General features: G+C 47.8%; 1 protein-coding gene across 2 annotated transcripts; it reads right to left on the bottom strand.

The window, feature by feature from the left end:
- Nucleotides 1-24469: 24469 nt before the first annotated feature.
- LOC140628631 (matrix-remodeling-associated protein 5-like) lies at nt 24470-51328 on the bottom strand. Of its 2 annotated transcripts, none has more exons than XM_072817997.1 (7): nt 50787-51328; nt 48566-48781; nt 42968-43097; nt 42347-42737; nt 35293-40257; nt 31819-32719; nt 24470-27553 (listed from the first exon to the last, which is right to left on the bottom strand). In XM_072817997.1, the coding sequence occupies exons 2-7, from the start codon at nt 48769-48771 to the stop codon at nt 25645-25647; spliced, it is 8502 nt and encodes a 2833-aa protein (XP_072674098.1). In that variant the 5' UTR covers nt 48772-48781; nt 50787-51328; the 3' UTR covers nt 24470-25644. The 2 variants fall into 2 exon arrangements, with proteins under 2 accessions (XP_072674098.1, XP_072674099.1); XM_072817998.1 differs by lacking the exon at nt 50787-51328 and adding an exon at nt 49943-50088.
- Between the last annotated feature and the right edge of the window lie 20505 nt (nt 51329-71833).

Raw genomic sequence — 71833 nt, 5'->3', positions numbered from 1 at the left:
AAACATTTAATGGGGCACCCAGGTGGCTCAGTCAAGCAGCTGGCTTCCGCTCAGGTCATGATGTCAGGGTCCTGGGATTGAACCCCACAGAGCAGGAAGCCTGCTTCTCCCTCTCTTTCTGCCTCCTGTTCCCCCTGCTTGTGCTCTCATTCTGTCAAATAAATAAATAAAATCTTTAAAAACATCTAAAAAGGGGCAGCCCGAATGGCTCAGAGGTTTAACGCCCAGGGCGTGATCCTGGAGACCCAGGATCAAGTTCCACGTCGGGCTCCCTGCATGGAGCCTGCTTCTCCCTCTCTCTCTCTCTCTCTCTCTCTCTGTCTCTCATGAATAAATAAATAAAAATCTTTAAAAAATAAAAATAAAAACATCTAAAAAGAAAGTCATATGCATAGACAAATATAATGAAACAAATATGTCAATTAATCTCAATTTAGAGAAAAAAGAAGTATCATATGCTACTTTCTGTGGTTCTCTGCATATGGGGTGTAGCGAGCAGGTTAAATGATGGCCCCTTAATGTTATTTTTGTATCCTACTCTCGGCAATTGTAAATGTAACTATCTATGGTCCAACAGTCTCTGTCGATGTGATTAAGGGTCTTGAGATGGAGAGGTCATTCTGGATTATCCATGTGGCTGGAAATCCAAGGATGACTGTCCTTGTATGACTTGGACAGAGGAGGATGATGCAGTGTTGCTGTAAAGTCAGATATTTTGAGGGATGTGTGCACAAGGCAAGGAATGTCTACAGGTACCAGAAGCTGGAACAGGCAGAGATTCAGTGCTCCATCTGTGTCTGCAGAGGGAGTGCAAGAATCCAACACCCTCATTTTGGACGTGTGATCTCCAGAAGCTTGAGAGAATAAATTTCTGCTGCTGTACGCCACCCAGTTTGTGATCATTGGTTAACAACCACCATGTGAAACTCATGCCTCAGGTGTTCACACACTTCAGATTGTGTGCTTGTCATTTCTTCTTCCTGTTTGAAACAGACATTTGGTCAAACTCAACATCAAGGAAACGATTGCTTTCCTCAAGCACCATTCATTAGGATGCCAGGCTCTGAATTACCATTCTTTTCCTGTAATGGTTATTTTACCTTATATTCAGCCATGATTTAGTACAGAAATTTCATGTCTTTTGTTTCTTGGCATCCCACTTCCTTCACAAATGGGATGCCTTTTGCATTGTGACTGGACGATATTCAAGTAATGGAACCAGGGTTCTCCCTGTAACACAGCGTAGATCATATTATTGCCTTGGTGCTAATCAGATGTCTATTAGGAACCCAGCATTAGGCTAGACACCAGTAATGCAGAGATGAGCAAATCCAATGCATTTTGAATCAATGGAGGTTACCACCCAGGAGAAGTGAAAATTAGCATTACAGTTAGTTCTTGTGATTCACAGTGGTGGAGTCCTGCAAAGTCACCACAAACACTGAATTAATCAATACTGAACCAATATTCCACACAATACAGTGTGTTCCTATTTAGAGACACCTTATCAACTAGATATTGTTGATTCATTTGCATTGGACTCACAGCCAAGAACGCTAGAGCTCGTGCCTGAACAGAGCTTAGCTGAGACATGTATTTTTGCAGTAAGGCACACTCCAATCTTCTCGTCCTTGGGAGCACTGGATAACTCTTTAGAAGCACACATGGAGCCATTTTAAACAGAAAATCATAAACAGGAAGCACAAAAACAAGAAAAAAAATGGCACCCAATAGACCACATGAAGGACACTTGATTTGTTGAATGAGAACAGAAATGCAAAAGAAGATTGTCTCCCTGTCCCAACTTGGCTGGGATTGTGGGCAGAAGGAGGCACAGGTTTCACCAGTCTGTGTGTGTCTGAAAGTGATGGCAAAAGTGCCAAGAGTATTGATCAGGCGATTGCCAATCAGCTTTAGTAGTAAGTGTATTGGTGAATATAGAATTTGTGACTAAGGAGGACCAACTGTGCTTGGAAAGAATATCCATGAAGCTCAGGTTTGCAAACTTTTATAATGACACACCACTAACTCTTTGCTTCATTAGTCAATTCTTCTGGCTTTGGTTTCTGTCATTTGGTTATTTTATGAAGAACATATTGTGTGAAAACCACTGTGCACAGGCATTTGCAAGCTTTTATTTTTCTCCTTCTCCATACAAACTAGCCCAAGCTATTGTCACTACTGTTGTTTTTCTGTTTCGCTTTGCTTTGCTTTTTTTTTTTTTTTTTTTTTTAATAAAGATTGCACTCGAAGGAATTTGGAAACATGCCCAAACTTGAAAGTGGTTGCTCTGGGAATCACGGCTGGGTCAGAGGAGCACCAGAAGTTATTATTGTGCATAAAAAGGTGAATGGACTCTGTCTGCATTTCTGGGTTTCTTGACCCCTTTTTCCACACTTCTTCTCAGTCCATGTGTGTTTTCTTTGTGCTCCCCCCTTTATCCTGTGGACCCCGTCACTTCTCTGTCCTCATTGCCCTATGCTAGACTCCTAGCATTGCAAATCTCAGCTCAAAAGTCATTTTGTTCCAGAAACCGACCACGTTCGTCTACCTACAGTGAAATTTCCTCCCCTTCTTCCCTCTATGGCTTTATTCCCACATGATATTTCCACTTGCTGCTCTGCCTTGTCTCTGAGATCTCTCTGCAGATGTCCCCATCTTCCCCAACTGAGTGTCATCTACACAGGCAATGATTCTGTCATCTGCACTGGTAAAGGGGCTCCACATACACCACTTGTGTTTTGAGTCTTTACATGTTCGTCGCATTGGTGGGAACTTATCACCAACACAGAGGTAGGCAAGATGGGCTCAACGCACGTGACACCAAGTTGCACCGGTGTGAAGTGATCTAACACGTGCAGGAGAAGGATATGGTTGTGGATCTGGTGGAAACACCAAGGAAGGGCTGTTTTTCTATCTACGGGTATGAACAGTGGGGTGCTGGCAAGAGTTTCACAGACCCTGGAGACTAGCTACTGGGGTTTCAATTCTGAGTATCAGCAATCCCCACCTCGATGTTGACAGTAAGAATTAGACAAGGACAGGTAGCCACAGCACTCCCACGCTGCCGGTTGTTTCAGGAGCACTCCTTCCATATTGGCCCACGCCACCATTAGTAACAGATTAAAAACAGTTGCTTGCCCGGGGGCATGTATTTTGAAGCCACCTCATTGGAAAGAACATTTCTTTGATTTCGACTGCTAGGCTAAAAGAAATAAATATGGTTTAAAAAAATGGATTTCCATTGGAGCCTCTTAAATACAATATCTAGGTGGACAGGTAAATGAGATCCAGGTGCCCCCTTCTGCTTGGTCTGACCCATGATATGAATCTGCTGTGATTGGCACTTCCTCAGCTCTGATGCATGCACGTGGTTGTTTCTCGGCTTTGCAGTGAACCAGAAAAAGAGGCTTATAGGCATTTGGTGAACTATCTTGCAAGTGATTGTTAAGAGCAGAAAGCATGCAAGGACATACGTGTCTATAATTATCTTCAGGTTGGCTGAAGAGGGAGGGCTTTTTTTTTTTTTAGTGATGTGCATGTTTTTTGGTGCAATATATTTTTAAATTGGGTTAAAACACAAAATAAAATGCATCATCTTAGCCATTTTTAAGTGTATAGTTGAGTACCGCTAAGTATATTCATATCATTGCGCAACTCATCTCTGAAACACATTACATCTTGCAAAACTGAAACTTTATACTCACATAGGCCATTTGTTTTTTAAAAAATCATTTTATTTTACTTATTTTATTTCATTATGATAAGTGCTCTCCTTAATATTCACTGCCTGTTCCCCCATCCACTCACCCACCTCTCCTTGGTAACCATCAGCGCGTTCTCTAGAGTTAAGAGTCAGTTTCTTGATTTGTTGATCTGTTTCTCTCTTTTTTTCCTGCTTTACTCATTTGTTTTGTTTCTAAATTCCATGTATGAGTGAAATCATGTGGTATTTGTCTTTCTCGGACTGACTTATTGTGCTTAGCATGATACCCTCTAGTTCCATCCACGTCATTGCAAATGGCATGATTTCACTCTTATTTATGGCTGAATAATATTCCATTATGTATCTACACCACATCTTCTTTATCAGGCCATTAGCTTTCAAGTCAGTGCTTGATACTCAACAAGTGAAAACTTTTTTTGAAAAATGTGAGTTTACAATGAGATTAGTATATCGAATTGTTTAGTATGATACCAGATATATAATAGGCACTCAATAAAAGGTAGTAGTTGAAAAAATAATATATAATTATATGAACTAAGACTGAAGGAACACATCATATCATTGAAGCCCGTTTCCAGTATTTTGGAGAAATGTTGTCAGATTCCTCCAATATTTGATGATCAGTTCTGAAATATAGAAATATTGCTTAAAAAAACTCTGAGATTGCAGAAATGGTTGAAGTGTTTTAGAGGCACTGAAAACACACAAAGACATACACACACACATACATAATAATCTCTGCCCTTCAGTGGCTTAGGGGGAATAAAAGTAAAATCTTCCCCTATCCTCTTAAGTCCCGGGCACCCTGTAAATTAAACTGACAAAAGACAAATTAATAAGAAAAAAGGGCATGCAGATCTTATCCAATATGACTTTTTTTTAAGTTACTCTGTTTACCAAGACATTAAAACACAATCTCATGAGAGAGAAGCAGTATTACTGAAAAACTCAGTGGCCTGTGTTCAATCCACAAGAGATTTTTGCATATTGACATAGTAACCTGCAACCTTGCTAACGTATTAGTTCCAGTAGCTTTTTTTGTAGTTGTCTTAGGATTTTCTACACAGATGATCATACCATCAGTGAATAGAGACAAACCCACTTCTTCCCTTCTGATAGAGCTGCCTTTTATTTACATTTTTACCAATTTTTAAAACCTTATTTCAATAGTTAGGATCCCTAATATAATGTTAAACGCAAAAGGTAAGGATGTGCTGTAGGTTTTATTTTTATTTTATTTTTTTGTGTTTTGGGGTTTTGTTTTGTGGATGCCTTTTATAAGAAGTTGAGGAAGTTTTTTCTTTTCTTGGTTTACTGAGAATTTTTAGCATGAAGAGATGTTGGATTTTTTTCTTTTCTTTTCTGTTAACATGGTGAATTCCACTGACTGGTTTGAGACTGCTAACTCATCTTGCTCGGCTATTTAGTGTTTTGAGACCCGTGTCAACCACATTAGAACAATCCATGTGATGGAAAATGGAGGCCCAGCTGTATTAGAGTCTTGGGTGGATTCCAAGTCACATCCATCTTGAAGGGTAAAACCAAGGATATTGACTTGTGCATTGCCTGGGGACCAGGAAAGGGACAATGGGGGGTGATAATTCACAGCCATGTCTCTATTGGATGTCATGAAGATCAATAAATAGGCTTCCTTTCTCCGTTTCAGTGCAGTTTAACCTCATGGGTGACCTGGGTAGAATTTTGAATGTCTGTCTTCAATTTTCCAAAGCTGGTATGAAACCCATTGCTTAACGAATGCAAACGTTCTCCATGATAGAAGCTGAGAAATCACTTTGAGGTCTGATTACACATGGAAACCACGGGAAGCTGTAAATTTTGATAGCTTGGAACGGTGTGTCGCTGTATGACATAAAACAACCATAAGTAAGGAATCTGATCTGCCATCAACTACTTAGCTACTTAGTACTGCTTTTGCTAGTTAGCGAAGACATTTTTGGTTATAGTGGCCACCTGCAAAAATCCTGTCTATAAGGTCATTTCGGAGCCTGAAAAATGACAGACCACAAATGTGCCAGTTTTTGCTGCCTTCTTTGCATTTCCAGCAGAAATAAATCCCATGACTGAGCTAGCCACGTATTTGCCAGGCAAGGGATATTCATATCGTGTCTGACCAAAGGCGCACATAAAATAAACTTGATGCGTTCACAGTTCCCTAACATACCGGCTCTCTTAGACTCCAGATGTTACACATTAAATTGATGCAATACATTTTATGATGCAGGACTTTTTCCTGGTTTTACCTTACCCTGCTATAGCATTTTATATTTTTTGCAAAGACCTTGTCTCCTTTCATTTTAGTGAAAAAGGTGATGTGGTCCCATAATAGGATGTATGTATTTCTGCCATACAACAATGTACCATGTTCTGGGTACTGTCCTGGCTCGCAGAGCTTGACAGCAACATCTGTGACATGTCCTTCATACCTGGCCCAGGTATGAAGACAAAAAAATGTGGATAGAGTCGAGGTTGCCATGAAATACACAGAGTGCTGTGCTAAGGAAATCGACTAAGTATCGGAAACATGGAGGTGAATGAAAATGTGAACCCTTTAAGTAGTTCACGTAGATAGGGAAAATCCATAAGGGGATCCCCAGAAAGGGGGTGCTATAGGGTGTTAGTATAAGAGGTCACAGTTGCCCCAGACCTCAGAGAACAAACTAGAACTCACAAGACAAAGAAATTAGGGGAGAAGTTTCCAGGCAGAGAACTATGTGAGCTCCACGGTTGATGAAGATGCATGTGTTGTTGGAACACGGTGACAATGTCAGGATGCATAGGGAAGTGAGGGGGCAGTTAGGCAGCTCAGAGTGAATTTGAAAACATAACCTGGGGGCCAGGACACGGAACAGCCCCCAGCGTCAAGGGCTTCCAAACATATCCTTTGCAAATAGGGAACCAATTAAAGATTTTCATGTCATATTACATGACTGAATCGCAAGATATATATATATATATTTGTTTGTTTGTTTTGTTTTGTTTTGTTTTAATTGGTGTATAGTTGACACACATTGTTACATTAGTATCAGGTGTCGAACATAGTGATTCAACAAGTCTTACTCAATAAGACTACCAGAAGCGTAGCGGCCATCTGTCACCCTACAGCACTGTTGTAATATCATTGACTGTGTTCCCTGTGCTGGGCCTTGCATCCCCGTGACTTATCCATTCCACAATATAATTCAGTCCATGCATCCTGCTCCCCTTCACCATTTCGCCCATCCCCCCATGGCAACCTTCTATTTGTTCCCTGTATTTATCGATCTGTTTGGCAACAGCCATTCAACAAGGTCTTTAGGTAATGCCCATGGCCTTCGCCATCAACCTCACAGTGCACATAGGGCAGAAGGCCAGTGTGATCTCTTTGTAATCAGACTATTTGTGCTGAAAAGGAAACTGCTCCTGTCACTTGGAGCCGCCTTCTGTAACACGGTCAAACGCTGAGATGAATTACAGATCCAATTGCAAGACTACTGTTCATGGCCAAGTCCATTTGGCAAACACGGGAGGTTGACAGCGTCAGTCCTGCCCATAGACATCGCTCCCATGGATAGATTTGTTTCTCCTTGTGGCTCCTTGTGGCAACGTTTTCAGTGTACGGTCCCTCCGGGTTTGCTACAGGAGCGCCGAGTTTTGCCAACCAGCATGATGTTGTGGCCATGCCAAGCGAATGCTTCACTGTTTGTTGGCTCACTCCACGTGCCAACACCCCTTCCCACTGTTTGTCAGCTCTCTAATCCCTGAAGGGACTTTTGTTCCAAGGTGGCCTTCTGCCTTCCAGCTGCATCTGTGCAGCTACCCTGAATCACTGCCGTGCAAAAGCCCTTCTGTAGCATCAGCCTCTGAGCCGGCCTGACGGCACCCTGCGTGTCGAAGCCTGCCATCCCCATGATCTGTCTGAAAGAGCCTGGTGTTTACGCTTTGAGTAGGAAAGTTTCAACTAGATGCAGTGAATAAATACCGTGGAGCAACGGAGCATGCGAGGACTTGCACACTCATGGAGTCACGGGCACTCGTGCTTCTACTTAGAGACAAGGCAACCTGGAGAAAATGAGCTGAAGTTCGAGAGTTTATAAGAAATCTGCGTGGCTCTCTGGGACTGCCAGTAAATATTTCAGTTACAGACACATTTTCCACAATTAATGACTGTATGTGTGGGCAGGAAGTGGGGTCGGTATGAGAAGTTGGAATAACATTCTAAGACTGTAAATCTTTAATGAGTGTGGAGAAAGAGGGAGGGGCAGGGAGGGAGGGAGAGTAGGTGCCACCCTCCCAGAAAAGAGAGTCCTTAATAGTAGAAGAAACCAGAACACAATGATGTGTGCCTTTCCCCATGATCTCCTCTGTCCTAAGCCAATCCTTCCAGGGAGACTCCGTTTCTCCACCAGCTAGTCCTTCCCCATTCATGGCAGATAGACGCTGTTGCATTGTGACCCCACAAGCCACAGCCAACTCAGAGCCCAGCAACAAGGGCCATGTAAGAACGGGGTGAATCCAAGAACTCGCCAAGGATCTGAAATCGCCATTCAAAGAAGGAAGACATTTCTATACCCAATAAAGGCAAGTTTTACCCCAAAACACAGTCCCATTGATAGGATTTTCTTTCCTGGGTATGTGGCCAAATTCTGGCATCCTCATTTCTATGCATTTGAAACATGCAGATGATTTTCACCCCTTTGTGATGCCAGGTGTCACGTGTCTGGGTTTCGGGTAAACTGCTAGTGATCGAGAGTGTTGTACGGTCTGCAGGCCATGTCACTGAGTCCCCTGGACCGCTTGGGTTGCTTCGTTCAAACACATGATGGCTGAAGTCTGTGCCCATCTGGTGTGCAGAAGGCTCCCCTCTTCTCTCTCTAGTTGTTATTAAAGACCCGTCAAGCTTGTGGTGTGCATCAGAGCCAGAGTCAGCAAGGGCCGTCAAGCTATCTCTTCAAGCTTCCCATCTGTGGTTCTGGGGACAATTTGGGGCACATGAAAAATTCACGCCCAGCATGTGGAAATGCCAGCGAGAGAGTCAGTCATCAGAATTTCTCATCCCTCTGAACATCAGATGAGGGGTAACTATTCTTCCGGTCATCACCGTCAAAGAGGGTCTGAATCAGTCAATGGCTTAATCGCCATTTTTAAGTGCACACATGTCGCTCTTGCTTGGCATGGGAACACTTTTTTTTTTTAACCTTACGATCTCAGGAAACAGTCAGGATTTCCATTTCCTGCTGTTTCCAGCCTGATGGTGGACCAATTGAGTTTCTAAGGTGTCAGATTCTACTCTCTACCTTGATGGTCACAAAGTGGGGTGCCTTGGGCCTGCAGAGCCAATGCCATTTGAGCTTCTTCAAGAATGAATCTAGGTGGTCAGTAGCACAAGGCTGTGTGGCGGGTCTGAAAGCCACATGTATGTGAGGTACCGTGGGGGAAGCGACATGTGGGATAAGCGACCTGTTCATGTACTCACAGTCCTTCATTTAGGGACTGACCTTGAGGGCACTGGCCAAACCTTTATGGAAGGGCGGATTGGTATAATTCACAAACTGGAAAGAACCTGAAATTTCAGCTTGCATGGAAAACATACCAGAAAAATGGATTCCAGGGTAGACCTGAGATATATCTAACCACTGGGGAGTGGGTTCCTGACAATAGAACATTAATTAACTAGAAGAAAATCACTATGCTTATGACACTCAAGATGCCAAGTTAAAACAACTGCAAACTGTGTTCAAAATACATAAATCCTAGTGTGAATGTACAAAAATAAGCCAAGTGCTGGAGTATCATCTTTGAGTCATACAGAATAGACCTTCCCCCCAGAGACTCAGAATTAGCCATGAGGAAATGCCCAGAATGGATGGATGCCCCGAGGACCATGCGTTTCAAACCTCGGGCAATCCCTGAAGATCTTGTGGAAATGCTGACTCTGATGGGGCACGTCTGGGTTGGAGCCCGAGGGTCCGCATTTCAGACCAGGTGATGCCGATGCTGCTGGTCCTGGACCACACCTGGAGCATTAGAGCTCATAAGAAGGTCAGAAGAAAGCAAGAGACACAGAAGGAGGAATTCAGTCCAGGGGAAATGACCTGTGTCTTCGAGAGGAACACTTCCATAGATTTCAGGATTGGCTGTAGAAGGAAGAGCACCGGCTCCTCCATGGAAGACTGAATTGGGGTGACAGAGAAGGTGGTGTACTGGAAATATTCAGCGATGCCTCAGCATGCAGGAAGGTCCCTTTCGTTGGTTCCGTGCACCCTCCGTGGTTATACATGTGCCGTGCTTCTCCCACACGAGACCCTCTGCAGAAAGCAGACCTTGGTTTCCTGGAACCACCCTCTCTCCCCACCCTGTCACCTCCAGAGAGGTGGTACAAACTGACCCTGATGCACACTTAGCCTCCGGAGTCCCCTGTAGGTTCAAGTGGAGGTTTCCTTCTGCACAACTTGGCTTGAGATCCCACATGGCTTGCTTTCTTCTGCTCCAAATATCGTTCATACAATAGGCTTGTTGGGAACACTTTTTCTTGTGGTCAGTTAGTCAGAAATCAGACCTAAGGCAGATGAGTAAACCAACACTTAACAATTAAATGAGATGAAACCTGAAGCTGGTTTTTTAAAAAATAATTCAATTTATTTCTTTTTGTAAGTATTGAGGATACCTTGGTTTTGCTTTTGCTTTTAAGATGAATATACTAAATAGCTCAGGTTTTTATTTTTCTCTGTAGTGTCTATCCTCAAGAGGATCAATGCTGGCAATTCATGACCTGAACCTTCTTGTAATATGAGTCTAGAGTCCACAGCAACACAGACTGCTTCCCCAGGACATCTCTGAACAAATAGGATTATCACAGTCGACACGGTGCTCCCTCCCATCATGTTGACAATGAACCTGTCCTAGGTATATGGCTACGTGGCCATGAGATGAGAGAAACCAAGGACCCGAAGCTCGGCCTATTCAGAAGGGCCAGAAAAAATGGGAAAAAAGAAGCGTCAAGGATATGGAAGGAGAGCAGGAGAATCTTATTACTTATACTTTTTGGAAAAAGATCAACCTTCCTCTTTATCTAAAAAAAATCTCCACTTTTTTTTTTCAAGAAAGGGAATTGGGACACCTGGGTGGCTCAGTGGTTGGGCATCTGCATTTGGCCCAGGTTATGATCCCGGGGTCCTGGGATCAAGTCCTGCATCCGGCTCCCTGCATGGAGCCTGTTTCTCCCTCTGCCTATGTCTCTGCCCCTCTCTCTGTGTGTCTCTCATGAATAAATAAATGACATCTTTTTAAAAATAAAAAAATAAGAATAAAAGAAGGGGAATATTTTAAACTTAAGAAAATTTAGTTTTGTCTTATAGTTTAGGTGTTTTGGCAGATAGCTAGACAGATAGATTAGGATGGCTGCATGAATGGATAGATGGATGGATAAGGATGGATGGATGAATGGATGGATGGATAGATGGATGGATGGAGGGATGGATGGATGGATGGATGGATGGATAGATGGATAGATGCATGGATGGATAGATGGATGGATGGATAAGAAAGGATGGATGGATAGAAGGATGGATGGATGGATGGATGGATAAGAAAGGATGGATGGATGAATGGATGGATAGATGGATGGATGGATAAGAAAGGATGGTTGGATAGAAGGATGGATGGATGGATGGATGGATGGATGGATGGATGGAAGAATGGATGGATGGATATATAAGAAAGGATGGATGGATGGATGAGAAAGGATGGATGGATGGATGGATGGATGGATGGATAGGTACATAGACAGGCAGATAGTTGTAAAATCCAGATTTAGAAAGTTTTTCATGACTATCTGTGGTTGACATGCCTCTCAATTATCTCAGTCATGGGTGGCAACGGGTCCCATGTTTAGTAGCCAGGTGAGACTGTGCCTTCAGAGTCCATGGGCTAGACGGCCACCATGTTGTTGCTGCCGTTTGTGTTTTGCCCACATGCTGGGAACCACAGGAGATCTTCAGGCTGATAGTCATCATTCACTAGAACAGACATAGCCCACGGTTGTGTAAAGTGGACTTCTGTGGCCCACACACTGGGGTTTCAAGCCCAGCTCTGTCTCTTCCTCGGGGTTTGACTGAAAACTGGTTCCTTCCTCTCCCTCAACTTGGACTGGCGGCCAAGTGGCTAATGGGAGTCTCCAGGTGATCTGGAGGATTGCAGACTTTAGTGGGAAATGTCTAGAGCCTGGCGCCTGGCTCAAGATCCTCAGTGAAGACTAGTTAATATTGTTAGTAGCGTGTAGGAAACTTCCAGATGTCCCCATTCCATTCAATCTGGCAGATACAGGGCCTGTTCAAAAGCCTGTTCTGGGGATGAACGATGGGGAACCTGGCAGTTCAGTGCTGGATCATGGTGAGATGCTGACGTACAGATCTGCAATCCCCCGCTCCCGTTTCGGACTTGCAGGCACACCCCAGGCAGCGTCTACAGAGGCTGACACCTACAGATTCGATACAGGATGTGCAGCACACGGCTGTGCAAGCTGGACAGGAATGAGCTGACGACACCAGCTTGGGCAGGGGCAGAGCTGGGGTGCAGCGGGTCTGACTCCAGCGGCTCAGAACATCCCCTGGCCTCTGCGAGTCCAAACTCCCACCCGGAAGACTGGAAAGTGATACGCCTTTTACCCACCATTTCTGGCAATCTCGAGAAAGCACTACCTGGCGGTCAGCCGAGCACCGGAGCTACCTTTCCCTTTTAAGTCGATGACCCAGCTCTTGCTGCTGATTCCTCTAGCTGCTCTTTAACGACCTCCGACCAAAAGCAACGCATCTGGTGGCACAACGTTTAATGCGATTCCCAAATGAGCCCACCCCGCTCTGCACTGTGCAAAAACACGTTTATTTTTCGATTTGTAATGAAAAAAAAATTACAGACCTGAGCTAGGCGTCAAATATTTCCTTCGAGTCACCCACGCACACTGCACTCTCAATCTCATGAAGGTGAATACGTGCAAGTGTTTACGTATATTATTTTTTCCATCTTAGTGTTGCTGGTCTCCCCTTCTCATCACAGAGCTCCCTCCTGTCTGTCTGTGTTCCGCATCCTGGGTCCATCTGTGGACGCTCTGCTGCAGGACTTGGGTTGGGATGTTTCCCCAACCCTGATGTGTGTGGCTTCCGCTGTGACACATCCTTTTATCCCCGTCGTAAAATAAGAAAATTATAACGGAGGGTTTTCCGAGACTTATGGCAGTACTCTTTGTTCTTCCTGGCCCTTCCTTCCTTTGGGCTTCCATGGTTACAGTCCCCGAAAAATAAAATACACATCCTGCACACTGTGCAACAGCACGCAGGCGCAATGCACCCCAGCCTTGGCTCTGCGGGCGCGTCTGGCGCGATGCCGGCCCCAGCGTGATTCACGCTACAGGCATGCGAAGAGAGCTTTTGTGAGCTTTTGGTACAAGTGCAAAGCTTCCATGGGCCCCACCCTTAGCACTCAAGCCGCTCCCCAAGCCTGGACGAGCCCAGCTTGCTTTATTTATCCTGGCAAATTGGACGGCAGTCTGCGGTTGGCTCGTTGGTGCCAAGACTGTACAATCAACCCTTGAGACTAATGAAAATTGGGCTCACCCCACTGCCCACCGACCTTTGGTGCCTAGTCAACCTGTACCTGCCGATGCTCCCTCGGGTGCTGGCGACCCAGGTCTGGCAAAGCAGACACGGGATTCCTCCCCTGCCCACTATTCCTCTCTGGTTGGTTTCTGCGGTTTCGAGCAGTAGCAGTGGAGAGTCTGAGTCACCGGGCTGAGAGGCAAGTCTGGATTCCACTGTTGCCTTCGTACCTCTGCGAGGCTTCCTTGCAGACACCTGGGGGACCAGGCTCCGTTTCTGGGTGTCCTTGTGAGGCTCCGAGTCCCTCCAGGTTGCCACATGTGGAACAAATCATCCGGGGTCCTCCGTGTTCCTGCGCGCAGCTTCGCAGGCCAGCTGGGCATTTGCCCCTGGCCCGCGGTCATCTGGGTGGACTTTACGGGGCTTTGTTACAACAGTCAGGTTTTCTTGGTAGGTATTTTATTGCCTCCGCTTGGGCCAACTAACGGGGGTTTTAGAGGAGGACAATAACCGATCGGCGATCCTTAATCAGCACATGCTTGGGGTCACCATGATGAGATCTTGAGACCAAAATCAAACCCGCCCGTTTTCCCCTCCTTGTGTGCCTGGCCCAGAGTCTACACTCCATTTGCACCTGCCACCACAGGACACTTGCCCTATACCTACGCCCGCCTTCTTTGGGTATCTTTGGCTCAGAACACAGTCATGAATATCTAACTACCCCAAAAAGTTAAACTTCAAAATAAAATTGGCAGAAAAAAAAATTCACAGGATTGTTTCTGAATCTGTTGATTTTAAGTGGGCATCTTGTCACTGCTAAATATTTGCTCAATACCTTCAATCCACTGGGTAGAGAAAAGCTTCCCATGGGCGAGTGTCCAAGTGGGGGACTTTCAATTCTCTTATTCTCTTTGAAGGAGATATGTTATCCTCAGTCTTTCAGCTCTAAATGTTTTTTTTAATATTTATATTTCTTCTTTTCCATGCTAACAATCACCGAATCCTAGAGACTCTTCCTCTATCATATCTCTCAATTTTCTTTCCTTCTTTCTATTTTCTCTCAGACCAGTTAAACCAAACCTTCGTTAATCCTCACCTAAATTATGACAATTGCCTCCTAATTAATTAATTTTACCAGGAGCCCAGTTCACTTCTTCCCAGTGGGAATCAATCCAACCCGCCATGCCCCGCAATGAATTTTTTTGTAAATTCTTTATTGGTCAAATAGTCTATGGTAGGGGGCTTGTAACAAGCAGAGCAAAAAACCTTACAACCGTTCCAGGTTGACTATCCAATTCATCCTGATATGGAACAGACTTCACAGCCCAGCACTAGGGGCGTCTCCGGCATTCTCTGGTGCTCACACTCCATGAAATCCAGGTCCAAGCTAAACTGCCTGTTTCCCAAGGCACCAGGGCTCCACATATGTGTGTCTTGCTTAAGCTGATTCTCTGCTGCAGATGCTTCCTTTCCATTTGTGTTTGGGCAAATCTTAATGGCCTGTGAGTCATCCTCTTCGTAAGATCCCTTTTCTCTCCAAATTTATCCCCCACTTACAATTCCCCCACCTTATCATGCTAATGAGCATTTAGTAGGAGGTCTCCTCTGTCATCCGGGTCACTGGGATGTCTGCTTCATTTCCTCCATGAAACAGTGATTGTTATCAATAACAGGTGTTCAGTAAATATGGGGAGATGTGAATGCATGAAGCAGATATATGTAACAATATCAAATTTTCCGGTCTGTCTAGCTTAGGAGCTTCATGCAAGATGGACTAACCTTGGAACTCTGTACTGAGAAGAAAAGTTTGATCTCAAAAGGAAACTCACTTCATAAACATGCCAGGCTGATGTTTCATCAGGTATTATAATAGCAAACAGAATTTTAAAAAGGCACCTTTGTCGCATAAACACTAGATAAAGGAAAACCGGTTGCTACCTTGAGTTGCTTGCAAACACGACACAAAGTCCGGGAAAAGGGGAAAAAAAATGTTTCCAAGAACCTAAACACACACACATGCAGAATTTGAGTGGGAAGTGAAGGAATATGAATTATTCCAAGTTACGCTGTTATTTTGTTCCTTTTTCAAACCATGTGGAACTCATTCATTGTCTTTTCCGTACTCTGGGATGCAGAGAGAACAATTTATCTGGAAACCAAAAGGGCCAGACTGGGTGGGAAGCTGACTTCTGAGAAGGCGAATGTGTGGAGCTTCAATGAGAAGAATCCTTAGGGAGAGACGGTGGGCACCGAGGGTCTCCCGGGAATTCCACTATAAATGTGATACCCCACCCATCCCTTTGATCCCAGATCTCGCTCAGAGTCGTAAACCTTTATTTTTTCAATTCTGTGGCTTGGATGTGCTTACTGAAGCGGGTTCTGTTTATTGTGATAAGCTGTTTAAAAAAAACGGTCGGCCCTCTCTGTATTTCATGTAGACAACTCCAGTTAGGAAACAGTTGTTCTTATATTTGTGGGGTGGATTGAAGGTCCTGGAAAGTGACAAGGTTCAAGCTGATGCACCATTTCCTCAGGGAAATCTGGGAGCTCCTGGTGTGACCGTATATGTGCGTTACAAACGCTGAGAGCATCCTCTTCTTTATATTACTCATCACAACTGTGTACGCCCACTGATTATGTTGAATCTTTGCCCCCATTATTGACAGTTTCATCAGGCTTTTGTGACCTTGTTGGCACATCGTATGTGCTCAAGATATATTTGTTGAATAAATGCATGAATGCGTTATTGTCTATAAGTGGTGGGCTGAGAAAACCAGCTTTCAAACACACGCATTTGGATCTGTAGTGTTTGCCCATTTCTATGGTGTAAATACTCCGCTGTGGTTGACGCCAGCTACCCATGCTTGAACAGATGGCTCGCAGAACTCCTGGATGTTTGATCATTGGCTCCTCAGAGCCAGGATGAGCCTCTCTGGTGCACGGCTCATTCACAGCTATGTGACAAAGGTCTTTGATTCATTCAACATCCCTTCTCAACAAAAGAACACACTTTGTAATTCAGACTCAGAAAAATCATCGTTAGATGTGGTGAACACTTGCTTCAGGCTGACTGGTGCAGATTTTCTTGCATAGAAACGCCTTTGATTATTCTTGGAACAACTAACAGAACTGGAACCAGACTTAGAACCAGCGTCCTGAAGGTTCTCTCTCTCTCAAATAAATAAATAAAATCCTTAAAAATATTTTCTTTTTCTTTTTTATTTATTTTTTATTTATTTAATTTTTTTTCTTAAAAATTTTTTCATTGAAAACTTTCATAACATAAAAATCTCACCTCTGGCATAGTTTTAAAAAAAAAAGAAAACTTTCATAACAAAAAGTCGTAGAAATTTCAACTGGAATGTCTTAGATACATGATTTTTTTTTTAGAAATTTTTACACGTGTTATTATATATGCTGCTCCGTAGACCTTTGCCTTCTGCAAGAATCAGAAATGTTGCCAAGTCTTGCTTTGCAACCTCGAGCCAGTTGATGCAGATTTAAAAAAAGACCTCCATAATAAAATTTAGGAAAAGTGTTGGAGATTTCTATGCAGGAAAGAGCAGACCATTTCTGATACACAAAAATGCTTACAAACTGAGGCAAAACTATAACCTTGGATGGGAAAATGCACATATAAAACATATATTAATATATACTGTATAACATGTAAAAAATTCTAAAAAATCACCAAAAAAAAAATCATGTATCTAAGACATTCCAGTTGAAATCTCTACGACTTTTTGTTATGTAAGTTTTCAATGTAAAAAGTTTTAAGGATTTTATTTATTTTATTTAAGGATTTTATTTATTTCAATGAAAAAAGTTTTAAGGATTTTATTTATTTATTTGAGAGAAAGACAGCGAGAGAGAACAAAAGGAACAGAGACAGAGGGAGAAGCTGACTCTCCACTGAGCAGAGAGCATGATGTGGAGCTTGATTCCAGAACTCTGGGGTCCAAACTTGAGCTGAAGGCAAACGGTTAACCCACTGAGCCCCCGAGATGTCCCCAGTGAAATTTATCCCAAGGCAAAAATGGGTAAGAATACACATGGTTGTAAGAAGAAAATTAGGAAACTTGCACTGTTGTATTAAAACATGTTATAAAACACTCAATAGGCCAGAGGGAAAAATGTAAGTGGAACTTCAGGCCCCAGGGAAATGCTGAATTAATCTGTGGCATTAGAATAATTGGTTTAGCACTCAGGCCAAAGAAAGTGAGATTTCCACCTCATACCACAGAGTCAGGGAGGTTCCAAATGTTTAACGGTTTAATATTTAAAAGTGAAAAATATTATAAAAGCAGGTAGGGAAATATATAATCTCAGAATGAAGAAAGGCTTTCCAAACACAAGGGGGAAACTGGGAAAACCTGAAAGATGCAGCTACCAACCGTTTAAAAACTTATTTTTTAAAAGATTTTATTTATTTATTCATGAGAGACACAGAGAGAGAGGCAGAGACCCAGGCAGAGGGAGAAGCAGGCTCCATGCAGGGAGCCCGATGCGGGACTCGATCCCGGGACCCCAGGATCACACCCCGAGCCAAAGGCAGACGCTCAACCACTGAGCCACCCTGGCGTCCCTTGTTTAAAAATTCCTGTACTTTGGGGGAAAAATGCAGTTGAACAAACAAATCTGAAAGGAAAATGATGAATAAAATATCACAAAATATTCGCTATATTCAGGGCATTAATGCCTGATGGAGCATTTGCTATATTGAGGACCTGTCAATGCCTTGTTACGTAAATTATTTTTATTGCTCAAAAAAACAAAGTCTAAACAGCTCAACAGAAATGTGTGGACCGGCTAACAAATGCTTCCTTCTTGAGACTGCCAAGTTATGCAGTTCATTAATTAATATGCATAAACGATGGAAAGAACATACTTCTTTTCTAAGTACCAACTTAGGAGCTGTTACCTTGATAGCAAGTGTCGGGCCTCAAGTGTGAGGAAATCGTTCTGTCACTCGAAGTGTGGGACAATAGAAATAGGAAACCCTTTTTAAGGGCTTGCCTCCAAAGTTTTGGCAAGAACCTCAAATGCATCCGCGTTCCTTACTGCAGCAATCCTACATCGCAGAATCTCAGAGCTGAATGGGAGGTTCTTCGCAGAGATGGCCAGAAGACACGAAACGATCCAGATGTCCACCAAGATCGGATGAAACACTTTACGGTGCTTCCATGTAATGGGATATCAGCCCCACTAATGACACTGAAGTAAGAAAATCATAGATTGCTATGGAAAATAAACAGACTTTAAACCACACGGTTTGGCGTCTAAACAGAACTGAATTATGTATTTTAATATATATGTAAAAATTTGTTTGCCCGTACACTTACCCATATCTGAACGCGTTCAGTGTATTTTGAGCGATAATGATTGTGAATAATTTTCATCTATTCCCTTTTTCCTATATTGCTGTATCTTATCTATAACATTTATAGTATGAAATAAAGCTTTTACCAAAACTCACTGTAGTTAGTACAAGCCTTATGTAGGAAAACAGTAGAAATGTGGTCTTTCTCTCCCAAATGGCCCCGGCTCTGCCTTCCTTCTGGCCAATTCCTTTTGGCCCTCCAGCCACCCGGCCACATGGTGGGTGGCCTTTTGTGCACTTTTCTGATTTCTGCTGGAAGGCTGTCAAGAAAGATTATTTTCCCCCATTTGAAATGTACGAAATCCAGTATTTTCTGTAGGAAAAAAAAAAATCTCTGTGGTTGTTTTTTTTATTAGTTTAAATCCTGGCTTGACAAAAGTCTCATTTTCCAGAATCAACAACGAGAAAATGAAACTGCAGTGGGTACTAATCCTGTCCTCTGAAAACTGTGTTTTTAATCTTCCTTTTACTATTTATTTAAAAGAGACCTCAACCTCCTACCATCATCCAGAAGGAAAAATAGAAGAGAAAAGGAGAAGAATCTATTTTTATAACCATTCAGAGCCAAATCCTGAGGAATACCATAACCTCCCAACATCTCATTCAATGTACCTTTGAATTATGTTGATATATTGCACACAAGCTTACACAACATAAAATAATAAAAGGGAGGTTGTGATTCCTTACATTATACGTGAAATCCCTTCAAGATTTTGTTTGTTTCCTTTTTTATTGTTTAAAAATTCACTTTGCCAGACATTAATGGAAAATAGCCTGGTTTTCTTTTTTTCCTTCCAAAAGCAGCATGTCTACGTTTTCTTTTTCATAACAGAAAGGTTGAGCTCAGTTTTCGCTAACAACACACCCCTGCTCTCAAGCCACTTTATGGCCTTTCAAAAACTAAAATATACTTTTTTATTTCTTAAGCGATCAAGAGAGAGGGCTTGCGGAGGCTGGATGTTTTGACTAGGGCATTGTAGAAAATTTTAATGCATGCCATGTTTAAAAATCCATCTGAAATATTGGCCTGGACTCCAGGCAGTCTTCCTCTGGGGCTCACAGATGGGAGCAACGTGGGATCGCCTGGGCACTACTAGTTCCTTGATCTACAAGAAATAATGAATACTTAAAGTCCTATCAGACATTTTAAATCGCAGCATAGGGACGCCTGCGTAGCTCAGCGATTGAGCCTCTGGATTCAGCTCAGGGTGTGACCCCAGGGTCCTGGGATCGAGTCCCTCTGCCTATGTCTCTGCGTCTCTCTGTGTCTCTCATGAATAAATAAATGAAATCTTTTATTTTTTTTTTTTAAATCACAGCATATGAGGATCCCTGGGTGGCTCAGCGGTTTAGCGCTGCCTTCAGCCCAGGGCATGACCCCGAAGACCCAGGATCGAGTCCCACATCGAGCTCCCTGCTTGGAGCCTGCTTCTCCCTCTGCCTGTGTCTCTGCCCCTCTCTCTCTCTCTTTGTGTCTCTCATGAATAAATAAATAAATTTTTTTTAATCACAGCATATGAGAGATTTTGAAAATCACAAGTCATGTTCCACCTTGAGTCATCCTATCGATCCATCAAGATAACCATAATAACAATAACAGTAGCTGTCTTTTTGCACATTTCCGTAGAAAGCTCTTCCCAAGTATCTCCTCATTTAAACACTGCAGTGTTTCTGTGGCTCATGGCCTTATGGGGGGCTGTGCAATGGGTGAAATAAATGGCTTAGTCTCTTAGGTGGGACCCGTTCGTTCTATGGGTAGAATAAACCCCAGACTTGCAGAGGCGTAAACCCAATAAGCATAGGTCTCTACTTGCAAGGGTGACAATGGTTCTCAAGAGCTATGGCAGCCATAAGAGGAAAGACTTCAGAGGACAGCAGCAGCACAGAGACCCCGCAGGTCACCCTATGCTGGGTGTTCTCCATCCCCGGCTATTAAAGAATACAGGTTCTCCCCATCTTGCAGCTGCTCCATCCTCTAGAGTCTTAGCATCTCTACATCCATCATTCTAGCTTCTCCAGCTTGACCAGGAAAGGAGACGTATGACATATCATTGGTGAGAATTCATCACATGACCCTATATAGCGGCAAGGGAGCCTGGGACGTGTAGTCAGTGCCTGGGAAACTACGCCTCACCAACATTCTGCAATATGGCAGCGGATGGTTGAGGCTTCAGGGATCACTAGTCACCTTTGTGTCAGGAAAATCACATTTTTATCGACATTCTGGCAGACGAAGGGACTCCGAGACTATGCAACTGCGAGTCAACGCAGATCCAGGCCACAGTATGTGCTAGGGCTGCTTTTTAGAAATGTCTTCTATGTACTAAATTGGGAGTGGCACACCAAATAAAACATTACCAAGATTTTTAAGATTCATTTTGGGCGGGGGGTGGGGGTGGTTGAGAAAGTTTACCAAGTTCTGTTTTCTTTACTACGTGTGGCTTGAAATTATCCAGCTCTACGCTTGGAATCCTGTCTGTTCCTTTCTCCATCTCTCACAACATAGTCTCCCAAGACAAAAAGACTCTTTTTTTTTTTTTTGGGACAAAAAGACTCTTAAAATAAGAAATAATTGTGAGGATTACATTAAGATGTGTGAAAGGGGCTGGATGCCACTCAGGATTGTGGCATCCTCCTTTATGGGTGGGAGGCTTTTCATAGACAGATAAGGGTCATCTGCTCAAGTGAGGTAGGTCAGCAGGGCAAATGGGTCCTGAAAGGTGCCAGGTATGGATATTTTTATAGTGCGTTGACCACATGCAGCAAGGCCATGGTGCATGGTATGAGATTTATCTAGACATTTTTTTTTATATCTAGACATTTTAGATAGTATATTAGGCAGAAAATTTTAAAATTGATTTAATAATCTGCTCAAATATGACTCTTTGAATCTTGGATCCCAACATATTAATATATCTTATATTGATTTGTAAATATTGTATATTTTTATATATTATATACTTCATGCATCTACCCTCCTCTATCCCCTCTGTTTTTCTGTTTGCATCCCCTCACTGCTTTGCTTTCACATCTCAGTGGGTCTCTGACAATCCAAACTGGGACGGCACTTCCCTTTTACACGATCGAAAGGTGTCATGGAGTTTATAAAACAAAACAAAAAAATGCATATTTTCTTTGAGATGATTTACGCTACCCTAATACGTGGTAGGCACAGCTGCAGGATTTTTTTTTTTTGAAATAGGACTTTTGACCATTGTGCCACCGTCTATAAACATATGGGATGTTATCTCAGTGGTTTTCCTAACAATCCCATAAAGTGAGTGGTATCCTTGTCCTCTGATAGACAAAGAAACAGAAGGTCACATAGATCACATCTAGGTTCCCACAGCTGTTAAGGGGCAGAACATAAATTCATGCCCACGTCCCATTGATTCAAAGCCGTGTTTGTCTGACTCTATTCTAATAAACCTCGTGGTTGAGCAGAGTCCAACCCAGGACACAGATTGCTTCTGGTTCTGGTTCTTCTACATGGGTCTGGATGGGTAAATCACAGCCTAAGTCTCATGGCGTAGGAGCAGATTGCCATCACTGAGAACTCTTCCTCAGAATTCATGTCTTCCAAAAGCATTTGAGAAGCCTAGATGGGATATAGTGTGCGAACGTGCTTCGCACACCACAGCTAGTTTAAAAGCTCCAGAAATAAAAGCGCTAAGTATGAAGCACATGCAATGGGTAATTCTCTGTTCTATGCATAGTGCTTTCTTTTTTTTTTAAAGATTTTATTTACTTCTTCATGAGAGACACACACACACAGAGAGAGAGAGAGAGAGAGAGAGACGCAGAGACCCTGGCAGAGGGAGAAGCAGGCTCCATGCAGGGAGCCCGATGTGGGACTCGATCCCGGATCCCCAGGATCAGGCCCTGGGCTGAAGGCGGTGCTAAACCTTTGAGCCACCCGGGCTGCCCAGTACTTTCTATGTTAACAATGACCCTATAAGGCCGGTGTGCAGTGAGCTTCCTTTATCACTCAAGGCTGGAAACAGAAGCACAGGAGCTTAAATGACCCATACTGAGGTTCTGAAGTCCATACGGCGAGGCACCCTGCAACCTGGTGGAAATGAGCATGTTAGATGGCCCCATAGAGCATTAAATCATAAAGAAATGCACAATGGGTCATGGTATAGATTTGCCAGATGGCCAGATGTCTTTCTCTACTAACCCCATCGCAGCCTTGACACGGATTATAATCACGGGGCTTCTCCCTCAAAAATTCTGGTTTAATTCTTGAAGATATGGGTTGGCGTATTGGGTTGAATGATGGCCCCAAAAGAGATATGTCCACATCCTGAGCCCTGAAACCTGTGAATGGACCTTATGAGGCAAATAAATTTTGAAGATATAATTAGGTTTTATCTGAGCTCATCCTGGATTACACAAGTGGACCCTAAATCCAATGACAAGTGTCTTTAGAAGAGAGAAGAGGACACACAGACACAGAGGAGGAGCCTTGTGAGGATGGAGGCAGAGATGGGAGGGATGTGGCCACCAGCCCGGGGACGCTTGGGGCCCCAGATGCTGAAATAGGTGGGAAGGACCTTCCCTTGGAGCCTTGGGAGGGAGAGAGCCTGCACCACTAGATCTCAGTCCCGTGTCCAGCCTGGATCTGAAACATCTGGTCTCCAGAACGGGGAGAGCGTAAACTTCAACTCTTTTAAGCACCTCCCACCCCTAATTAGTGGTAATGGGTTACGGGGCCCCAGAAGTGAACACAACAGGACATGAGGAATTTTTAATCTCCCCAGGGGATCGCAACACGAAGCCAAGGAGGAGAACTGCTGGCCTCTTAGGACGTAACGAGGTTCACTCTGTGAGGAAGGCTGAAGGGCCAGACATGCAGGATGGAGGTAAAATGACCTTTGGGTTTTCCCTTCCAGAAATATCAGGTCGTCTGGAGCCCAGAAACTCACCACACTGCCCGCATGCAGCTCAGTCTTACGTGATAAAAGGTGCATTGACAATATCTGGAGCCAACTTTTGATTGTCACACCCGGAGTGTCTGTTGAGTGGACACCAGGGATGCTGCTCAATACCCTGCAGGGCACAGGACACCCCACCCGAGAGTCCTCAGCCCCAGGCTGTGAAACCCTCTGGCTGACGGTTTGTCTGTGGAGCACGAACTCTTGAGGCAGGATGTGTTTCCTATACATCTGGTTACTCCCTGGGCCCATCCCTGTGTCTGGCACGTAGTAAAAGGCTGTGTGGATATTTGTGAGCAACTGCGTGGATTAATGAGCGAGACGCCCTCTGTGCATCCCACGGGGTCACGAAAAGCAGAGCACTCTGCTTCAGTGACTGCCATTCATTAAAGGTTGGCAGCGCTCTCCCGTCCACGCTGCCTGTCACGTCCTTCCCACATACTTACCTTGAGTTTTGTTTCTCCTCCTTGGGGAAGCATAACAATGACAGTGTCGCACGTTGGAGGCAGGCTAGTACGCGTTCCCCAGATGTGGCTTTCCTAAAGAATATTTCACTATATTTCATTGCTAAGGCACCACGTCCCCATCCTCAGACTGTCCTGCTTCATATTGGAGCTGTCACCCCCTGGGACCGAGGGGTCTCACCCTGCATTCCTGCGAAATACATCATTGGAGCCACTGCCTTTGACTCAGTTTCCCTACCTGCTACACCCTTGCAGGGAACGGAATAATTCTAATGTCGTGGAAAAGAGCAGCTTTTCGAGAATTTCGCTTTCCACGCAAATTCACTTGAAAAGCTCTTGCCCTGGAATGTATCGCTATGATCACTGCCCAGTTCTTTGGAAAATATTATTTTATTATCAAATGTACATTATATTGACCTTAAAAATACAGTAAAGCAGTCATGGGGAGAACATGTCTCTTATTTTCCAGGAGCACACATTGACGGGGGGTTGGGTGGAGGAGACGTTTCCGGGCTTTTCCAGGAGGCTCTGGATCCTTTGTGCAGGGTCATGGCTTAGCTCTCTCCTGCCCTCTCCCCCGACTTCAGCTCTCAAGATAAATCCACAAACAAGGAAATCCAATATCCCCGACTCCCACACCATAGGGTTGCCGGGGAAGGTAATATAATAGCGGTTTCTGAATGTGCTCAAGGAAGTTTGGAGGATTTTTTTTTTTTTTTTTTTTTTTTACAATTGTATTTCCATGCCTGCTCTCATGTATCCAAGTCTTGTAAAGACCAATAATTTATTATTTTTAATGAGACAGAGAGCACTTCTCGCTTTCTGGCCTCATCGTCTGACCGGAAAGAAAATATAAAACGTCTTTATGTGAGACATTATCTAAAAAGTGAGTTCCAGGGAGAAAGTGAGTTCCATTATATAAAAAAAGTGAGTCCCGTATAAAATGGTGGCTGTATTGTATGAAACTTGTACGTTTGCAAAGACATCAGTCAGTGCGGTGGTTCTAAGCCCTTCTAGGGCAAGCTGGAGCTCTAACGTGGCAGGAAGTGAAAGACGGGTAGTCATTCTAGAACATTCTATCGTGTTAAGACTGCAGCAGGTTAACTAAGGGACGCATCTTCAACGGGGTAGCAAGGCACTGGTAATGTCTGCGGTTTATTTTCAGTGAATGCTCCTTAGGTCCGCGACAGACGCCCGGTAAAGCATAGACGTGGCGTCTGCAAGACAGACACCGCCACGAGCGCGTGCCCAGCTCCCGTGAAACGCCAGACAGGAGTGGGCGACATGCTGTAAACATGAACGCAAGTCCCCGGGGAGGCCGAACCGTCCTGCCCGTGTCTGCATGGCTTCCCTTCACGGACAAGCGTAGGTCAAAGTCAACATGAACCTGAAACCCAGCCGGGGGGGGTGGGGGGGGCCACCGTGCACCGTGACAGATCAGTCAAGGCCTCTGACTATCCGGCTGCGGCAGCTTTCCTTACAAACGGGGCTTTGTCCTAGCTTCCCGAGCCATGGCCGTGGAGTCCGTGCGCTGCGGGGGGCGTTTTCAGTAGACGTGGATATAAGTAGTCTTTGAGTCGGTGCCGAGGATGTTCTTTGCGGTGCATTTGTAGAAGCCGGCGTCTCTGTGTGTGGCCTGCTGGATGGTCAGCGAGCCCTGCGGGTGAAGGAACCTGTTCCCGTACAGACGGGCCTGCGCCCCGGCCGTCAGGTGTGACTTGTCCGGCAGGTCCCAGGTGATCTCTGCTTTGGGAATGCCCATGGCCATGCAGTTCATCTTGACCGTGTTCCCGGGCCGCGTGTAGATGACGGGCGTTGGCTCGCTGGTGATCCGGGGAGGATAGGCTATCACGATAACTGGGAAGTTCATGACGGAAGGGCCGTACTCGGTGTCCGCCTTGCACACATAGGTCCCCCTGTCAAACACCGAGGCGTCGCGCACCGTGAGGGTGCCGTTTTCCCAGACGGAGAAGCGCCCCCGTGTCTGGGGGCCCTCCAAGAGCATGGTGTTGGGGAGCGTCCAAGACAAGCGAGCCGGCCGGCCCCCCGGAGGGATGCAGTGCAGCTGCAAGGTCTCCCCGTTGATGATGCTCACCAGGTTGTGATACTGGTTGCTCGTCTCGGGTTTCAGCCCTACCTTCAGAGACACCAGCCTCTCCGTGTAGCCGGCCGAGTTCCGGGCCACGCAACGGTAAGCCCCGGCGTCCACGGAGGAGAGGCTGCTGATGTGCAGCATGCCGTCCCCCTTATGGTAGAACCTCTGCAGCTGCTGGCCACTCTGGAGCTCCGTCCCGTTGGGGAGCACCCAGAGCAGGGTGGGCGTCGGGGTCCCCGCGGCCGAGCAGTTGAGGCTGATGGTGTGGCCGGCCATGGCAGTGATCTTCTCGCTGACCGGGTCGTGGAAGATGGGCTTCTCCACGGGCTCCAAGACAGTGAGCTGCACGATGAGCCTGGCCTCCCCGCCCTCGTTGCGGCCGATGCACGCCAGCTGCACGGAGTCGCTCTTCCTGAGACTCCGAATGTCCAGCGTGCCGTTGCGGTGGATGGTGATCCGGTTCCCGTAGTACGGGGCCGGGAGAACCACGCCCTCGGGAAAGGCCCACAAGACTCTCGGCGTGGGGATGCCTTCCGCGTGGCAGTCAATGAGTTTGCGACTCCCGCCTGCAGCGATCTCCCGCACGGTGGTGATGGCGTTGGGGTTCCCGTTGATGGTGGGCGACCGGACGTTGACGTGAATCCAGACCGTCTTCCTGTCTTCCCCGGCGCTGTTCCTGACCACACAGGTGTAGTTGCCACTGTCTGAGCGCTGGGCTTTCTGAATGAGGAGAGTGCCATCCTGATATATCTGGTACTTCTCGGAGGAGGCCGGGATCAGCCGGTTGGTTGGAGAAAGCCACGTCACCCTGGGTGTGGGCTCCCCTTTGGCTTCGCACGCGACGGTGACCACGTCACCGTAGGGGACCTGCACCACGGAGTACGTCTTGTTCCGGATGGCGGCGGGCTCAGACACCACCTTGACCCGCACCCTCATCTCATCCTTGCCAACCTGGTTTTCGGCAAAGCAGGTATAATCCCCTTCCTCGCGCATGCCCACCTCGTTGAAGTAGAGGGTCCCGTTGTTGAAAACCACGTAGCGCTTGGTCCGGCCACCGCCATCGTCGGACTGCATGAAGGAGTTGACCAGGCTGCCATCTGGGAGGCTCCAGGAGATCTCAGGGTTGGGAAGCCCGGTGGCCACACAGTCCACTTTCAGGTCACCCCCGTAGAAGACCTTGTGGTCATTCTCCTCCTTGTGCTCGATCTTGGCCGGTTTCATGACCACATTCACCTTGAGCATGACAAAGTCATCACCAACCTTATTCCGGGCAACGCACAGGTAATCCCCCGCATCTTTGTCTGTGACGGATTTCACCACCAGGGTCCCGTTGGCAAACACCTTGATTCTGGTGTCAAAGCTGACCGGGAAAAAAAAAGAAAAGGAAAGGAAAGAAGAAGGATGTCAGTGTCCCATATGCTCTGTCCTGGCTTTAGGTCACCAGCATGAAATGAAAACATGTGCTTCTGGGAAGTATCTGGGCACATGGCTGCTACTTACCGCAAAATGTCACGCGGCTTTTGCAGCCTGGAGGGGACTGCGTTCACAGGCGGAAATGATTGATCTACCTCAAATAAGAACTCTGACTCGGTAGAGTCTGACCTTTGGCTGGCCTGGCCACTGATTCAAGGAAGTGAAAGGCAGTCAAAGACTTCCACCCTGTCCCCATGGGTGTTATGCGCATCACGCATTCGCGTGGCGGTCAGGGCACAGCGTCTGGTTATGATAAAATCCGGTAAAATGCGACAGCCGTGGAGAGAATGAACCTGAGTGAACTCTGTGAAGAGGTGCAGTTCTTCCTGAATAAAATGTTCCAGACACAATGATTACCCTTGACAATCCTGTATTATATCATATCCCGTTACGAGGCAAGAGGCTGCCAAAGGGCTACTCCATGCACCGTGTAATTGGGGTTATTCCTGGCTATTCCTGGACTTTTAATGGTAACATTGGGCTCGTCAGAACATGGCAACATCAATGTGACGTCTTCTTCCCTAGACCCTGAACCTAAAGCTGGATGACATTCTCCAGCTAGCTCCATAAGCCGGCATTTGCATTCCCCCGTGTGAAATGATAACGCTGGACCTAGGCCCACACACCTCTGGGTTAATAGTTCAAAAGCTTTTCAAAACTCATGTTTTGAACGAGAGGTGCAAACACTTGAGACATTCTTCCTTTAAGAGCGTCCAGATTGAAAAAATCTCAGTTACACATAATTTGTAATGGTGGCATTGGGGGAAGGTGAGGGTGACATTTGAATCCGTAAATATTTCCTAAACATTGCATTATTTGGACAGCGTGTGTGGAACTGTATTGTAGAGCTACCAAAAAAAAAAAAAAAAAGTCTGCCTATGGTTGAGTCAACTTGATTATTGGGAATAAAATACAACTACTAACAATGACCAAATAAAGTGTTTTGTTGGCTGCGAGTGTGAATGAGGCCAACATAAATCAGTAGGAGGGGAGCAGACAAAGAAATTTCAATGTGTCGTGGAGTTTAGAAACTAAAACTCTGTACAGTAGCTCATTTTTGCCAGCATTTGGGAACTGGGAAGCGGTGACTGGTAGCCTTGGTCGTAATCACGACCCACGGAGTGACTGAGAAACATATACATGCCTACCCATCCCTGGGGATCAGGCTTCAAGAAAAGCTCTGATATCTGTATTTTTAAATAGTCCCAATGTGTAGGCAAGGCATAGAGCCCGCTCTTTTATAAAACTCACATGGGTTGTTTAATCACACTTTCCTAAGAATGTAATTAGTACAAAATTTAGTGAGAAGGAAGCCGCAGAGACAGCGGTTTGTGATTTATGGGGAGATACTAGTAGAACTGCTCGCATTCGTAGCAGGATCACATTCTTTTGCTGCCGTTCATTCAGGGCTGCCTGAGTCATGCCAGAAATTGCTGAAAACAGTTCTTCTGCACATGGCAGTGCATCTGCTGGGCTGGGAGATAGTCCAGGGAAAACTGCATACGTGGTATTGTGGATGGAGGGTGCAAGGTTCACGAGGCACCACCCAACTGTCTAAAGTTAACACTCAGCCTGTGAGAAAGCGCGTTTGCCTTCTTCCTGCATTGGAAAGACACGAGGGAGGCCAGGCGCAGCTGCACAGAGCCCCCGAGTGTTGGCTCCCCTCCTCATATCCTGGGGCGGGGGGGGGGGTGCGATGTCCACAAGCATTCCTGCCTGAGCTGGCGGGCTGTGGAGGCTAAAAATGCACCATAAGCCAGAGTCTCTCCATCACGGCACTAGTGATGCTTCCTTCATTTCATTTTGCCAACCACGGTCTCTGCTCTGTATCTTGAGATGCGTACTGAGGACATTGGCTCTTTTGGATCTAGCCGATGGTTTCCCAGCCTGGGCACTGCTGACATCTGGGGTTTGATGACTCTCTGGGGTGGGGTGTCTTGGGCACCACAGGGTGCTGAGTAGCATCTCTGGTCTCTGCCTACCAGATGCCACAGGCAGCCTCCACCCATTCTAGTGTGACAACCAAAAATGTCTCCAGTCATTGATGGGCGTTCCCTGGCGCCTCGATCTGTCTAGTTGCAAACTACTGCAATAGATGGATACGTACATACATGTCTGATGGATCGATGGATAGATGGATAGATGGACATAGGTGATAGATGATAGATAGATAGATGATAGGTAGATACATATGATGGATGAACACATAGATGCAATGGATGGATTCATGCATAGATAGTTGATGGATGGAGATAGATATGATGGGTTGATAGATATGATGGATGGATAGATATGACAGATGGGTAAATTATATGATGGATAGATGGATACATAGATACAATGGATGGATGGATAGAGATATATATGATGGATGAATCGATAAATAGATGTGATAGATGGATGGCTACATAGATAACATGGATAAACATATAGGATGGATGGAGAGATACCTAGATACCATGGATGGATGGATAGGCATAGATAGATAGATAGATAGATAGATAGATGATAGGTAGATAGATATGATGGATGAATACATAGATGCAATGGATGGATGGATACATAGATAGTTGATGGGTGTAGATAGATAAAGAGACATGATGGGTGGATAGATATGATGGATGAATAGATATGACAGATGGGTAAATTATATGACGGATAGATGGATACATAGATACGATGGATGGATGGCTAGATAGAGATAGATATGATGGATGATTGGATAAATAGATGCGATAGATGGTGGCTACATAGATAGGATGGATAGATAGATAGATAGGATGGAGGGGTGCCTAGATACCATGGATGGATGGATAGGCATACATAGATAGATAGATAGATAGATAGATAGATAGATAGATAGATAGATATGATGGATGGATAGATATGATGGATGGATAGATATGGTGGATGGATAGAGGTACAACAGATGGATTGGTAAATTGATATGATGGATGGATGATATGATGGATGGACAGATAGACATGATGGATGGATGCATGGAGGGATGGATGAATGAATGCATAGATATGATGGATGGGTAGATAGAGAGAGATATGGATGAATGGATAAATAGATATGATAGATGGATGGCTACATAGATAGGATGCATAGATAGAGAAGATGGATGGAGGGATAGTTAGATACCATGGATGGATGGATAGACATAGATAGATATGATGGATGGATACATAGATTGGATGGATAGATGGATGGATACATTGATTGGATGGATAGATGGATGGATGGATGAATAGACAGAGATAAGTATGATGGATGGATAGATACATAGATAGGATGGACAGACAGACATGACGGATACACAGAAATGATGGATGGATGGATAGACAGATGATGGTTCAGTTGTCTTTCATACAAGGTCAGAGCGTCTCAGCCTGGGCACTGCTGACATCCGGGGTGGCTGACCCTCTGCTGCGGAGCGTCCTGGGCACTGCACAGCTTTAAGCAGCGTCCCTGGTCTCCACTCACTGGATGCCTTTGACACCCCCATTTCCTGAGTCATGTCACCCAAAAATGCCCCCAAGCATTGCCCGACGGTTGCAAACCAGTGCTGTATGTTCACACATGTGGGACCTGAAGACGCTGGATGAGAAGGGGACTTTCTTTGCAGCCAAAAAAGTAAAGTGTTAGAATTCTAGGTGTGCCAACCTGGTGCCGTATTCATGCCTCAAATGTTTTTTGTGTTCACACCGTTTAGCTTCTATGTGTTTTGTCGAAATCATACAACACACATAGAAGGTAACATAAGTGTTGTATCTAATATTATCGCTTAACACAGGGATAAAATATAACCATTAAAAGGTTTTTGGTTCATTTTTTTTTCCCCTTTGGAGGGGAAGGGGTAGGAAAGGAGAAGGAGAAAGTCCAGATGTTTCTTCTCCGTCTTGGTTTCTAAAGGCAAGATCGCATTGGGTGGAAAAGAAATGCCCCTTCCGCGCGGGGCGGCACACACAGGGAGTCAGGTCTGCTCATGTCCATCCCGGATGCAAAGTCATTCCCTTCTGTGCCCGGCCCCATGGAGAGGGCTCCCAGGATGGCCCCAGCATAGCCCAGGACTCGGTCCCCAGCGCCCAAAGGGGACGTAGGTGCAGGAGCGCAGTGATAGACGGCGAAGCCAGAGTAGACACCTACCTGAAGAGCGAGTCCATCATGCGCTTGGACGGCAGCCGCCAGAGGATGCGCGGCCAGGGGTCCCCTGAGGCGCTGCAGTCCAGGCGCAGGGTGGCCCCATAGCGCACGTCCGTCCTCTGCGGGGAGGTGCCCGTGATGCGCGCATTGGCCGCCGCCCGCTGCACGGTCAGCTGCACGGTCCTGCGCGCAGAGCCCACCAGGTTGGCGGCCACACATTCGTAGCGGCCGCTGTCCTTGGGTGCCAGGTTGCGGATGTAGAGCGTGCCGTTGGGGAAGACGAACAAGTTCCCGTTGATGAACTGCGACGGCCGGATCTGGGTCCCATCCCACAGCACCCAGCGCACGCTGGGCAGGGGTGCGGCCTTGGCGGTGCAGTGGATGTGGATGCTGAGCCCCGGGGGCAGCGAGATGTTCTCCAGCTTCTCCTGGTGGATGACGGGCGGCAGGGCCGCCACGTGGAGGCGGATGGCCAGGCTGTCGGCGCCCGCCGCGTTGCTGGCCACGCACTTGTAGACTCCTCTGTCCGAGAAGGAGGCGTCTTTGATGGACAGGGTCCGGTTTTCGTGCAGCGTGACCCTGCCCTCCACGGGGGACACCGTCTGCCACACCCTCCGGTCGGGGAAAATCCAGGAGATTTGCGGGGCTGGCGTTCCCTTGGCCAGACACTCCATGGCGATCGTGTCTCCCAGGTACACCGTGACGTCCTGGTAGTGGGAGGCTAGGATTTGGGGCTGCTGGACCGTCACGGACAGCAGGACCACCATCCTGTCCACCCCGTGCAGGTTTTTGGCGGTGCACATGTACTGGCCCCGGTCCTGCACCTGTACCTTTCGGATGACAAACGTGCCATTCTTCAGGACCTCGAACCGTTGTACTCTGGTGTTCGGGGTCATGAGAGCACCTGGCAATCAGAACAGATACGGTCAGCCTCCACACAAACACACCGTCTCCGTCTAAACCAATAAGGGGGATTATTAGTTGGTTAGCCGAATTCTTCCCTTTAGGTCCCAAGCAACAGAAGACCAGACCGCACGTCAGATATGGAGAAAATAGAACACCCTGTTTCACCGTTTTTGACTCTTACCCCAATTCCAGAATCAAGGCATATGCGGCCCCCAAGCAAAGGGCAGCCAGCCAGCACGGGGCTCGTAGAACGTTCTGGAAGCGGCCGTGAGACCCAGGTTGTGCCCAGGGGACCTCCCTGTCACTTGAGCTCCTACAGACGCAGGCTTGCTTCATGCACAGAGACGCTGAGCTCCTCAAGTCCCGAGACGTGCCACCACCATCCGCCTGCACCCGGGCCACACTCCTGAGCCAAAGAGGGCGGGTCACTACTACTACTACGCGCTGCTACAATCGGGGACACGTGTCTCTCTCCCTCCCCCACCGCAGACCCCCTACGTTTTATGTCACATCCTCTTGGGGCTGGGCCACCGTGAGGATCTGCATTAACCACGTGGGCCTGATGCTTTGGCATCCGGGTCGTGCTGACCCTGCTGGGAGGAAGGCCCCTTCCAAGGCCTAGCCAGTCCCTAAAATTAGCAGACAATTCACCTTTTAAGTGCAAAGCAAGCAATTCAGAGCCCACAGGGCCACTTTCTTTTCTCACATGCCCAGGCCACCACTCACCTGCCTCAGTCACAGGGCAGGTACCAGACAAGTAGGGAACCCTTGTGCGCCAGAACCCACGGAAATAATTATTCAAGCCAGCCAGCCCTAAGCCCGCTCACCCTGCCTCGCCTGTTTCTTCTTTCAGAAACCACAACAAAGGCCCTTGTGCACATTCTCCCCTCTCCCTCTGCCTGCCGACAGACGCCGGTCCTTCCCTGTGTGGTCCCCTCCTCGCGGAGACTGAATAATAAATGGTTCTTCAGTGGCAGGCATTTCCTGATGTGCTGGCTCACCATTTTCTGAATAACAAATCCCATATTTAAAAACTGGAAAGCCCTGGAAAGCCCTGAGTTATGGCATTCTCTTCGTCTCCCACACAGCTGGGCTCCTGGGCCCTGCTTCCACCACCGGCTATTCCGTTAGTTCTGACAAGCTCCGGCAGGAGACGCCGATTCGTGGGGATGTGCAAAAAATGCACGCGTACGTCGAGTGACGGGGCATGGCCCTGGGGTGCTCTGGGATCACACAAAGTAGGGGAGAGCCTACGGGTTAATACAAATGGGATTTCCCAGTAGAGAAACCAAGGCACGACCCTGTTAGCATGAAAGCCGCACGGCGTTCCCCATTCGCTACTTTGAGCAAAATTCCTTATTAAATCATTACGAAAACATATGACATCAATGTTGAGCCGATCAAAGAAGTCTGTAATCCCCCTGCGCCCAGAGCCTCTGCTGAACTTTGGAGCATTTCCAACGCTGGTGAGATAAACCTAAGAAATGCACTGTTCCCTCAAGTGCTATTAGCATAAATCATTCCTCTGTCATCAAAATGGAGAAGAAGAAGAAAAAAAACCGTCTGATCAGACTCCAGGCCTGAAGGATGTGGCCGTGTTGAGAGAGAAAGAAAGGGAAAGGGGGCGAGGTAGGTCTTTCATGCTCAGATGGCCCTTTCCTGTCACCTGGCGATTGTTTTGCGGCTCAAAGCCGATGGTCAATTTTTTACACAACCAGGTGCCCTTTGGGGCATCCCAGAGTTCCAAGTCTAGACCGTTGTCATAGGCTGAGTTGGGTCCTCCCCCCAGAATCGTTGAAGTCCCATCTCCTGGGATCTCAGAACATGACTATTTGGAGGTGGGGGGGGGATCTTTTAAGAGATCATGAAATTAAAATGAGATCACTGGGGTGCCCTATAGTCCAAGGGGACTAGTGTCCATATAGGAAGAGGGAGGGGATGGAGACAGACACGCACAAAGGGACAATCACGTGAGGACACAAAGAGAGAGGCCCAGGAGAGAGGCCTCGGGGGGATTCAGCCTTGGCCCCACCGGGATCTCAGACTCCAAGCCTCCAGGACCAGGAGAGAGTGTAGGTCTGTCTCCGAGGCCGCCAGCCTGTGGTCCTTTGTGAGGGCAACCCCAGCAAATGAACCCGACCACGTCTCTAGGTGCCACTCAAAGCAATGTCTGATGAGCCCAGAAGCAGCCGCATTCACGTGCAGCAGCCAGTGGAAGGCCAAGAGGAGGACTCCACCACTCCTCCTACCCGCCCCACATGGGCGACCTTTGTGCTGGGCTCCTCTGGGAAGACACAAGAGGGGCTCCTTTGTGAGATATTCCTGGCCTAGGTCATTCCCTGTCCAAACCACCTAAGACATGCCGTCATGGTCCCAATGAAATCTCACATAACTCACGTAGGAGCTCTGGTTCCCTACTTCCTGTCCCCCGATGGGTCCAGGCTCTCAGATGTCCCCTCCCCTCCCACCCATCTGTCCACAGGCCAGACTGTAGTTTTGCCTGAGGTCACAGCCTCAAGGACCCTCCCTCTACACAAGCCCCGTTAGAACGCAGACATGTAAATGCCTCACCTGTAGAAACCTTTGTCCAGGTAATGAAAGGCGTGGGTTTCCCCGTTGCCTCACATGGGAACACGGCGTCTGTCTCCGCGGTGACAGACACGCTCTGGGGAGATTTGGTGATAATCTGGGGCTTTTCCCCAACCGTCCAGAACTTGGAGGCAGGGGGCCCTCCAGCAGAGAAGAGCTTTGAGCTGCTCTGATGGAAGCTTCTGGAAGGCTGGCCAGACGATGCCACGAAGGGGATGGAGCTCCGGGTGGAGTAGACGACAGGGGCGTTCTGGGAGTTTGTGGAGGGTGGCCCCGTGGCCCGGGGAGGGTGCAACAATGGAGGAGCGGGGGGACCAAAGTCCACGTGGATGATGCTCTGAGAATGTATCCTATTGTACGGACCCGGGTTGACTTTTCTCTCTCTTATCACGGGGGCAGGAGATGTGGGCATTTGGGGCTTCGGAGTAACTCCCAACTGGGGGAAAGACAGAGTCCTGTTGAAAAAGAAAGGGAATCTTGCACTGGGGTGATGGGGGACTCTTGAACTCGGAAGCTTGCCAATAGGGTCTCTGAGATCCGGGATGTTGTTATTTCCAAATACTTTGGAGTTGGCGTTGAATCGGTCCGGCCCTTGGTCAGTAAACTTCGTGGGGACGCCAGGTTTGGGCTTAGGCGCCGGAACAATGGGAGTCGTCGTACTTGGTGGTCTTGGCGTCGTTGAGTGCTTCTTCTCTGGCAAGATCCTTGAGGGATAGGCCGTTATTTCTGGTTTGTTGGTCCAGTGACGAGGGGGATGGAAAGTCACCACGTATCTAAAGGAGCCTTCCGTGGCCGTGTGGGGTGGCCTCGCCGTCCCTCTCGGCGGGATCGGTTTGGCAGGAATCCCGGCTGGCTGGTGGAAGACTGGGGCTCTCCCGCCCTGGTGCTTACCATCGGGCCCATGTGGAAGACTGTTTTGGGTCTTTCCGTCAAATGCTTCCTTTTCCAATCCATGCTTTGGAGCGGAGTGAACTTTATCCTGGTTGGAAGAAGGGGTGGATAATTCATTCGGCGTCAGTATGTGCCGCGTTCCCTCACTATTCACTGGGGGTGCCTTGGCCTCTGTGATCCCCACATAGTTCAAGAGAACATTTTCCCTGGAATCCGTCGATGTTGGAAGTGTCTTTGAAGTAAGAGGTGTGGGCTCTGTGAAGGCCTGAACCGAGGACACAAGAGTGGTGGCCGGGGATGGGGATGCCGGCTCTGCTATGGGAGCAGGAGGTCTAACTTCAGCTGGAGTGGTTGCGTGATGATCTTGAGCACGGATGGGGGTTTCTGACTCCATTGAAGACGGCTCGACTCGTAGGCTCGACACAGTGGTTGAAGCAACCACTTCTTCTCGTTGAAACAGTGTAGAGGCTGCAACCGGTGGTGGAAACTGGGAGGGAACACCCACATCCTCCAACTGTTTAGGAAAGGGTGAGTCCGTAAGGGTTTCCACAGAGCTGGGAACAGGCGTGTCCGTCTGCAGCCTCCCAGGCTGGGCTGTGCTTGGGGGATTCCAGCGTGAGGTCTCTGGAAAGCCGGATGGAGCCAATTCCCCCTGACGTTCTCCCACAGTGGCCACCTCAGAGCCAGAAGGTGATGCAACACTCGTGAAGGAGTCGTCAGGGCCCGAGCTGTTGGTTTTAAGGCCTTTTAAGGTGATTGCGACGCCATAATCCATTTCTCTTCCTTCCGATACAGGCATATAGGTGACTGCAGTTGTCTCTTGGAATTGATTGGGTGGTGAGAGTCTTTCCGTGGCAGTTGTCGCAGAATCTTTCGCTGTAGCCGTCCCGCGTGGGTCCCCGGTTGTCAGGGAAATGGTCGTAGATAAGAGTACAGCTTCCAAAGTGGCAACGACATGATTATGTTTATTTTCCGGGGAAGGGCCGGGCGAGGACACAGAGGCTGGAAGGCTCCCCGTAGAAGTGGAGTAGCGGTGTTTATTCGGCCTCTTCCCGTGTTTCCTTCGTGAGGTTCCCCTGGATATGGGTTCGGCCTGCTTCTCTGTCTCCGGCTGCTTGGCGACACCAACTGTGCCGTCAACCCGAGATGTTGGGGCCGGTGTGCTCCCCACGTGGCCTGGAGCCTTTGTTTCGGGTACTCGAGTAGGTTGAGTAGAGAAAGCCTCCGTTGTTGGGGCAAAAGTCGTGGGCACATGGGTTTGCTTCTGGCGGTTCCGGAATCTCTGAGGGCGTAATCTCCTCCTCCCGTTGGGTCTCTTTCGTGAAGGGTGAGTGGTCAGCCCCGGAGACGACGTGGTCTTTTCCGCCGGCATCACTGTTGCTACTGCGGGGGCGTCTCTGTCTAGGAGAGCTCCCAGCGTGGTTCCCCTGGAAGATGTAAAGAGAGTGATGCCATCCACTCCTGGGGTAGAGTCAAGCCGAGTGGTCGATTCGACTCGTTTTCCCATTCCTTCAGGACTCCTGGAGTCTGTTGGGTCTCTCTCTGGCATATCTTCTTCCCCGAGTGTCTTCTCAGAAGTGTCCTCTGGACCCTTTTCCACCCGCGGGTTGTCTTGAGTGCTTAAAGCACCTTTCCCAAGCCGGGTGTCATCTGTTTGTCCCCGTGGATGTCCTCGTGACGGGGCATCTGGCTCCCCTAACGTGAGCCCTGCTGATGGTTGGGATGTCCTGGAGTCAACACCCCACAAAGTGGTAGTCGGTGTAAAGTGAGTGGAGGTGACCTCTTTCATGTTCTCTTCATCTGGTTGTGGGTTGGCCTCCAAATCTGGCTGAACATATGGTACGGTCTCAGACTCAGCCAAGGAGATGGCACCCAGTGGGGCCTCATACTCGCTTGACGTGGGCTCCGCCATGGATCCAGCATCTACTGCAGGCCAGCCCTCTGTGGCTGTGCTTTCACCGGCCTGCTCTTCGTAGACCATGTCCAGGGGCTGCGCAGTAGGAGAGGATTCAAGAGGCGTGGCCCTCAGGGTGGTGGCTGTAGCCCACGGTGGCCCAGCCTCAGTGGGAGTTGTATCCTCGCTCTTAGAAAAGTCGTGGTCAATGAATTCTTCCAGATGTGTGCTTGTCACTCGGGGTTCAGCAAGAATCACTCCACCGTGCCCACTTTCTGGTCCTGACCTGGTTGAGGACACGGTGCTGGAGCCCTGGTCTTCCTCACCAAACAGAGATGCATCTGCTGAGGTTTCTTCGACACTGATTGTGGTCCGTGCGGGTGATACTGAGGGAGGCGGAACGGCAGGCAGAAGAGGTGTCACTTCTGGATTCACGGATGGAGGAGTGGTGGTTTTGACCACCTGGGCTATTTCAGTTCCCTTGGGAAGGTTCTTCCCACGTACTCTGGCCAAAATATCTGCCCAATGCTCTGGATTAATCTGTTTGTTTGCCATATTTATCCTCCGCCTGGACTCAAACACTCTGCGACCTTCTGCGATATTCGTCTCTGGTTCTTTTTCAGAATTCTTCCACGGTTTGAGTTTTCTTCGCCCTTTCTTGGTCTTCTTACCTCCGGTGACGGCATCGTCTTTTGTCTTGATGAGTAGCTCCTGGTCCTTTGTGTGGAGCTCTCTCCTTGGAGCGTTCTCTTCATCTCCTATGCCTGAACCGCCTTCGTCCTCCACGACGTCTCCCGGCACCCTGGGAAGAGTCTTCCCACCCGGGCGTCTGCCCTTTTTGGATGACCGGCCGGATCCTTTCTTATTCACCGTGAGCCCCACAGTAAAATGATCCGCCCCTTGCTGGTTGACAGCCACGCACCTGTAGAAACCGCCATCACTGACTTGGACCTTTGGGATGGAAAGAGTTCCATTTGCCAACATGTAGGCATGTGACGTGTTAGCCAGATTATTAATTATCCTTCTGTTTGGAAGAACCCAGCTGAGCTGGGCCTCGGGTATAGCCAGCGCACTGCAAGGCAACATCACTGGCTCCCCTGGGTTCTTCTGAATTGTCATTGTATGACTATCAGATGGCTGAGTGGCAGGTGGTTGCACAAGGACCCTGTACACCATCCGGTCCATTTCATCCCTCACCTGAGCAATGCACTGGTACAAACCCGAGTCCGACTGCTCCGTTGATTTGATCCTCAGCCAGCCGCTGGTGAGGATGGAGAACCTGCCATCCTGGTCCTCCAAGGGCGCTTTCAGCACAGACCCATCCGGGAGCACCCAGAAGATGGATGGACTTTCAGAGGCCTTCACGTTGCAGCTCAGCTGGCACGGGCTCCCTTCCAAGACAGTCTGAGCTCTCTGCACTGCTCTGCTGGGCTCGATCATCACCCAGCTTCTGCTCCGAGACTGTGCTGCCTCTTTGGCGGGCATCGTTAATGAATGGTGGGAATAATAGGAGAGCAGCACCTTTTTGGCCGTACTCTGACGTCGGTTGAGTTGGATGTCTATGGACGGCTGCATGACCCACTCTGGTTCTGCGAGAACGTGGGCTCTGACGCCCGTGTAGTAAAGGGCGTCCTCATCGGCGTCTTGCCTGTACTGGTAGGTGACCTTGGGGTCTTTGCTGAGCGTAAGTTCTTGGTTCAGCTTCACAGGGACCTCACTGTAATACGCGATCAGTTTCCACAGCTTCTCGTAGTTTTCCCGTGTCATCGGACACTCGAAGTCCAGGGCAACCGTTGCATTTATATCAATCTCTTGAGGGTCCGTCTGGTTCAAGTGAATTTTGTACACATCCATGGGCTTCTTGATGTCACAGACCAAGTTCACCGTGTTCCCGTGCTCGTCGGTCATATTCAAAGAGATGTTCCACGGGGGGAATTGGAACCCCTCCAGGGAGAGCTGGCCCTCACTATCCTCTTCTTGTCCCTGCTCCTCCTCGCTGCTGCTGCTCCGGTTCTGTCTCAGGGGAGACTCGATGGAAGGCTTCAGGCAGGTGATGTCCTTCAGCTTGTGAATCTCTTGTTTGTGCAATTTTTGGGGAGCAGAGCACATGGCGCATAACTGGCCACCTTCGTAGGCTTTGTCCTTCTTACACTTCAGAGTCCCTAAAACAGGCAAGCAAACAAACATGCGATGAGTTAACGAACCTAAGAACGGCCTGCCTTGCACACGGCCAGAGGAGACAGGCTTTGTGTGCATCTTTATCACGTCGGCTCGTGGCCATAATGATTTCAGGCTTCTCTCATTGCTGTGACTTCACCAATGACCTTAAATCAATTCAGCACAGACTGTGGAAACGCACCACCGCTGTAGAACTACTTGACCATGGATAACAAAAAACTACCTTCAAAAGTATTTTTAAGTCTTACTCTGAAACAACTCTCTTCTCACACATTATACAACTTACCTTCTCCAAAGGTCCAGGAGAATCTGGACAAAGAAATGCAACCCAGGAAATCAGTTCCAGGTTGAAGGACCCACTTTTGCCTTACGTCGTATCTCCCTTTTATAATGGTTTCTGTCGCTATAATCTTTCATTTCGGGCAGCGTCTACATTTTGGATTCACGGTCTCCTCTTGGCTTCCTGGACATCAAGTCTTCCAGAATGTTCTCCTAATCTGGACACTGCTCTGCCTCTTTCTCTGTTTTGTCTTTCTCTGCTCACCGACTCATTAGTGATGGAGTGTGGCCCCCTTCCATCTCGCTCTGCCCCGTCATCCATGGCCTCACCCACATGTAGGTTTCCAACACCATCCATTATCTGGTGATGGCTGCCATATGTGCTTCTCCAGTCAACACACATCTTATGAACTCCACGCCCAGTTTTCTGCTTGATGTGTCTGTTTCCAAACCACAAAGTCTCCTCTCATGGATACTTACAAGACCAAATTATGTTTTCTCTCTGCTCCAGACCTAGATGCCTTTTCCATAGCAGTAGATGGTGCCACGCTATCTCAAGCTGGGGAAAGGAGAAGACTACAGCCCTCTGGATATCTGCCCTCTTCTTTCCATCCCTACTGGGAATGAACCAGTGAAAGGGCCATCACCTACGAGTTGAATGTGGGACATGAGTTGTGTGGGCAGGAAGTTGTGTGTAGATGAGTACAGGCCAAGGTGCTAAGTAGAAATTGAGGACAGCAAGATCTCTCAAGGAAGGTGATTTTTAAAATATTTTTAAAGATTTTATTTATTTATTTGAGAGAGAGAGCACAAGTTGCAGATGGGCAAGTTGACTCCCTGCCAAGTGGGCAGCCCGAGATCATGACCTGGGATGAAGTCAGATGCTTTACCAACGGAGCCATCCAGACACTAAGGGGGAGGGCCCACATGTGGCAGAGGGTGGGCAGTAGGTGGGAACATGGTTGTGTAGGAAGTCCTAGTAAGAACTGTGCGTTCCATCCCAAGAGCAATGGGAAACCAGTGGACAGTTATGCAGGGGTGCGGCAGGGCCACATGCTCCCTCTGAAAATTTGTTCTGACAACTGCTCTGTGTGGAGACGACTGAAGGAGGCGTGACCAAGGCTGCAAAGACCTGCCCAGAATGCCCAGAACACCTGACTCTCCACCCAGAATCAGAAGGAGCTCCACCCAGGCTGGAGGCTATGAGGATGGACGTGAGCCAACAGAACGGGATATGGTAAACCCAATGGGATCGAGGTTGGGGTTCAAGGTGTGGCTCGAGGAAGAGGGTAAAAGAAAGACAAAAAAAATAAAACCTTCCTTATTTAGAGTCAAAATCTACTGTCTTGCAACTTCTACACATCACTCCTGTTTTTTTTTTTTTGTTCTCTGAATCACTGCAGAACATCCCTCTCCCCCATTCTTGAGAGAATAATGTCATAGCCACTGCTAGCCTTCTCTTTTCTAAGCATTCCTGAACTCCTCTCCATAGGACAGAAAATCCTCCACGTAACCCAAAGCTGCCTGTAATACTCCAGATATTCAATGTAAGACAATCATAGTCAACTGTATGTAACTGATTAAAGGATCACCGCTTTACACTTCACTGAAGGATACATCCATGATGGAACAGAGACGTCTTAACATCTAAGTTGCACACTTTGCACAGGTGTTTCCCACCCTACTGATTTGACAAGAGAAAGTCTCGTCTCAACACCAGAGAACGTAACCTTTCCAGAAGGGTAAGGAATGTGCCGCCCTGAGCCACCTTCCTTCCCTCTGCTCTCCTCTTACCTTTGGATTTGGCATCCCATTCCAGAAACCACTTCATCTCACAGTCACACGACCATGGATTCCCATGCAGGTAAAGATTCTCCAGAAGCGGCATGTTCTGAAGCATCCCCGTGGGAAGGGTCCTGATCATGTTGTCTGCGAGGTAGAGGTGTCTTATGGTAGAGAGCCTGAAATAATCCAGAAACGTGAACGTGGAGAACGTGCCGGGGTGGAGCTGGTGCAGCAGGTTTCCCTCTAAGTGGAGTAGCCTTAGGGATGTTAAGCCTTTGAAAGCTTGTGGGTGGATAAATTCGATCTTGTTATGGTCCATATGCAGCCTCATTAAGCTCCAGAGCCCCTGCAGGGTCTGTCCCGTGATTACCCGCAGTTTATTGTAGCTGATCTTGAAAACCTAGAAAGACAGGGGATGGAGCAGAAAGTCCTGTGAGTAATTTAGAAAGCCACAAACAGACACAGAAACTAGAACAAAGGGCAGGGAAATAAGGACATTAAGCCGGTTTTTAACCTAAAAAAAAAAATGGCGATTTTATTAATCGTTAGGGAGCATTGTATCACTTCCCACTATTCATTAATGATCGTACAGGCCGCAATTACCGATGCTCGTAAAAGCACAGGGTTTACCTGGAGGGAGCTGAGGTCTCTTAAAGCCCCGTCGGGGATGCTGGGGATGTCGTTGCCATGAATCATAAGTAGCTCCAACTTGGTCAGTCCCGCAAACGAGGTTTCTGACAAAGCCTGTATACTATTAAATCTAAAAAAAAAAAAAAAAAAAAAAAAGAATAAGAAACAGTGAATGCTTAAATCCCATATGGGGCAGATTCTGCAGCCTGCCTAGGAACAATTTAGCAAAAATGTTGACTCTGAGGTCTACCGGTGCCGTTCCCAAAGCAGAGTTGTTGGTTAGTGTCCATGTCCATTTCCAGGGTCCAAAGGAAAGCTGAAAATATGGGGTTGGTGTTGGGCGGTTAGCCCTCTCGTTGGGTCCTTGAGAGCCCGGAGCCGAGCCCCTCCTCTCTCTTGTTCTGTGATAATACAAAGCTACTTCCCAAGTTGCCTGTTTCTTTGCATTCGTGCTAATTCTCTGCAGCCAATGACCCTCGTGTCATTCCTCATTACTGATGCTTTCCTGTGCATCTTTCCAAGGAAGGGCCAACTGGACCAGCTTCCATTAGAAACTAAATCCCACTCCTTTGTCTAAAATTGCCTCTAGCTCCATTAGCAGATTCCTAGTCAAAGTACCCAGCAAATATTCCTGAACTGGACGAAGGCTATTTCACAAGGACCAGTGGCCATTTCTGATGGATTCCCTGAATTATTTGTAAACATTCTGGTATGTTTTTGGGTTTTGTTTTTGCATCAACATTGGTAAAGATGAAATGAGTGAAAACTCCTATATTGGAGGGCGGTTACTTTGTGCCACTGTTTCTGTGGAAATAGAACACATCTAGCCTGACTTCTCCCTATCGTCTAGATAAAAGGAAACAGATCCTATAGACAAATGCAGGTGAAGTGCTCATACCTACAGCATAGGCTGCCAGGTCCAATTTTCTCATAAACACAAATGTGACTGAACCCAGACCCCGAATCTGAAATCAAGATAACTCAAGAATCATTCCTCTAAGAGCCAACTTTAGGAAGCATCACCTTTCAGCTATAAATTCCAGGAAATACAATCTCCCAGAGCAAAAAAAAAAAAATGTAATTCCGACTCCTTTTTGTCATTTAACTTATGGAATCAACAGACAACTGTACACAGAGGTTCCCTCTTCTGGATTATATGGACAGCATCTGCACTTATGTTTGGGTGTCACAACTGGGTGGGGGAGTGTTAGTGGCATCTGGTGGGTAGAGACCAAGGGTGCTGTTAAATACCCTACAATGCACAGGACAGCCTCCCACAATGAGCGACTCAGCCCCTAATATTGAGATTTGGAAACTGTCGAAGCAGAAGAGACTCTGTCGTTGGTCTATTCATCCACCCATCCATCATCCATCCATCCATCATCCATCCATCCATCATCTATCTACCTACCCATCAATCTATCCATCTATCATCTGTCTATCCCTCTGTCCATCTATCATCTGTCTATGCATGCAGTCATCCATCCATAATGTATCTACCTACCATAATCTATCCATCCATAATCTATATACCCATCATTCATCCATCCATAATCTATCTACCTACCCATCAGTCTATCCATCTATCATCTATCTATCTATCTGTCCATCCCTAATCTATCCATCCAATCATCCATCCATAATGTATATACCTACCCATCAGTCTATCCTTCTATCATCTATCTATCCATCCATCCATCCATCATCTGTCTATCCATTCGTCTATCCATTATCTATCTATCTATCTATCTATCTATCTATCTATCTATCTATCATCTATCTATGGTAGTGGTCTGAATGGGGGGAAGCAGTCTTGTCCCCATGGGACACTTGACAATATCTGGGGTCATAAGCAATCACAACTGGAAGAGGGGGAAGGTGCTACTGGTATCTCATAGGAAGAGGTCAAGAATGCTACTCAACACCATCCAAACAGGACAGCCCCCACAACAAGGAACTGTCCTAAGCAAAATGGAAATAGCACCCCAAATACCAAGGAGACTGAAGTTGAAAAACCGCAGTCTAACCCTAGATGGGATGGTCTATGACCTGACACGTGGCCTCAGTCACTTACTGTTTAGGATTCTACAATGAAATCTATCTGGGATGGTGAAGCTCTCAGGGAATGGATGGCCGAATCTGAACTTCTTCCCATTTCTTGGTGCCTGGGGTCTGCCTGGAAACAGTAAACAAGCAGGAGGATGGTATCAGGAGAGGTAGGTGGGGTTGGCAGGAACCAGGCAGCCTAGGAGCTGGGAGGGTGTGGGAAGGAGCGTGTTTCACTTGTTCCAACATCAATGGGAAATGATTAGAAGGTTTTAAGAAAAAGAGTGACACAAACTAAGATACGTGTGAAAGCGACAAATGATCTACTGCATGTAGAGGGAGTAAGTATAATCACCGGAGATGACCCTGGAGGTAAGAAGAACAGAAAGGCCAGAAAGAGGAGGCAGGTCTTGGGACAGAAGAGGTGAGAGTCAAAGGCTCAATGTCTAGAACAAGTCAGAAAGATGTTGCTCTTCTTTGGCACTTTGTGGTCTCAGGGTGTGCGCTATGCTCACTAGTGTTATGTGTCTTTGTCACCGAAAAATTGTCACTTCCAACTGGCCATTCAACCATAATGGTGGGTGCCAAGGTGGAGAAGGTGCAGGGAAGGCATGTGTTTGAGGTCAGAGGGACAGCACTGTTTGGACTCCCTCACGCCTGCATAAATAGGCCCCCAGTCCTGGATGGTGGAGATACCGGGTCAGGAATCTGTCTTACTGTATCAACTTGGTGCATTTTCTTCCCTCTGAGGACCCGAAGCATAGGGAAGAATCCCTGTGCGCCCATCTAGAATCCAGCAGGGGCATGGGGAAATCTGTGGGGCTCAGGGAAGAGACTGAAATGACTCTGCATGGAGGCCAGTTGTGCAACACGATCACCCACCCATCCCCCTTTGCAGAATGTCCCGATTGACAGTGACTACATAACGTCTCAAGTGAAATGCTTTTTAGTACATCACAAATACACGTAAGACGGCTTCACCAATATGGGTTAGTTTTGCAAGACGAATTTTAAAATTAAAAAGGGCCGTGTGGGCTTTTGGGAGACTTAGAAAGAGGTTGTGAAAGCTAGTCTTTTCATCGGAGGGACGAATTCTTTAAAGATCTATAAATATGACGCTAAGTGGATGATTCTTTTGTTGTTGTTTGTTTACACGAAAATACTTGGAAAGCGATTTTTGCAAAAGCTCTAGGGCTGTGCAAACAGGAAACAGCGGATCTCTCTCCTTCCATGCTGAGGACCCTGAAAACATCTGTGTGGGAATGAAAGATTTCATTAGTGCCTTGCCAATGATCCCTCATTCTTTGAGAGTTTCCTACTCCTTCCAGATGACTAGAAGACAAATCAGACCCTGAGTCCAATCTGTATAGACATTCCCGTTCTTTCTTCCCTCCCCCCACCAACAACATGCACGATGACAGTCTCATTAATCTAGTTTGAGACCGATTTTCAGAGAAAGTGCTGAGATATGAGTGGTCTTATTGATGGAAATGAAAACATGCCATATTGACTCATGTTACCAATTAAGGCAGATGCAAGTAACATATGTTGGTGCCGGGAAGCTCTTCCTTAACCGTTTTCCTTTTTTTTTTTTTTTTAATGTGATGCAATGACGTCTCAAAATACTACTGCCACCGATAGGAAAAGAGAAGATCTTGGTATCTGTGTTCTACTCCAGTGGCAAAAGTCTGGGGAGACCCTAATTCGTTATCTTTACCACTTAAAGTTGCTTAAAAATGCAACCAGCAGAAAGTAAGTTCTAACTCAGAAATTGTTTCACCTGCGTGAACTGTTTCAACGTAAAGACGAATGGAGGGAAAACAGCACAGAAATTCTAAGTGAGGTATAGACAGCTTGATGAGCCACAGTCTACTGGTGTGGCCAAGTATAAAGCCACCACATAGTCAGGAGGCATGTGGCATCTTCTCCACCGTGCACTCCAACCTGACGGCCAGTAGGGAACACACGGACACCCCAGACCCTCAACACGCAACAGGTGGCACATTCGCGCCTTCTAGGCAGGAAACCAGCAGAAAACTGTCCTCCTCCACCTCCCCCATTTTCACACTTTCCTCGGGGATGCCACAAAGGCCTCTGTGACGGTACCTCCGACTCTGTGCTCTGCCAAGGGGTCAGGCAGTATGGGACAAGACCCTAACGGTGGTTCACGAGAGCAAAGGCCCCAAGACAGAACCATTTTGCACACCCGGAGGTGCAAGAAACGAGAGGAATCAGGGACGAGCTCTGCTAATGCACCACTAGCACGGCACATCCTACCCTGATTCAAACCGGTGGGAGACGATCTTCCTTTTCTCTCTCCCATTCGGCGGGCGATGTGTCCTAATTAAACTGTAAGTTTGTAAAAGGGAAATTGGGTTAAGTATTAATATCCCCTCTTCTGGCAAAGATGAACGGTTTCCCCTACTCAGCTATCCTCATTGTGGTTGGATTTTCAGATAATCAAATCATCAGGTCTCTCAAGACTTTATGGAGAAAACTAGGTAATGATCCACTCCCTTAGATTAGGGAACTTCCTATCGTACTGTCTTTACTTCCCATTGTCTTCTTCTACTCCTAGTGGCCTTTACAAATGCAAGAAGATCTTTTTTTTTTTTTCTTAATTCTGTGCTCTAAGATGTGCAGATACATGTATAATTATGTGCTCATTGACTCAGGTTTGGCCATTGCATTTTACTAAAATGTCCCATCAGTGGCCAGTCATCAAATCCTAAATTATTTTTGTTGTGTTGTAGATCATAGAAAATGGCTTATGTATTCTCTGGGGGAAATCCAAATAATTGTTTATAAGGTTGCACGTGAGTACCTATAATTCATAGCAACTAGTATTTATGTATAGGAAACGCTCATGTGAATGAAACAAAAATTAAAAATATAAAAATTCTATCTTAAATGCTGCACAAAAACTCCTCTTTAAAAATAGTCAAAATACTTGTCAAACTATTTTGACAAATAGCCAAAATACAAATACTAACTAAAAAGTTAAAAATGCGTTTTCAGTGTATCTTCTGAGTCGTATTTTTAAAGAGGCAAAATCTTCAAGAACTCTTTTATTTCCCCAAGGTTCACAGTCACAACCTCCAGATAACTTAGAATGTCAGAAATGTCCGATTTATTTTAAAATTATTTTTAATAGCTTCTGAAGTCTGAGTAGTATTTATCTATCTACATGCGTGTCTGATACATTTGCACCTAATATGTAGTAAATGATTGTTATCAAGGGAAATCTCTCGACACACTGAAGTTGTTCAGGATGCTTGGTTATTAAGGCTTATGATAGTGGTTGCAGTTGATGGATACATTCAGATAATTGCCCCCAAAGGACCGCACGTAGTATCGTTAAAATCCATCACCCTCAAAAAAAAAAAAATCCACCTCCCTCCATTCTGCCCATATGGCCGTATGCATCGCTAGATAGAGCGACACGGAAAGAAATATGCCTTTGCAGTGACGTCAATGCACATATACGTTCAAAGAAAAAACAAACACGCAAGCAAAGAGGCTGAAATCGTTCAGTAAGAATGTGGTACAAACCCCAAATTGATTCTTTCCACATGTTTAGAAATCCCAGCGGGCACAGAAGCCAAGGAGCGAAACGTGCAGTGGACCTCGCTAGGAACGTAGCAGGCGCAAGGGTGAGGACAGGAGAGCGCGGGTCGTGGATGTCCCCAGAGCAGAATCAGCACCACGGACAGTGCTCGCCAGTGCGCCCGCGTTGGCATCTTGTCGGGGTGCCTCATCCCTGGACACCTGTCGGGGAACCACAAAGTGATATCCGTTTATGGCCAGGTAACGCTTATGTTGGGCGAACGTGGTTTCAAGCGTGCATGGTGGTGTGGAGCTTCCCAAGCCGTCGTACGGTGGTATCCTTTAGGGACACAACATTTCTGAGCCAAGAAGCTCGAAACTTGTTTTTCTGATCTTTCCGGGCGAAGCTTGATCCTTCTGTAGAATGGGATCGGAATGGCCGACTCGGACACTACGATTTGGAAGTCTCCCTGCGCGGAGAGCGAGGGTATGGAACAGACACACGGGCACGCACAAAAATACATACATGTGTGTTCGTACATGCGTATTCACGTAGCATTTGTATATACATGAGAGCAAAAGGAGAGACATCGATGTTTAAAATAAAGCAATTAAAATGACTATGTGCCTCTGATGTTAATTCTGAGCCTTTATACACCGTACGTATTTGAATTTAAAAAGAAAAAACAAAACTCTTGTAATTAAAATACTCCGTGTCCACCTCCGATGTTAATTCCGAGCTATTATATACTGTACATATTTGAATTAAAAAGAGAAAAAACACAAAGCTTCTCAAGAGGGTCGTTATTAGGAGTATTCCCCTTTTTAATGACCTTCTTTACGTTTCCGGTGTATCTTCTAAATGTGTTTAAAGGCTTCGCGCTCGCTAAACCCAAACGTATTCCATTATTCGTGGGTTTGTACTATTCTTAATTTTTGCTAGCAAGAGCCACAGGGTTGCAATGGTGCAGCAGGGCTGTTCATCGGGGACGCAGTTTGTTAAAATCTGACCTTAAAGGAGGAGGAAAGGAGTTCCCCGATGACGTAGGTTCAGGCAAAGAGAACCGATCAGTGCAGTCATACACACAAAAATGGAAATGCTCCGATATTTCACATAATTGGGGCTGCATCAGCGGTGTCGTTTAGAATACCAGTGGTCATGTATCTACTTTTTTTTTTTTTTCACGCACTGGCCATCACCCCATCATCTTACGTGTTTGTCATCTCCTGAATGAAGTGGACTTGAAAATAGGAATGCACCTGGAAAGCAAAGCGCGCGGCCCAGAAACGCGCCCGCCCCGGGGGCAGCGCTAAGTGCTGATACAAAACCCAGGCGCTCACACGCTGGGGGCATCCCAAACCCAGAGCTTTCCAGGCTTTTACCTCGAAATAGATGGTGCCCTAAAGCCCGCGCGCGTCTTCTCTGGTTGCTGCGCGTCCGGGCAGGCGGCCCTTGCAGAGGGAGGCTCAGCTCCAGCTCTGCGCTCGGGAGCCAGCGGGTTCCTGCAGCCTCCCCGGCCGCCCGCGCGCTTGGCCTCGGCCCGGGAACGCGCGCTGTGCCGCCGGAGGGTGGCCCGGGGCTCGGGAGTGGCGACGCCTCCTCCGCAGCCTTGGTTCCCGGGACCCCGGGAGCGCGCACCCCAGGCGTGGCGCAGGGAGGCGCCCTGAGCGCCCAGGGCCTCCGGGGCCGGCGCGCGGGTGGGCGGGGGGGGACCCGGACTGGCTGGCGCGGCGGCACTGCGCCCTGGCCCACTTCCAGCGCCGCTCCAAGGAAAATATGGGCTTTCCCCGGAACGCAGCTCGGGGGGGGCCCCTGGAGGTACGCGCTGCTGGAGCCCGCACACCAGGAGCCGGCTCTCCCGGATGGTGACCTCTGCAATGTCTGCTCCACCCCAGCAGGCCGAGAGGCTCCCCTTTTCCAGGGGAAGAGGAGGAGGGGGGACTTGGGCGCCGAGCTCTGCTGGCGCCTCCAACGCAGGGCGCACTCGCTTTCACTTGGGGGGGGGGTCCCATGGGCGCCTCCCTGGAAACCGGGGATGCTTAGGTGCAAGGAGGCAAGGGGGAAAGGAGTCGGGGATCCTCCCGCAAGAGAGAGCTGGCCCCTGGGCCCCGGAGCCACGGACAGTGCCATTTGTCCCTGCCCAGCCTTGCCCTTGGCCGACCCCCAAGTCCACCCCTGCAGCAGAGTGCGCGTCCCCCGGGCGCCCAGGCTGCCCTTGGTCCTCACCTGTCGTTCGGAAGCCGCGACGCACGGGAGCGGGGCGCCCTGAGCCTCCGCGGGGCCGGGGCGCGCGAGTCACCGCCGGGGGTCCGCCGGGGCCATGCCCTTCCCGGGCCGGGGGCGAGGCGGCGAGGCTTCCCAGCTCGGCGCGGCGAGCCGGCTCCCTTTTATTCGCGTCCCCGAGTCCACGCCTCGGCCCACCCCCACCCTGCCCTGCCCCACCCCGGGGAGACGGGGCGCGGGCCCGAGCCCAGGGACCCTGGCCGCGCGCGCTGCGCGCTCAGCCCTCCTCGCGCCTCTTCATCGCGCCTCGGCCCGGGAGGGCGCGCCCCGCCGGCTCCGGCTGCAAGAGCGGCTTGGGGACACGCAGTTCCCGGCCCCGGAGGGAGTCCGGGGACCAGGGACCCGGGGAGGCACACGGTCCGCGCGCCCCGAGCGCGCCTCGCAGCCCGGCGCGGGGAGGCTTCCCTCGCTCGGCTCCGGGGAAGGCAGAGCAGCGGGGCTTGCGCTCCTCCGGGCTGGCGGGCCGCTCCTCTGGCCCCGAGCGCGCGCGGGAGCCCCCGGCTGCAACGTGAGACCCGCGGCCACGCCCTCGCGCCTCTCCCGGGGCTCCCGGACGCCCGCCTCCCTCCCGCCGCCGGGCCCTCCTGCCAAAAAGGTGGGACTGCGCTCCTCGGGGGCCGGGCCAGGGCGGGGACGGCGGAGCCTGGGGTGCCAGCTGCGGGACGTGGGAACCACCAGGGCACAGGGCCAGGGGCTAACCCCGAAGGGGAGCGAAGGGAAGGCCCTGAGCCTCCCAGACGGAATCGGACAGGACAAAGGCAGGAAGGGGTCCCAGGAGCGCAGTCAGCTGAGACCCCTCCCCCTTCCCTCCACCTTTGGGACGGAAGGACAGACCCACTGGGAACAGGAAATACATGAGGGTCCAAGTGCCCCTGCCCGCCTCGCCAGGAGGTCCTGGTACATCCTGCTGCGTGCCCAGCGCTCAGCCAGGGTCTGTTAGGAGGTGGCCCCCAACGCGCCTACAGCTGGGTTCCTTCTGATGCATGCACTCTGGCCTGCCTCAGTTTCTGCTAAGAAGCCCAGTGTCCAGGAATTCCTCTCTGCCCCTGGCCCACAGTGGCGTCCACAGGGCAGGCCATCAGTAGGCACAGGTTCATAGATGGGTTGACTCACTTGTTCCAATGCTTTCGCTTCCAACCATGCATGTGGACCTATTTTTCAGGGTTCTCCTGGGACTGCCCCGAACCCAGGCATTGAATTTATTAACAATTCTGGCCCCAGATCATCCTCTGATGCTTTTTTTTTTTTTTTAAAGATTTTATTTATTTATTCACGAGAGACACACAGACACAGAGGCAGAGACCCAGGCAGAGGGAGAAGCAGGCTCCACGCAGGGAGCCCGACTGGGACTTGACCCCGGGACTCCAGGATCAGGCCCTAGGCTGAGCCATCCCCCTAGACAGCTGACCTGGAAACTCGCATCATCCTCCCCATGCCTCTCTTCTGTGGGACTGCGCAATTGGTCGCCAAGTGCATCCTGACTCTGAAGGACGGTTGGGGTCCCCCCACGTCCAGCTCTCTTGCTGCCCCGGTAGGAGGTTGCATGTCTACCCTCCTGGCACCTCTACTGGCCTTCTGCTCCACCAGGTCCTTCTTTACTAAATCTCCAGGGAGTCACCCAAACTGGGAGGATTGCCGTCATCCTCAAAACAAGCTCTGGAGCTGCCATGGGTGGCACATGACACGTCATGGTCTTCCCAGACTGCCTCAACGACCTTGCAACTGTCGGCACGCCTGGTTTTGAGGAATTGGTGGACATCCCACCATCTCCTCTTCCCCATGTCTATGCATGGTCTCATCTTGAGGTCCTCGCTTGAGTCCATTCTTTGATGGCCCTACCTTGATAATCTCACCCGCAACATCCACGTCATACCAGGTCCCAACATTCCTACCCATCCGGGTGGCCCTTCGCTTGTGTTATGGCCAATTACTTACCCATTTCTAACTAAACAGCATTTCGAAACCTGGAAATTGGCACAGAGGTTTGCACACAGTAGGTGCTCGATGGAAAGCATGAACAGAATGAGCAACCAGATGAGGCTTAATTCTGCTAGAAAATGTGTAGGTTAAGAGGGTCAGTCCATGACTTATACAACCACTGCATGAAGATAGCATTAGGGATTCTCAGGGATCCCATGATTTAAAAAAATTAAGACTTTGGTGTATTTAACCCTTTGGTTTGGACACTGGTCTTTTTTTTTTTTCCTTTTTTAAAGATTTTATTTATTTATCCATCAGAGAGAGAGAGAGGCAGAGACACAAGCAGAGGGAGAAGCAGGCTCCATGCAGGGAGCCCAACGTGGGACTCGATCCTGGGACCCCAGGATCACGCTCTGGACTGAAGGTGGCGCTAAACTGCTGAGCCACCTGGGCTGCCCTGGACGCTGGTCTTGGCATCATTGCCTGCTCCTGGGTGGTTCACCCCGTGGGTAGGAACCAGGATTCATTTGTTGAATCTCCACAAGTGCCAGCACAGTGCCTTGAATACGGAGGTTTAGAAATGCATGTCGGTTGAGTGAGAGGCACCTGTTTGCTCCCTGTTGAGCGCTATGGGGCGGGTTGAGGAGGGAGAAGATGAAGGGCAGGCCAACAAGCTAGGAGAACTTGGAGATGCCTCTGACGTGCTTGGAGCAGAGAAGTGGTGTTGACCTCAGTATTGGCCGTGGTCCATTGGAGTCCTCCTCGTAACCGAGCCATGCGCCTTGAGGGATGCATGGTGCACCCAAGGACTTAGCAGTCCTTTTTCTGTCTATGTTCCTCCATGATGTAGCAGTTGTCACCTTCCACCAGAATTCTGACAATGTGTATGCTCCGGACTGGATTGTGTCCCCTCCAAAGTCATATGTAGAAGCCCTACTGCTCCGTGGGATGATATTAGGAAGTGGGGCCCTTGGGTTGTGGCTGGGTTTCGGTGAGGTCACGAGGATGGAGCCACCGTGATGGGATTCACGCTCTTGTAAGTGGAGGAGGAGACGAGAGGTCCCTGTGTGTCCCCACCACGTTGTCAGGTCACAAAGAGAAGAAAGCCATCTGTAAGCCAGGGAGACGGTCAGATCTGCTGGCACCTTGACCTCAGGTTCCCAGCCTCCAGAAATACACAACTCATGAGGAATACGTAACTCGTCATCTAAGATCCCCAATGTATGGTATTTTGTTGCAGACACCTAAGCTAAGACAATGTGCTTGGTCACGACCTCTTGCCTACAAGAGACCTCACTTAGCACCAAAACACATAGTTTTACAGGCCCTGTGGTACCATTTACCGGGGCAGTGAGTCCGGGTGCCCAGATGCCCCTGCGGCACGCCAGCGGCAGGCAGCTTTTTGAAGCGTTAGCATGACAACCTTAGAAATGTTTTTCTGGTTAGAAGCGTACGGAGGTCGCCGAGAGCGGCAGAGCAATTGGTAACTGAGTCAGACGGCTGGGCGCGAGCCACCCCTTCCTCCTGCCAGCTCTTTCTTGGCTGGGAAGCCCACGGCATGCCAACTGCCTTTCCTGAAGTCAGCTTTTCCAAAGGCAAACTAAGGACAGGGACACCCACCTGTCAGGGGAGGGTGACGAGGCACGCGGATGGGGTCTACGGACACTACACGAGCTGCACCGTCTCTGTGCTTAGGCCCTACCATCGGGCCAAACCGTCCTCATTGGATTTCGGTGCATTTTTGTGGCTTTTGTGCTCCTTCCCCGACCCCTTCCCCCAAGGCATGCTCTCTGGGGGATCGACTGGCTGCTTCTCGGATGAGGTGAAGCTCTCAAAGGGCTGTGGCCGGTGAGCAAGAGAGTTTAATATTCTAAGCGGGGCCGTGGATTACCAAGGAATGACATGGCTCTTTGCTTAGCAGCGATTTTTAAAGTCACTCCGGAGCCACGTGACGGCCCTCCCCGCCGCTGCAGGGCTCCCTAATCCGGAGAAGGGCTGACCCTGAATCCTGTGGGCTGACCCGGAGACAGAAAAACCAGTCTACACAGGAAATGTCTACTTGCATAGCTGGGAAGTCCCATGGGGTGCACGGATTGCTGGTGGGGATGTATCTTGATTTGAGCAGAAACAGACTCTGAGGAATGTTCCGTGGGAAAGTTGCCCGCGTGCGTCTAGGGTAAACCTTCGGTGATAATACGGGCTACCGGCAATCTTGCCGGACACGAGGGGGGCACTTTTGCTCTGTTCCTCCGTTCATAGCGCCGTCGGAAATCTCCTGCTCGGTTGCACAGACTAAAATGCTTCCAGATTTTTCTCAACGGCGTCATTTAGAGTGGCATGGCGTGCAGAAGGAATAAAAGGTGCACGTCGGAGCCGCTCTGCAGACCCGCCGAGCACACTGCAAAATATCTTTGCAAAATAGGCCGGAGACACTAGTCAGCTAGTAGGGCAGCACCTTTCAGAAAAAGCATCGTGTGTGTAAATATGAGGTCCGTTGGGCCCCGTCATTGGCGGGAGGCGACAAAAGGGGTTTCTGGGCAAGGTGGAGGCTATTTATGCATCACTGCTCCTTAGCTGAGCAGAAGCATCTAGAACAAGAAAAGTCATGGGCACATACATGGTCCTTCACTGTGGCTTGTGGAAAACCACGGTGTGGGGGATGAGGTCATGGAATCATTCCTCCGCGCTGCATTTGCACCTCGCAGGCTGGTGGCAGAGGCAGCCGGGGGCAGCAGGCAAGATGTCAGCACGTCTGCTCAAGCATCCCCGCGAAGACCTCGGCTCTGGATGGCCACTTGGCAGAAAACGAGATCCATCTCGCTTTTCGAAACAAAGACTGCAGAAGGTCTGAAATTCAACATGAACATATCCATTGGAGAAGGATGTCCTTGACATGAGGAACATTCAGAATTCTAAAAATGTGTTGTGAAGACTTTTTTTTTTTTTTCTTTTTTCGGCCAACTCACTTTGGCTTGCAGTCATGCTGAGTCTACTTGCCACAAGTGAGCTGAGCTGAGTCTGGAAATGGAAACCCAGTAGCTTCCAGGGCGTTTCTGAGGGGAAGCTGCCCGAGAAGCCCACAATGAAAGGGCATCATTAAGAAGGTTCTCCTGAGCTCTAAAGGCTGGTGGGACCCAGCTCTTCATTGGGTCCCCCCATGGACATTTCCCAGTGGATTCCTCTCAGCTGCAGATGAGGTTCCCTCACCTTCAGGAACCCTCGTAGGGATCCTGATTCGTTAGTGCCATCACGTAGAAGGAGCAGCCTCGTTGATGGACAGAAGGTGCCTTACAGAGGGAGAGCTTGAGTCCTTCTGGGGCAGCCCCGTTGATGGACAGAAGGTGCCTTACGGAGGGAGAGCTTGAGTCCTTCTGGAGCAGCCCCATTGATGGACAGAAGGTGCCTTACGGAGGGAGAGCTTGAGTCCGTCTGGGGCAGCCCCGTTGATGGACAGAAGGTGCCTTACGGAGGGAGAGCTTGAGTCCTTCTGGGGCAGCCTTGTTGGTGGACAGAAGGTGCCTTACGGAGGGAGAGCTTGAGTCCTTCTGGGGCAGCCTCGTTGATGGACAGTAGGTGTCTTACAGAGGGAGAGCTTGAGTCCTTCTGGAGCAGCCCCGTTGATGGACAGAAGGTGCCTTACGGAGGGAGAGCTTGAGTCCTTCTGGGGCAGCCTCGTTGATGGACAGAAGGTGCCTTACGGAGGGAGACCTTGAGTCCGTCTGGGGCAGCCCCGTTGATGGACAGAAGGTGCCTTACGGAGGGAGAGCTTGAGTCCTTCTGGAGCAGCCCTGTTGATGGACAGAAGGTGCCTTACGGAGGGAGAGCTTGAGTCCGTCTGGGGCAGCCCCGTTGATGGACAGAAGGTGCCTTACAGAGGGAGAGCTTGAGTCCGTCTGGGGCAGCCCCGTTGATGGACAGAAGGTGCCTTACGGAGGGAGAGCTTGAGTCCTTCTGGAGCAGCCCTGTTGATGGACAGAAGGTGCCTTACGGAGGGAGCACTTGAGTCCTTCTGGGGCAGCCTCGTTGATGGACAGAAGGTGCCTTACGGAGGGAGAGCTTGAGTCCTTCTGGAGCAGCCCCACTGATGGACAGAAGGTGCCTTACGGAGGGAGAGCTTGAGTCCTTCTGGGGCAGCCTCGTTGGTGGACAGAAGGTGCCTTACGGAGGGAGAGCTTGAGTCCTTCTGGGGCAGCCTCGTTGGTGGACAGAAGGTGCCTTATGGAGGGAGAGCTTGAGTCCTTCTGGGGCAGCCTCGTTGGTGGACAGAAGGTGCCTTACGGAGGGAGAGCTTGAGTCCTTCTGGAGCAGCCCCACTGATGGACAGAAGGTGCCTTACGGAGGGAGAGCTTGAGTCCTTCTGGGGCAGCCTCGTTGATGGACAGAAGGTGCCTTACGGAGGGAGAGCTTGAGTCCTTCTGGAAAAAGACAAGTAGGAAGAGCTCCTTGTGGCCGTTGGGTCTACCCTGCATGTCAGGAAAGAGAATGTGCTCATTTCCCCGGCGGTCAAGGCAGGTGTGTGTTTGTAAGCAGAACAGCTTAGCCGTCCAAAAACAAAACAAAACAAAACAACTCTAGGCTAAATTCACAGTTATCAACATGCTTTGGAATGTGGTCTTTAAAGATGTAAATAGAATTCACCGAGGCATAAAGTGGAAGGAGGGCATGACTCAAATGATTGTAAATCGTGGAGATTTATGATGACACTCCCACACGAGGCAGTGAGTGCTTACCAAGGAGATAAAGGCTAAGAAAATATTTAGCTGAAGCAGAAACTGTGTCGTGTGGTAACAATTTCTAATTAGGCCTCAAACTCGGGTACGACCCGCGTTGAGTTTCCTGGGGCTGCCTTAACAAATTAGTACCATAAAGCAGGAGTCTTTAAAACCTGGCAAAGGAATCCATCCCCTCCCAGCTCTGTGGAGCAGAGATGCTGAGCTCCAGGGGCAGGGGCAGGGCCACTGAGATCCACGGGCTCTGGGGAGGGTCCCTCCTGCCTCTTCCAGCGTCTGGGGCCCCAGGCATCCCTGGGTTGGTGGCCATGTCCCTCCCGTCCCCACCTCCATCCTCACGTGGCTCCTCCTCTGGTCTGTGTCTCCTCTTCTGTCTCTTCCAAGGACCCCTGTCGTTGGATGCAGGGCCTCCCTCCTCCAGGATGAGCTCATCTTAAGCCATTATATCTGCACTTGCCTAATTTCCAAATAAGGAACTTTGTATGTTTATACGTAGACACACATTTGGAGGGGACACCGTTCACCCCCGTATGCTACCCAACTACCTGGTAAGAGGGTTAAATGTGTTGCACTCACAATGGTAATATAAGGAATAAGTAACCTCATTGCAGCTTTAAAATGTCATGTTTTAGAACTAATAATGGAAATATTGCCATTAAAGGAATAGAACAGCATCATGTTTTTCTAGTAGAACATACAGGCTCCCGGTTTACTGTAAATTGATGTGGGAGAGATGCATTTTTCTGTCTTGGTCCAATACTCTTTGTCTTTGTTTTGGGCTCCAAATGCTCAAGCACCAGCACAAACATGGTCGTCCTTGATAAAGAAGGTGTGGTATATCTGTAGAATGGAATATTACTCAGGCATGAAAAGGAAAATAAATCTTGCCACTTGCCATGACATGGATGGAACTGGAGGGTATGATGTTAAGTGAAATAGGTCAATCAGAGAAAGACAATTACCACATGATCTCACTCCTGTGTGGAATTTAAGAAATGAAACCGATGGGGAAAGAAACATTGGGGAAGACAGGAAAAAATAAAATAAGATGAAATCACAGGGAGGTAAACCATAAGAGACTCTTAACTCTAGGAAACAAGTACGGTTGCTGGAGGAGAGGGGGTGGGAGATGAGGTAACTGGGTGACGGGCAATGAAGAAGGGCCCATGACGTAATGAGCACTGGGTGTTGTATAAGAGTGATGAATGGGACACCTGGGTGGCTCAGTGGTTTGGCACCTGCCTTCAGCTCAGGGCGTGACCCTGGAGTCCCGGGATCGAGTCCCACATCGGGCTCCTTGCATGGAGTCTGCTTCTCCCTCTGCCTGTGTCTCTGCCTCTCTCTCTGTGTGTCCCTCATGAATAAATAAATAAAATATTTAAAAATATGAAATAAAATAAAAAAACTTGCAACGAAGAAAGTTCCCTATGATGTAACTCTCCAGCTTCAAACATAAACCCAACTTTTATAAAACGGTGTCATTTAGGACACAGGATCGTGTAAGACTCTGCACTTTCTAAAGCAATGAAGCCTTCCTACACCGGCCAGGAAGGGTACAAAAGGACGCATATACGTGTGCTTTGTTGTTGCTTATGTTGTTTTGTTATAATTATGAGGCACAGTGCGGTCTCTGTGAGCCTCAGCTCTTCACGAAAATGATCACCGAGATAATAGTCCCTATTTTAAGCCACTTGAAAGCCTGCAGTCCTGGGGGGCATTTCGCGCCTTCACACTGTTGTGCAACCACCAGAACTAGGTGGCTCCAAAATGTTTGCATGACCTTCGAAAGGGACCCATTAGGTGATCACTGCCCATCCTCACCTTCCAGCCCCCACCCCCCCAACCACTCACCTGCTTTTGGACCCTATGCATGTGTCCACCAGAGACGCAAATGGAGTCACATGCTTCCGTGTCCAAATACAAATGCCCTCCTGCTAAAGTGAGTGTCAACGGATCAACATAAATCTGATTGTTGAACCCCCACCCCCCAGTTTAGTGACTTTACCTTCAAACTTCCATTCTTTAAAGTTGCTTCTCGGGGAGTCTGAGTGGATTGTTGGATTGAACTTCAGATTTTTTTTTTTTTTTAGCGTTGGACCCCCCCCCCCTTTTTTTTTTTTTGAGAGTCAGACTCTTGATTTTGGCTCAGGTCATGATCTTGGGGTCATGAGATCGAGCCTGGCGTTGGCTCCGTGCTGAGTGTGGCGTTTTCTTGACATTCTGTCTCCCTCTCCGTCTCCCACTCCCCGTCTTCTGCTCAAGCTCTCTCTCTACGTCTCTAAAAAATAAATAAATAAAACACAGGTGCTTCTCAAGGCACTCACTGCACGTTAGGTGGCGGAACCGGTATTTTTCAAAAACACACAAATTTAACAGCATAATCGGAGCCCCGGCTACTGCCAGTTCCAGAGGAAAAGTGCAAAGCGCACGTGATCTGGGATCTTAAAATACGAGCCCCGAGGTTGTGAATGAACCACCTGCACGTCCTGCAGGAGCTTGGAAGGGGGGAGGCTGGTTTTGTTTACTGAGCCGCATACTCTAGATCCTTCCATGACATGCACGGGGGCAGGGATGTTATGTAACCGTTTCCAGCGGAGACTAAACATTTCAGGCCTGTGAAGTAACTAAAAAGCAGAGTAACATGTTGATACATAACAGTCAACCTCTGGGCCAAACCACCTATTAAATACCTGGAAAATTATATCTTTTGTAATTTTTTTTTTAAGGAACACAGATACAATACACAGGCTTTGCACATATGGAAACAATAACCTGCCTATGGAATGTGGGCGGTGGAATTCATGGCAACTCAGGACACTCGCAATCCCCGGCGCATGACCTTGATGGGGGGAACCCAGGAGTCAGGCGACCTGCGTCTGTCTCTGGCTTCGGTTGCTAAATTAGCTGTGTCAGGTAACAGAAATCACAGCTGATGGCCTTTCCTCGGGGACGCAGGAGGTAATGGACATCACTAGGCTTGCAAAGGAAAGAAAATGCAGCAGGGGGGGTTGCCTGTTGGTTTACATGTTCCCCACGGGACTTTATCGCCCGGTGGGTGGCTACGTTCACTGCATCGCCTCCTTGCCAAGCACCTGGCCAGGCTTAATTGGTCGACCGCCCCCAGTGATAGGATGTTGCGTCTTTCAACATCAGGTGTGTCCCACATTCGGCGAGCCGCATTACCCCCAAAGCCTATCTCTTTGCAACTTCCATGGGTCACAGATGCACCCCCAAAGTGCTGGGTAGGCTGTGCCAACGTCTACGTGGCAGGCTTCTGAATGTTACAGAATCAATCCCTATGCTTCCTCTGCATTATTTCCTTGAGAATAAATGCGTGCTTGAGCATGTAGTGGTTGAGACAACTTGCACCGGCCTTCGCTTGTCTCCATCCTTCCAAAGCAAAGCACCTGGCGCTCATGGATAGCCAGGTGGGCCCACAGGGGGAAGACGGTTGGCTCTCCCCATCAGCTGATACAGCCTATTACTTGCTATGTCTGACATAGAACATATCCGTGGTGCTTTACGGGAACAAAAAAATGTGACTTTCTTTTATTTGAAGCCAACCCAGTTTTTTGGCTGTGCGTTCAGGCATAAAGGGGACTGGCAGGATTTGCATGGTCCAACACAGCTGTAATGGAAATAGAGCATCCTGAAGGAAATGTCAGTGGGTAGGTTGTATTTGCCCATTGGCTCCCCAGGGGAACGGTGACGGTTTTCCTGTGCAATTCCCGAAAGTCACCTCGAAAATCATGGGATACCCCCAAGACGGGCCTTGCAAAGAAAAGTTCAGATGCCACATGAGGGTAGCCAGTGTGTCCAGCCAGTGTCCTACGCCATGAAAACACACAAGGAGCCGCTGAGGAATATGGGAGAAGTAGCACCGCGGCTCTTCTGTAGAACCCCGTGAAGGAAACATGCTGGGTGTGGCAAGTGAGCGTTTCGCAATTGGCACACGACACGGTTATGATTCTTCTGCTAAGAAATATCGCGGAGGGAAGGGCGGGCAAAGAATATGTGGCCTCCGTGTGGGAAGAGGTCTGCAAACTCTCTACAGGCCATCTCTGAATGTCCCCAGGCCGTAGATGTACGCGATGTAGGTTTGTCCGTGAACATTTGACGGGATAAAGGGATAAACCTTGGAACTGAATGGTTTGAGGACAGTGGGCCCAGTTTAAGGACAGCAGGTGGCTAAGCCGATGAGGGTTGCCCGTGTTTCCTGTCCTCCGTGTGAAATGCTGAAATGGGTCTTGTCTGTGTCGTGTGCCAGGAGCACGTGGCCATATTAACGTCCGCCCAGACAAAAGAAGGAGAATGGTAAGTAAATAAGAGGGCATGAGATATGCAAGGGGAAATGTTTTTTTCCCTCCTCCCTCCCTTACGGCCTCTCTTCTTTCCTTCTGATGGTACAGAGTGCTCCCTCGGGGCGGCTTGCACATCTTGGCTCATGGCCACTTCTCCTTGGCTCATGGCCACTTCTCCTTGGCTCACGGCCACTTCTCCGTGGTTCATGGTCCATTCTCCTGGCTCATGGTCCCTTCTGGCTTGGAAACGAGCCACCAAAGTTGGGTCAGACTTTGCTGAGCTGCCACCTCTCTGGTTCCCTGTCTTCTGCTTCCTCTTCCACTCTCATGAGCCCTTGTAGTACCATCGCACTCCCCTGGATAACCCAGGACCATCTCCTCATTCTAACATCAGCTGCCCAGCAACTTGAATTCCATCTGCTACTTTCATCCCCCGTTGGCATGAGAGGGGACATATTCCCAGGTTCTGGGGATCAGGACATGGGCATCTTCTCCAGGGGTGGAGTGGGGGGACATACTCTGCTTACTCCTTCCATGGAAACTGTTTGTGTTTTCCCTTCTAAGAATGACCTATCTCCATTGATTGCCCCATCTTCTTTCAGATTTTCCCTTCACTTTCATAGACACCCTTTGCATAGTCTAGATATCAACCCCTTGTCAGGTTGATATACTGTGTGTGGGTAGGTGGAGGGGGGTACCTTTCTCTCTAGTTTATATATTCCTTTTTTCTCAGGATGCAAACGCTTCACCAGGATACATTGACACACCATTTCTTTCCCCCAATGGCTTTTATCTGGGAGTTCTTAAAAGCCAGATTGCCAAAAAGTTCATCATCATCAAACAAAACAACGTTCATTTTGTCGATGTGAGAAAAACACCATTGATCCCTTTCGAACAAGTTGGTGCATTCACTTGATTTTCTTCCCCACCCCACAGTTTATTCTGTAGGCACAAAATCGTCACAGGATCGCTCAGAGTAGAGTCAGAGGCCAAGGCTTCTGTGCAAGTCATTTACTGAGGGATGAAGGGCCAGGAACACAAGTTCAGGAAGTGTGGGGGGGTTGAGCTGAGAAGGAGGCAAAGCCAATTTGAGGACACGTTAGTGCATTAGCCATCAGTGCTGGCAACTGGAGCTGGACCTGCAGGTCCTTCTGAGGCTTTTAAATGATCTCAAGGCCCCGCAGCGGGAGGATGAGAGGCAAAGTTCACTATCCATGTGTGTATACCCCCCGCCCCTCAATCCAGGATGGCTTCTCCTCCCTTCTGCCTTCTGGAATGCAAGAGCTGGAAAGATTCTTTCAACAGTTGAGTGACTCCAGCCAGGATGGGTTCTCGGGAAGCTGGGGAAGCAACAGAGGCTCACAGAAGAAGATTCCAGACATCTGACGTGGTGGGCAACTGTCTTCTGATAGGTTGGATCTTTTTTTTTATTTTTTATTTTTTTTTAGGTTGGATCTTCTATAGCATTTTAACTTATGATAATGGCAACTATAATAGTTATTATTCTTAGGTTAAGGGCCTGTAGGTATGTCACTACTGCTTGTCTACTTCTACTTTTCCAGGATGCAGTGACCTCATCAATGTTCTGGGGCAGCATTATCTCTACTTCTCAAAAACAAAAACAAAAACAAAAACAAACAAACAAACAACAACAACAAGAAAATGAATGTAATGGTTTCTGCAGTCAAGAATAATAGATTAAAATTGAAATCTTATCACTGAGAATAGATGCAGCATGAGTTGGGAATATTGGTCCCACTCATCTCAAACTAACAGAGGGCTTGGACTGGCCTGTATAAAAAATAAAATTGGGTAATAATCTAGGGTCAGAATATGTGGGTGGTTTGGGACTCTGTGGGTGTTTTTGTGAATGGAAAGTGATAGGGATCTTGAAACCTAAATGGGTCTATATAATCGTCTTAATCCATGTTGGTGGGGGGAGAGATAGATGGATAAATAGGTAGGATGATTGATAGATGGGTGGCTCACTGGCTGATCAATAGATAGGTGAGATAGATACATAGATGATGGATGGATGAATGGATAGATAAATAGATAATACATAGGTAGATAATGGATGGATAGATGATAGATAGATAGATAGATGATAGATAGATAGATAGATAGACAATGGATGGATGTATAGATAGACAGGATGAATGGATGGATAATTGACAGATGACAGATAGATATAGATGGACAGATAAATAGCAATTAAAATGGAATACATTACCATGTGCCAGCCACATACTGCACATATTGCATGAGGAAGATAAAATATTGTCTACATTGTCTACATCGAACTTCCGGGCTCCACGTAAATCAGAGATTCTCCACGTCGGTGGAGGAGTGTGTGTGTGCGTGTGTGTCAATTTCGTATGAAATCCTCCTGCACTTATTGCCCAACTCTCCACTGAAAGCCAGCTAGGACCCACATGACATTGGTATTGTGTTAGTTTTGTGGGATAAGGGCAGAAAGAGGACGTGGAATGGCAAAGAGAAGCCAAACAAAACTCAGGGAGAGAGACAGTGTGTGTCTGCCAGAATGGAAGACTTTTCATTTCTCCCTTTAAGCTTTATTTTGCTCAGTCACCAAGAGCATGAAGAGCCCGGGTTGGTGGGGCAAGATTGGATGACCGAGGAAAGGATAATCTGCTCTCAAGGACGGATTAGGGGGTGGAGGACTTGAAACATCCAGGTATAAACTTGTCAATATGCATTTGTTCTTTGGAGTCCCCAACAGACATTGGGATGTCCTCACAAATTCATTTTATGGCCACCATATCTTCAGCAAAGGGAGAAGGTAGGGCTGCAGGCAGGATGGGTTCTCGGGAAGCTGGGGAAGCAACAGTGGCTCACAGAAGAGGATTCCAGACATCTGACATGGTGGGCAACTGCCTTCCGATAGGTTGGATCTTCTATAGAATTTTGAATTATGATAATGGCAACTAGAATAGTTATTATTCTTAGGCTAAGAGTTTTGTAGGTATGTCACTACTGCTTGTCCACTTCTTCTTTTACAGGATGCAGTGACCTCGTCAATGTTCTGGGGCAGCATTATCTCTACTTCTCCAAAAAAAAAAAAAAAAAAAAGAAGAAGAAAATGAATGTAATGGTTTCTGCAGTCAAGAATAATAGATTAAAATTGAAATTTTATCATTGAGAATAGATGTGGCATGAGGACCAAGTGATGGATGGGACACAGTTTCCCAGAATGCCCTTCACTTTCCTTGTTGCTCTATTAACTACAAGACTTTAGTTCCATTTGGTTTGGTTTTCTGATGAATAGTTTTTTGTTTGTTTTTTTTTCTTTTGTTTTGTTTTTTTTGTTTTGTTTTGTTTTATATTGTAAGTATATCCTACGTATTTCATGGGTCATACTTAGACTAAATAATTGTGCCTTGTTCATCTGAAATGATCCTTTCACTGGATATTCTCATATTTTCTCTTTGCTGAATCTGGGCAAATCCCCACCCCCTGGCCATTTGCATGTTGAGAAGTAAAAGATAAGTAGGTTGGTATTAGATAAAAAAATCTGGCTCTTGATCATCAGCGGATCATCAGTAGTATTATTTCTTCTTGTTATTATGTTGGTTGCTTTGGGTGGGAGGACTTCTCCATTTGCCTGAAATCACAGCATGGTAGGGACCGCTGAGGTCCCCAACCTACTTGTGGAGTCCTGTTCGTCAGCCCTCAGATTCCTCCTCAAGGTCGGGATGCTCGCAGACAATGATGAACCATCATACCCCGGGGACGTAGAGCATTTTCTTTGAAACTCAAAATGCAGACGGAATGTATTTTCGAAAATTCATCTCCATATGTGATACTCAAGTATTAATCCTACTCCTCTTTGATCACATCCGCCTCGTGCCTTCTGGGTGTTTCTGAAGGACGTTCCTCACATTTGCAAACAATTACGTGACCAGCATTCGAAAATAAAAGTGACATCAGTTCAAAGGACTGGAACTTCATCCTGGTGCTGGAGTCAGAAGGAACCTTTGATGATATTCAAACCCCTTTGAATCTTTAATCCAACTACATCCAAAATTGGGGGTGGGGGGGGCAAATCCGTTGGCATTTTTTAGAAATTTTCACTTCTTATAGAGACTACAGCCCAGAAAAAAAAAAAAAAAGCTACCAGGATTTTGCGATAACAAAACAAACCGTCAAATGCAAACTGTAACGGGCTTTTCACTGAATGGTGAATATCCATTACACGTGGAAGGCAGATTAACAAAAAGGAGGATAAACCAAGATCTATGGCACGCCGGTGCCTGAAGAGGAAAAATAAATTTTTTTAGCTTAATAAAGAGAAGCAACTGCATCTACTTATATAATTTTGGCAAAAGCCTTGAAAATTGCAGCCATCTCCAGCACATGCACATTTTAACTGTCAGTAAGCAGGTAGATTAAAAGGAGGAAGACGTGGTGGTCAAAAAAATAATCTGATCAGAGGCGTTTCAAATTGAATGAAGCACATGGCAAGTGGCCCATCCGTTAAGTTGCTCCACATCTTGGAAGGCAAACGTAAAAAAGAAGCCAATTTCCAAATTAAAAAATAAAGCCTGAGCCGGAAGAGTGTCTCCTTTTCCTTTTCTTTTTTCTTTCTTTCTTTCTTTTTTTAAACATTTCTTTGTAAGTAACTCCCCCGGTTACTGATCATCTGGGAATTTGTGGTTGCAAATTGTTAACGTATAATTTGTTTCTAAGATTCCACATGGTGCCCTGGAATTGGAGCAGATGCTCTTTTGGGGTTTAGCTTTGGTTTAGGGGGGAAAAAAACAGATGAGCCATTGTAGGACTGTTTCTCAACACTGTTGACTTTGAAAGCGGTTTAAGATTCGGTTTTGGCTCATAATTTATCCTGCATTAAGTTAAAGGACGGTGAGGGCAGATCTCGGTTAAAGAAATCTTTCAGGAAAGAGTTTATAACGTGTAGATGCGATATGGGTGTGTGTGGAGCGTTCGGGGGCGAATGTGTTTCATGGAAGCCTGGTCAAGGGTTTTTCATATAAACAAAAATTCCAGTTTTGGAATAAAATGGTATTGTGTGTACTGGTTTGCAGTGGGAAGAACCAAAATGTGAGGATGTGAGAAATCCTTTTGGACCAGTGCTTATAACACATTAATGTGCAAATGAATCACCCCGGGATGTTGTTATAGCGCAGATTCTGGCTCCCGCTAGCAGGTTTGCGGTGCGCCCCCAAATTCTGTATTTGCAGAATCGATGCTTTGGACCAGGGACCACACTCTGAGAAGCAGAACCATGAAGCCATCCTGGCCCCGGATGGGTCCTTGAGCTCCCCAGGTCACTCTGATACGCAGTCAGGATCGAAAACGGCAGATTTGACACGGACGCCTGGGTTTTCCTAAAAGAGTTGCATGAGACCGAGTGGCCTTAGGACTCACAACACTCTGTTCGCGTAAGCACAGAGTGGACTCAGGGAGCCACCACCTGCTCCCCTGCATCCCAGCTTCGGGCACCGGATTGTCCGCCACCGTAACGTCTGTGATCTGAACAAGTTTGAGTGATTAAAACACCAAGTTCTCATGGTGGAAAGGGGTCCACGCGGAAGACATTCGACCACCAGTATATTCCTTGCATCACTTCTTCGATGTTGAGGTTGCTTGTCAAGTGGGAAGAGGCCCTTCTTCATGCCTGGAGAAGGAGGCATTGTCCTCGCAAACCAGGAGATAATAGGGGACGTGAGAGATGGAAGAAGCACTTGGCCAGAGGTCAAGTGGGCTCCAGCCTGTGAGAGAAATACCCCTACAAAGTCACGTCGTTGTCCACTGGGATGACGCCACCATTCCTTCTACCACATATCTGCCTTTCCTGACACACCCACTCCACTTCATCTGAAACACACTCTTATTACTTCTAAAAATGTCCTTTCGCAAATTGAACACCAATAAAAAATAAATTTATTTAAAAATGAAATAAAAATGTCCTTTCTTTTTTCAAAACCAATTTCCTAAAAAATAAAATAAAATAAATAAAAATAAAAATAAAAATAAAAATAAAAAACAAACAAAAAAAAACCCACACTGGACCTAAAGCTACCTGAAGCCCTCCCGCGGCTTCAACCACACAGCCTTCCTCGCGAGGGCGTCAGCAAGAGGGGGCACATTTGTCAGAGCTTCAACCCGTGTTGCCTCTTTGCAACTGAGCAACGCGAGGAAAACACAGGACTGCCCCGAATTCTGGATTTCTAGAAGCAAACTTTCACGGCTATGAGGGCTTCGGGAGAACATGAGAAACGGATTTGCCCAGTTTCCCCTGTCAAGAAGTTCCGTGTTGAGAAAAATCTGTTGGCCCCTTCTAGAAACCGCCAGTGAAACATACCTCGACAGAACTCATCAAATCCAAATTCAGAGGAGGGGGTGGCTGGGAACTGGTTTCCCCTACAGCCGAGCTCCCGGTTTGTGTTGGAACAAAGTCGCAAGGGTTTTCAGTATCTTCTTACGCATAATAAGCTATTTGAGCTTGCGCGGGTTCACCATTTTTCCTGACTTATAATCTTCTGCTTGGACAGAGATTAAATAGGAAAAGCACACACAAAAAATTTCTTTTTCTAGCAAAAAGTCTCTGTTTCACACACACACGCACACACACACAGAAAAATCCCCATTTATTTATACTTTGAAAGAACTCCAAGATCCTGATGTGAAAAGGAGAATAAAACCCACATATAATGATTATGCGGAGCCCTGAAATGCTCTGTTGTGTAGACATGCGGTTAAGAACGCAAAGGCTGAAGCCAAAACGGCTGAGTTCAGACTCCAGCTCCCACTTGGGTAATCACCATCCTCCTGACTCACTGGTCCCAGAAAGATAATGTCTGTGAAGCAATTAGCTCAGGGCTTAGCACACAGACACCATTCAACCAATATCATCGTGATGCTTTTATAGCACTTCTGCTTTTTTACAACGGGGGAGTCGGTTCATGTGTTTCTCCTTATTTTTAACTTTTTATTATTATTATTATTTTTTTTTTTTTTTTTTTTTTTACCAAGTGGACAATTAGCTCTTTCTTTCGGGTCTTACTCTCCCAGACATACGAACGAGACCTACAAAACAAGATGCTGGAGCCATGAGATAATCTAAGATATTTTTCATGAAGGAGGTAGGCCATTATTAGGATAGGAAAGCAGCCCCCGGGGGAACGGTAGGATAACACATGCAAACAAAAATGACCAGTAATGTGAAGACCAGGAAATAAGAATTTATCACAATCCACCACTCTTGCCAAAAAAATGATCTCAGCAAGCAGGGTTTTAGGTAAATAATGCGTGGGAGGTTTCTTGTTGGAGATAGCGAGTTCGCCCATTGGAATTCAGAAAGGCCGTGCATGTGCGGGACCACATGAGCAACCCCCGGGCTCTGTACTCAGAGACCTTGGGCCGATTTCACCAGCCCCCTCGATCTGCATGAGCGAAGCCAACCCCTTGCCAGGCCTAACTCACTGTCTAGACACGGAGATAATCTGCCGATTAGACCCAAGCATGGAATCTTTGTAGGGATGCCAACTGCAAGTGTAGGGTGCCAGATGACGCCCGCCATATCTCACCTCCGGGAGACACTGGGATCCAACTGACAATGGCTTCTTTTGAAGCAGGAAACATCATTCCACGACCGGGATATTCTTTGCAATCTAAAACGGCATCCCTCCTGGACCAACAGAGGCCTCTGCGTGTGTGTCTGTGTGTGTATGTGTTGTCTTATGTGCGCTCCTTATTGGCTTTTTGGCGCTGCCCTAATAAACACGTCACCCTATTTCCGTGGTTGGGCAAATTTGACAAAAATGTGAATATAGGCAGGGCTTGAACTCCGTTGATTTTGCACTTTAGGAGGACGCTCTAAAAATGCGACCTTCTCGTGTTTGTGTTGTTTGTGTATCAAAAGGGCTCCTGGGGTCGCCTGAGTGGTGGTCGAGCGTCTGCCTCTGGCTTAGGTCATCATCCTGGGGTCCTGGGATCGAGTTCCGCATTGGGCTCCCCGCACAGAGCCTGCTTCTCCCTCTGCCTGTGTCTCTGCCTCTCTCTGTTTGTTTCATGAGTAAATAAGTAAAATCTTAAAAAACAAAAACAAAAACAAACCAAAAAAACACAAAAAACCAAAGGGCTCATGACTTATGAGTTTCCATGAACCTATTCGAGGGAGTCCTACTTCTTGATCGCCTTTCTGATTTACTCTGGAAGCCTGTAAGTGACTGCATGGTCGCTATCACTAGGACTTGGTTCAATGAATATTTGTTACAAGTTACTAACGAATGGCAGCTTTTATTGCTAATGGAAAAAAAGATACACAAAAATCCAAGAATCCTTAAAAATTGAAACTCACTGCATGAACTTTCTGTGCTGAACTTTTGAAAACCTTATAAGCCATTGTTTTAAAATAAAGCTTTACATGATTTAAAAAGCATGTCTTCTGCTCATTTTGATCAGATTATTTGGGGTGGAGGGTTTTTTGCTTTTTTTTTGGTGGTTTTTTTTTTTTTTTTTTGGTGTCCAGTTGTATACATTCTTTATATATTTCAGATACTGACCTTTTATGAGTCGTGTGTTTACAAACATCTTCTCCCATTGGGTAGGTTGTCTTTTACTTCTGTTGACTGTTTGCTGTGTAGAAGCTTTTTATCTTGATAAAACCCCAATAGTTTATTTTTGCTTTCATTTCCATCGCCTCAGGAGACACATCCAGAAAAAAATGTTGCTATGGCAATGTCAGAGAAATTCTGGCCTGTGCTCTCTTGTAGGATCTTTACGGTTTCAGGTCTCACGTAGACGTTGATGCGTTGTGAATTTATCTTGGTTATAACTGTAGTGGAATTAAAATTAAAAAAAATTTAAAATAAGATAAAGATCCTGAATCTAAGCCGGAAAGTGGGGAAGAACAAAAGCATGAGAGAAACAGCTTGAAGGAAGCTGCCCTGGTTCTCAGTGACACTGAAAGACCTGGAAAGATGGACACGGTCCAGCCCAGGTGTGTGGACGCTGAGGACAGGTGTGAGGGGTGCGACGGAGAGACGGCCATCTACGCACCCAGGGGAGAGGCCTCAGGAGGAACCAGCCTCAGCCCCTCTTGGATATCTGACTCCCAGCCTCCAGGGCGGTGGGAAAGAAATATCTGCTGTGTAATCCCTCCACCCCCCCCCCAGTCTGCCATTGGTAGAAGATGAAAATGTTGCTTCATTATGGCCGCCCTAAGACACTAGCACAGCACACAGATGGACGTGGGCGTTCGGAGCCAAGTCCTAAGCCCTGAGATAGATTACTCACTGAGTCCGGCTCTCTGAGCCCTGGCTCTCGCTCTGAAAGGATTCATCATCTCATCCTCGTAACCTTTTATCGACCTGCGGGAGCAGCTGTATCCATCTCATTGTAGAAATCTGCCTACATGAGTCCACGTCGCAGGGAGGCCCACCCTGGGTCTAGGGGAGTCGGGGGGCCACCTTCATGGCCCCATCAAGACCCCCAGAACGTCTCTTCAGATCAACACTGTCCTCATCTCTCCCGTCTGGAAGGATGCAGGGCAGATACTCCCGTGTGCAGGGTCCAGCGGTCTTGGATGTAGGGGCAACGTGCCCTGGAGACAAGACAATGAAGTGTCAGCTGCAGATGGTGGGAAGAGAGGGGAGGAAACAGTGTGGGAGGAGGGAGTGGAGGGGAGGAGGCCGAGGGCCCAGGACAGTACAGCAGGGAGAGGAAGGCAGGGAGCACCGTGGCCACCCTGACCGCTTCGCTTGCAGCTCGGCCCTCCCCGCTGGCCCCTAGGCCCGTGGCCTCAGCTCATCTTGGAGCTGCTGCTTCTCCCGCTCAGGGCTCTGTCCACTGCGGAGGAGGCCAGCTTCCAGTTTCCTCTCCAGAAAGTTGCTCCCTCCGGGCGGCAGCCAAGCTCTCCCCGGGAACCTTTCCCGTGGCCTCCAACAGACCGAGACACTATGGTGTCAAATCCCATCCTGATTTTCTTTCTTGGAAGAGTGCATCACCTCCTGGTGGGGCTTCCTGGCCCCTGTGGGTTGTCCCCTGTCCCCTC

The sequence above is a fragment of the Canis lupus genome, chromosome X, assembly GCF_048164855.1.
Source record: "Canis lupus baileyi chromosome X, mCanLup2.hap1, whole genome shotgun sequence".
Lineage (NCBI taxonomy): Eukaryota > Metazoa > Chordata > Mammalia > Carnivora > Canidae > Canis > Canis lupus.
This window is presented reverse-complemented; position numbering and strand designations above follow the sequence as displayed.

Excerpts from the sequence above, each read along its gene's own strand:
- LOC140628631 (XM_072817997.1), bottom strand. The coding sequence starts at position 48,771 with ATGAGGCACCCCGACAAGATGCCAACGCGGGCGCACTGGCGAGCACTG. Across the intron at positions 43,098-48,565 it reads GTGGAAAGAATCAATTTGGG|ATTTAATAGTATACAGGCTT; the intron begins GTTTGTACCACA and ends TTTTTTTTTTAG. Across the intron at positions 40,258-42,346 it reads ATGGGATGCCAAATCCAAAG|GGACTCTGAAGTGTAAGAAG; the intron begins GTAAGAGGAGAG and ends TGCCTGTTTTAG.